Source organism: Pseudocercospora fijiensis (genome assembly GCF_000340215.1).
Source record: "Pseudocercospora fijiensis CIRAD86 unplaced genomic scaffold MYCFIscaffold_10, whole genome shotgun sequence".
In the NCBI taxonomy this organism is placed as follows: domain Eukaryota; kingdom Fungi; phylum Ascomycota; class Dothideomycetes; order Mycosphaerellales; family Mycosphaerellaceae; genus Pseudocercospora; species Pseudocercospora fijiensis.
The window spans coordinates 1,793,543-1,861,432 of record NW_006921541.1 but is presented as its reverse complement, the minus strand read 5'-3'; the positions used below and the strand labels follow the sequence as shown (position 1 = coordinate 1,861,432).

Genomic DNA, 67,890 nt, shown 5'->3' with positions numbered 1-67,890 from the left:
CTCACACCATCACTAATGGATCCAAACAATCCCAACTTCAACATGTTCGCCAACCCCATGTCGGCCTACTACACGCCCACGCCCGGTGCCTCCAATCCTCTCTATCACAACCAAGCCGGCGACCTTCATACACCCACCTTCGCCATGGGACTGGGCACCCCTCTGTCCATGCCCACCTCGGAAGGTGCCTTGCATGCTGGCCAGCAGACCGCACCCTTCGATGCCTTCCACGCACATCTCCCGCAACACATGCAACCTCACCAATTCCAAAATGTCAATCCCTTCCACATGCATCAACAACAAGCCTTTCCTCCAGCGCACTTTACCCATCAACCGTCCTTTGAGTCGATCGAGGGCCCGGTCGGAGAATCGCCCATCGACGACATGGGTCTGGACATGGGCTTGCCACCCCAGCACCAATCGCCGGACCTTCTATTTCGCCCTCCAAACCTTCCAAACACGATGCGGCCACCTCCGCTACATCCGTCCGCCGAGAAGTACGTATCGTTCACAGCCACTGTTGACGAACCTCCGGTGCTAATTTTGAACAGATTTCGATACCATGTCACGCTGAACGCGCCGACGGCGATGATCAAGCATGCAGACGAAATTCCCGTGACATACCTGAATAAGGGCCAGGCGTACACACTTAACGTCGTCGATACCCATGCTCAACCGACTGCACCAGCCACAAAATACCGCACCTTTGTACGCGTATCCTTTGAAGACGAGCAGCAACGGCAGAAGCCTGCAGCTTGCTGGCAGCTGTGGAAAGAAGGCCGCGGAACGAATGAGGCGCATCAAAGAGGTGGCCGTCTGCAAGCCGTCGAATATGTCGACTCCGGTCACATGGGAGGTGCAGAAGATCCCACGAAACCAAGAGTCGACCTCGAATGCTCCTCTTTCGATGGCTTCTGCGTGACGTGGAGTCCAGCCGCGGGCGCATCTGAGTGCCCGATTTCTGTTCGATTCAACTTCTTGTCGACCGATTTCAGCCATTCAAAAGGCGTCAAGGGCATTCCCGTTCGACTTTGCGCGAAGACGGAAGCCATCGAGGAGTCGACGACGCCTACCGGTCCGGAAGTCTGCTACTGCAAAGTCAAGCTTTTCAGAGATCATGGCGCCGAACGAAAATTGTCCAACGACGTGGCCCACGTCAAGAAGACCATTGACAAACTCAACCAACAGATTGCGCAGATCGAATCTGGAATGCGCGACCTTGGCAAGCGAAAACGCGCAGGTTCCGTCGCGAAAGGCCTTGACAACCGACCTGGAAAGGTTCCGAAACACAGAAGGACCTGGTCAATGACTTCAGGGACCTCGAACGGCGGCAGAGGCAGCGCCGAAGAAGATTTGCACATGAAACTCATGACACTGCAAGATATGTTCACTTCTACCAGACCTGCAAGTGTGCTCTATCTGCGCGGTGAAGATGGTGATGATCCAGATCTTCAACCGGTCAAGCTCTCGGGAGAAATTGAGCTGGTCAGGACCGATTCTGCAGACACGAGTTGGGAGAGAAACAGCGATGAAAAGGGATCCTCCGTCGTCTCGCCCACTCCAAGCAACAATTCGTTGATCGGCAGCAGAAAAGACTCCACGATGCAGCAGCCGACTCCGATCAATGGCCCTTCACGAGTGAATTCGAGTGAATGGCGCAATAATCCCCAGACCGCGACGATGGACATTCAGCCCACGATTTCGGAGCAATTGCAAAGCCCGCCAGACAATCAGCCTATGAAGGTCCACACTAGAACCTCAGACGACGGCACATCTGCTGGCTGGATTGAGGCAGTCGGTGTGGATCACAGCTACCGACCTCCTCCCGAAAGACCGGTCAAGCCAGTCGCATGCTTTTTCATCCAGCCTCGCGTGGCTGGAAAGACATGTGACAACTACTACCGCGCCATCTACTTGATGAAGCGGTCACTGAAAGAGTTCAACAACACCTTGGCCATGAAATGCGGCATCGAACCTACGCAGGTATTGCGAACGTACCGCATCAACAGGGATGGCCTAACCGTACTTTTCGACGACGAATGCATCCGCGAACTCCCAGAAGGACAGGACATGACGGCCGAATTCTGCGAGGTCCAGCCAGACACCCCAGTAAAACCAAAGCGAGAGTGGGACGCCGGACCCACCGATATCCAGTGCGATGGCGACTTGCCGACCATCGAGAATGTCAGCTCCACCGGTTATGAGCTGAAGTTGCTATTTTGATGCTACCACCATGGCTCTCCCATGAAGAGAGCACAGACCACTCCTTAATATCACGAACCACGAGCAAAACGACGGATCACGCTTCTCCTACCTATCATGCAAACCCTCAGCCGTGTACATGAACGGAACAACTCCAAGATATCGCGCCTCGAAACTTGGGCATTTTGAGATACCAAGCCTTTGATATCGGGCTGCACTTTTTTCTCTTTTTGATGATACCCACTACAGCGAAGATTGGGATGGACGAATCATTTGCAGGAAGCATACTTTTCTACTTTTAATACATGGGTGTACGGACACGGACGGGTGTTGGGCTCACGGTTTTCCTCACAAAGTCACTTATACGGAAAGCCATGTAGCAGCAGCGTAGCAGGCCTCCTGCTCGCAATACAGGCAGAAATCTGACTTTCTGGAGCCTCAGAATGGATCATGGTTGTTTCCTGATCGGTTCCATCAGTAAATAGCACAGAGACTTGCAACGACAATCGGGCGCGGGCCCTGACAAGCTGCGAGGAGGAAGGCCTCAGATGGCCACTTGCGCACGCACAGAGTAGCACTCGGCACATCATCAAATGTTACGAGTCATACGTTCATCATTGCTTCTCAGGGTATCGTGTGTGTCTATAGTCCATCCCGAGGCGATGATGTGTCGTTGCTTTGCTGATGCACGGCGTCCCGTGACGTGACACTTCCCAGGCGCAAGGCGGCAGGATTGCAGCCATGCTCATTGCTCAATCGTCCGTCCCATGTGCAAGGTAGTAGTAGGTTGTTGTTCGTAGGGTGGGGTTGAGCATCCCGTCCACAGACCACCATCAGATACGTACTCTCCCCGGGTGAAGTGGCGTGGCTTAGAGAAATTCTTTTTTATTCTTGGTACGCTAAACAGAGCGGGTTCTACTGTACTGTACCGTAAGTACATCGAACCCAATCATCTTATTAGCTCCCTCCCGCACATCCATGGAAGAACCCTTCTCACATGCGTATGTACAGGTATCCCTAGGCGAACTCTATTCCCGAACGCTGGAGGAGGTGGAGTTGGAATGGCCTGTCATCGCTTTGAGGTGATGGGAAGGTGAAACTGCATTCATTGCTTTGCTTTGCTTTGCTGTTTGCTTGGGTGATTCTTATCGATACGAGCTTTTTTCTTAGATGTGTGTGTGTACCGGTCTGGGCTGCATATGTACGGATTTATTTTTTTGGGGTCTGGGGTTCTACTAAGTTACTGCTGTAGAATACTGTATTGCCGCCCAATTCTGTATTCTTGAGTTTGTCAGACTGTCCGCCTCGAGAGCGCCTCGTGATTATTCTAGAACCTTGGCGTGTCTGTCGGTACGTATTCTACAGGCATACTGTAGCTGTTTGTTTCTCGAGTCTATACGCGGCCTGCATGAAGCTGAAAGAATGTGCTATGGTGTGATGTAGATAGACGAGCATGTTCGAGGGCTCCTTGACGCCTGACTTGATGATCCCTTCTGAGAGGGTACTAGCGAGGAAAAAAAAGGGTGATCGTCGAAGAGCAAGTGTGGCTGTGCAAAAGCAGAGTTCGAAGGGGGCGAGAACGAGAAGGTGCAGCATGCATGCGTGGCCTTGTGCAATTATTCCACCTGCCGGGTTGATGGTTAGTTCTAGCCTCTCGCCCTATTCGGGACAATGCGGATAAGTTCCTGATGAGCCGCACACTACTCTCTGAGGCTGGGAAGCCGGAAAAAGCTCCCTCTTGTTGCTCCGCTTCGCACAACCAGCGTTTCAAAATCTGTGGCGTGGAAGGTTAAGCGCCTCGTGCGATGCGATGCGATGCGCTACATGTACTCACCGTCTGATGATGATGATGATGATGACGATGACGAATAACTGGTTACTCTTGGATGTCAGGAGTTTTAGCTGAACCTAGAGCGGAGTTAGGGGCACAGTCTTTTACTAGCGTTTACTAGGCAATAAGCTACCCGCAATCCTCTGGTTTAGTGCTGTTTGGAACCACTCGGCGTAGTAACGGATTAGGTTAAGAAGGGCGCCTCTCTCGAGCCTATCGGTTAACTATTATTAAAGCGGCTATTTAACTATTATAGAAGCGGCGCTTTTATAGTAGAAGAGACTATTATAGACTAATATATAGACTAAGATTAAATACATACTATTACTATAAAATACTATTATTGCCTTTACTACCTTCTACGACTATAGTAGAAGGCTTATCTACGCTAATAGCTATCTCTTCGACCTCGTTATTACTTAGTACGTAGTCTCGTACGTATTGCTAGCTTACTAGCGGTTAACTAGCGGTTACTATATATTCTTAAACCTCTTATCTCTCGTCTAACTCGCTTATCGCTAGGTAAGTTATTAGCGGCGTCGTCTTCCGAGTTATCTATTATCTATCTATTTAGTCGCCTATTCGCTCGTTTGTAATCCTCGTCTCGGATATAGCTTATTATCCTATCTATAGTATACTAGTCTACGTTATAGAAGATAAGAAGCTCGTTAAAGGACGAGAGGCTAGAATCTGTAAAGTAGCGGTCGTCTATAGTAATACTATTAATCTCGCGAATACTATATATATAAAGCTATAATAGCTTACCCTAATGCTAGTAGTTAGTTAAATAGCAAGTACCTAGCGGCGTAGGTAGACCTCGCACTAGCGGCGGCGGTTCTATGTCTTCTATTAAATCTACCTCTTCTATATCGTCTAAATCGAGTAGTTATAAGGACTGTATTTCTAGCGTTGTCTCGCGGCGCGGCGTATCGAAGGAGGGCGGCGGTAGGCGCGGAATTAGCCTCGGAGTAAGGTTACCTAGCGGAGGTAGTAATAAGAATATAGGTTAGCGAATAGGTAACGATTAAATGCGCCGTTTTAAAGGTAACGGTCGTAGTATTATATTAGCATAGACATAGTACGTTTCTAGTATAGTTAGTAGCAATCGAGTGCGAGTTAGTATTGCTAGAGTTAGTATCGCTAGAGTTAGTATCGCTAGAGTTAGTATCGCTAGTTTAGAAGGTAGTTAAGTTGTCTACCGTCGCTCGGTCTCGCCTATAAATAGGACTTCCTATAGATTAGCGATAAAATAGTTAACATTTAGTACGTAGCAACTATCCGAGAAGTCCTTAACCTTCTACACGTAGAAGGCGTAGAATAAGTCCTTTATAGAAGCGTTAATAGTAGGGTCGTCTACTATATACTAATATTTTAGATTTAGCGTTTCTACTGCCTCCTTAAAGTAGCCTCGAAGGTCTCTTAATTGAGGTGTTTATACTAAGGCAACGGCGTCTTCTTCGTAACCTTCGATTACGAGTTACTAAGTATCGAGAACGCGCTAGTATTCGTAAGCAAACATTACGTTAAGGCCTAGAAACAGCTCGATATATCGTTGCTATTATAGCTTACTAATTTCTAGTCTATTAAATAGGTAGTCTCGTAGAATATAGTAACAAGGTAGCCGGGTTTAAAACTACGAGAGGCAATTATAACGAGCCGGAGTTATATAGTCGTAACTACGTAGTATATCCTTATAAATAGGCGCCGCCTTAGCTTCTATCTTAATAGCGATATCTATCTATTCTCGTAGTCGATCTTAAGCCGCTAGCGGTTACAGACTCTCGAAGCTTAGAAGGCGCTTTTTATACTAGTATTGTATGCCTTTGCTAACCCTATAGCTAGCGAGTTGTGCCTTATAAGCTAGCCTGTCGTCTACCTTAAGAACCTCGAGAATCGTACTATAGAGGTTATAGAACACGAGGTTCCGCTTGTTCCGGTTATACTTAATAGCATAGTAATAGCCCTCGAGAGGCGAAGTTGTCCGTATTTGCAGCAATAATAGACTATAAAGCCGTACCTATATAGCCTATATTCGTAAAGTCTAACTATTCTAATTATAGCGTATATATTAGACCTTGTTTTGCTAGTCTGTAGGCTTCTTCTCTTATAACTACTCCTAGATCTAAACTATATCGTTAGCGACCTCGCTAGCGCTACGGGCGTAATAGATTACGTAGTAGAATCGCTTAACAACCTCTAGAAATTAGGCCTCTAGAAATAAGCGAAGGAAGGTCTCTTTAACGTACCGCTAGCAAAGGTAGATAAGCACCTGTTTCTCCTTCTAAGAGAGGTTAATTACGGCCTGCTTAGAGGCCGAGTCGTCTACTATAGCTATAATAGCATTCTATAGTAGTAACTACCCTTTAAGGACTTAGAGACCGGCTTCTACTAGCTTAGCTTTCTAAGATTCTAGCAACATATATCCTACTAGCAACTAGTACCCTAACCTGTTACAAACATATATAGTAAAAAGGCTCTAGCTAAGGTTGGTAGTCTTATAAGTTGCGTCTAGTAAGAATAACTATATAGTATATAAGTTAGTAATGTTTTGAATTTTTAAAGTTAGTCGTAAGAACTGTAGAACGCAAGCTTAGAAGCTTAGTTATATACCTGCCTTCTATAGTAATAATAACAATACCTGCACTTACATCTCCTACCTTAGTATTTAATAACTCTCGCTACTAGTCGGTCTAAAATACAATACTACGCTCTTCCTTGCCCTTCAATCTCTTCGATATTACCTAGTATTTAAGCTCTTTGCCGTCTATATTATTATAAAGGCTATTAAGGATAGCAGGAAGGTCGCCTAGCTAGATATTCGCATTTCTACGCTTAGCACTACGTAGACCCCGTAGTAGTTCGGGTTGGTTTAGTTTAGTTTGCTAAGCCGAAACTCTAGTTTAGTTTAGGTTGGTTTGCTAAGCAACTATATAAGTAGCTAGTTCGAACTATATAATTTATCGGTTTTTAAGAAGTGTACGAATGTATACGTAGCTTCAAGCAAGCCCTTTATAAGACTTAGCAGTATAGCCGGCAGCGTAGCCGGCATTTTTAGTCCTTAGTACTTATAGAATTTTCGAATCCTACTTAGGCTACGTAGTTATATAAAGATACTTATATAACCTCAAATCTATAGACAATTAGCTAAGGGTACTAACTAATTAAAAGCATACACACATATATATAAGGCATTATAGTTTAGTTCGGAAACTATACTCCTTAGGTATAAATTTCATCCTTTCGTTTATAGTTCAATTCCCTAACTGCTTAGTAGAATGTCTTTATCTAGATCTAGGCAGAACTTATCGATTTCCCTAGAAGTCTTCCTCCTTAAGAAGTTTATACACTTTCCTACCGAACTATTCGACAATATTAAGTACTAGGATAGCTCCTCCCTCGGTATCGGTATAGTATATAAAAGAGCTATAAGGCAGCTCTATAGAACGTTCTACTAGTTACTCGCTATACTAAGGCCGAATGCTAGTTCGTTCCTTAGAACTCTTAGTTATTTAGGAGATATAAAGGGTAGGGCAGGTAGTAACTTCGTATTGTATAAGGAGGTAGAGGCTGCTATAGAAGAGGCCTTCAACCTGTAGAAGATAGTAAAAGATATAGAGGCAGCTACAGGTCTAGGTACCTAGTTAAATTTTTAGTAGGTAGAGTATAAGGATATTTAGAGGGAGTATTAGGTAGAGTTGCGAAGGCAGGTATATAATATGCTCTAGAAAACAGGGATAGTGCCTATAACTATAACTATTAGGCTCTTCAACCTTCCTTATTTTTCCCTGTTTTCTTTTTATAAAAATCTAAACTAATATAAATCAACCGGAATGTCTATCTTCTTTTAGTTCTTTAAAAAACCTAGCAGCGTAGCTAGTAGCGTAGCCGGCAGCGTAGCCGGCAGCGTAGCCGGCCTTTTTACTCCTTAGTACTAACGGGATTTTAGGAGACTTCTATTCCGTACGGCTAATAAAGCATACTATACTATATATATATGCTTAGAGAGTATTTAGAGCGCGGTATGCAGCGCCGTATAATAGCGGCTTATTTCGTATATAGAAAAGCTTATAGATAATACTACGAACATCCTTTCTACTAGAATATCTATCCTACCTAGTACCGTCTCGAATATAGACATTCTAGCCTTTTAGAATCTGATCGAGTGCTTTAAAATCCTTGTCTATAATCGTTATACGCTTCGCGTAGATAGCTATAAGGTTAACCGCTAAAATAGTATTAGTATAGTCCGAAAAGAGGTAGAAGAGAAATATACATTCGAAGATACGAACTAGGTAGGCTTCTATAGCCTCTTAAAGGGCGCCTATCGCGGAGGCTTAGAAGCGAAGGTCCGTTCTATAATCCTAGGCAATTTCGCGAATAAGTCGTTAGAAAGGAGTTTTACGGATTAGGAGCTAAGAACTCTTCTAATACTACCGAATCTTACGGAGGGCTACGGCTAAAGAAGGATTAGTAAAAAGACAGTAAGAATGCCGGCTACGCTACCGGCTACGCTACCGGCTACGCTGCCGGCTATAAATAGGACTTACTTCCTAGGCGCTATCGACGCTTCGTACGATTGCTACTAGTAGTAGAAGCGCTAGTTGTCGTCTTACGTAGAGCCTTACCCGCCGTTGTCTTACGCGGAGCCTTACTCGCGACGCCCTTTCTAGTACCGGAGCTAGCGGTAGTAGCAGCAGCCCTCTTACGTTAATATACTATACTCGTTCTACTATTTCCGGTCTTATTGCGACCCGCAGAAGTACTAGGTCCCTTCTTGCGAGGCGTCGTAACTTAGTTAAGTAGACTCGCTATTATAAAAGTCGTCGAATTGAGGAAAAAAGTGCGTTACGAAGGTATACGAAGGCGCGCGCGGAGCGAGGGTATTACGGAGGTAGTAGATATAGAGCGTAGAGGTATAGGTATCGATGCGAAGGTTGAATATAGCGGTAGTATCGCGGTATCGCTAGGCAATAGAGTAAGCTTCGCGCAAGCCTATATTATAGTAACGTTAGAGTAAGGAAAGAAGGCAGGTACGGCTAAAAAAGGTAGGTACGGCTAAAAAAGGCAGGTACGGGAGACTTTGAAATATAGCCGGCATATATAGCCGGCATAGTAATAGGCGAAAGCCTCCTTTTAATAAATAGCCGGCGTAATAATAGTATCTTACTATAGTATAGATATTCTTTAGTAATGCCTTTACTAGCTATAGTAATCTTATAAGTAACCTAGGCCTATTACTAGTAAATATAAGAAATATTAGGTAGGCTATACTAAACAAGCTAGTTATTTAGTAGGAAAAGGCCTACTACCGTCTCTATATACCGGCTACGAGTGCCGGCTATCGCTCTAAATTCAACTCCGCCCTATCTCGGAGGCTAAGGTACCGAGCGGAAACCCTATAGCTTATATTTACTCGGTTGTCGCGGAGCGCTTATAGGTAAGATATTAGAAAAGAGTATAAAAAGTACGAGAAGAGTATCCTAGGATATAGGTCGTAAGTAAATAAGAGTAGTACGCCTAGTTATTTATATAGTACGTTACTCTATACGACTAAGAGCCTATATTATCTTATACTTCGCTTATAAGACCTCGACTCTACTAGTATACTATCGATCTCTTCCTCGGTCGCTAATACGCTATCTTAATTCTTCTTCGAGTTGCCGGACTTAGTGCGCATCTATAGCTATATAATAGCGCTACGTATTATAGAGAATTTCTCGTTAAAGTTTCTCTCTCGTAGGCTTGCTATCTACCTCGCAGTATAGAGGATTAAAGTACTAATACTAAAGAATCTCCTTATAGTTAGGATGCTAGGGCTCCTTAGTGTTATAGTGGCTGCCTAGAAAGCACCGACAAGTCCTACAAGCTAGCCGCTATGCCATAAAGTAATATCGGATTTGAGTTGCCTTAGCAGCAGGGGCCCCTAGCGAAGCAGGTCGCCTAGCTAGCCTAGGTCGCCTAGTACGCCTAGTACGCCTAGTACGCCTAGTACGCCTAGTACGCCCGGTACGCCTAGTACGCCTAGTACGCCTAGGTCGCCCACTTAGCCGCATAACGTAACATCTTAGGGACTCCCGCAGAGGCCGCATATAGTAGAACAATACGTTACATATTAATATACGAACGACGGGACTGCACTAAACTACGCGCACGTATATACGGACGACAGCAAGCGAGATATACAGAGTCGTAGGACAGATCCGAGTAGTAGGAAGGAACCGGAAGGCAGGGAAGAGCTAGGAGAAACATATTTGCTTAAGAGCGGTTAAACGAGTTCGCGTACGCGCGCTACGCTAGTTAGCTAGGAGATAAAGGCGCTACGAGACAGCGGATAAGCAGGATATACGTACTTGCGCTTACGCGTCGGACGCGCTAGACGGCCGCAGGGCGGAATACTAAGGAAGGGGCTCTCTCTCTAAGGCACCCTTCTTCCTTTCTTCGCAGTTCGTCTTATATAGATAGCAGCTATATTAATTCAGTACTCCCTTTAGTTTAGTTTAAAGTTTCGTATACATTCTCACTGCTTAGCTACTAACCCTTATATTACGAACTGCCTTAAAAAAACGCCTCTATTAAGATAGATACGCCCGACGAATGGATTCAAAACACAAGACCTAACGACGTACCCGATTTTTTAAGCTTAGTATAGAATGAAATCCCCGCTACGCGCGAACAGCTAGATCACGCCTACGCTACCGACCCGGAACTGCTCGTTAACCTGCTTAAGGCTTATAAAGATGCTACTCGTTTCCTCTCGGTCTCCCGTACTAGCCTTAGTACGGCTCTTAGCGACGCGAATGCTTCTATCGCGGAAAAAGAAGACGAGGTAGGCCGCCTCTAGTCGTAGCTCGCCTCTGCTCGCCTAGGCGCCGCGGTACCCGCTTCTTACCTATTTATACCTACTTCGAATAAGAGTAAGAAGCTAAGCGACCCCGAACGCTTTACCGGTAAGCGTAAAGTATACGAAGAATTCAAGATATAGGTTAAGATCCGCTTTCTCGCTAACGCCGACTACTATCCGACTAAAGCTTCAAAGACCGGATTTATGTTTTCTCTACTCGGTAGCTCCGCCCTCGATTCCTACCGCAGCCTCTTAGAAAATGTAGAAACAACTATAACGGCTACTATCTAGAAGGCCCTCGACGCTAGTTTCGGCGACCCCGACCGTAAGCAAACTGCGCGCCTAAACTTAGACAAACTTAAGCAAGCAAACAAGACCTACTAAGAGTACTATACCGCCTTCTAATACGAGATTAGGTACGCCGAATACCCCCCGGACGTCGCTAAGTGGATCTTAGTGCGCGGCCTTAGCGAAGAAATAATGCTATAAGTCCGCGATAAGGATACGGAGAATCTAAACATTACCGAACTGTACGCCTTGCTTACGCGTATCGACAATACGACTCGAAACTTCGCGAAAATCATCGCTAACCGCGGAGGCGCCCGTACGAATACCGGTCGCTTTACGTCGCCGTTCGCTACGCTACCGTCGAAGTTATAGATAGCTTAGACGCCGGCCTTAGCACTAGCTCCGGCTATAGCCCTAATACCGCTAGGCGCCTAGCCTGCCGCCGATCCGATAGATTTAAGCGCTGCCTCGCTTAGCGCCCGTCTACGCGCGCCCCTAGTGAATAGCAAGCTTTCGGAAGAAGAGAAGCAGCGTCGCCGTACGGTAGGAGAATGCATCTACTATAGAGTAAAAGGATACATTGCTCGCCTCTACCCGTCTCTCGTCGGCCGGCTAAATACGCTAACGATATAGCGAGTCGCCGCCGCGAATGTTACGACTCTAGATACGCCTTTACCGGCTAGCGCTACTCCGAGCGGCTAGGGAAAAGCTTGAACCTTATATATAGTCGCTTACAAGGTTTATTCGTTCTAAAACTAAGAGTATCTACTGCTACCTTCCCTTTCTCTAGCTCGGCTATAGAGAAAGAGTTGGTCTACTAGCCTTTCGTAGTAGAAACGTTAATAGGAAACTAAAAGAAATTATTAAAAACTGTAGCTCTTATTAATAACGGCGTAACCGGCTACTCGTTTATAGATTACGACTATACGAGAGAGCTCGGCTTAACGTTCTAAGACCTTACGTACGCTCGGGAGTTGGAAATGTTTAACGGTACGACCGCGGCCGCCGGCAAGGTAACCCAGATCTGCTACTTATCTATTACTATCGGCCCGTATACCGAACACATTATGTTTTTCCTTACGAAACTCCCGAAGACTTACCCCGTTATTCTTAGTCTTCCTTAGCTTAAAAAGCATAACCCGGTTATCGACTAGGCCTCCGAATCTCTATCCTTTATAAGCAAGTATTACGCTAAGTACTACTTCAACGAATCTAGTTCTACCTCCGATACTCCCCGAGATCGTACCGTATTCGCTATTAGCGCGGCTGCCTTCTCGCGTCTTGCCCGCGATAAACGCACTTAGATCTTCGCTATAATAATATAGGATATCGAGAAGGCTATCCGAAAGTTCGACGAAGAACTAACGGATCTAAGAACGAAACTACCGAAGGAGCATTAGCACCGACTCTACTAGTTTTCGAAGAAGAACGCCGACATTCTACTACCGTACCGGCTAGGTGTCGACTACAAAATTAAGCTAATCGACGGCAAGCCGCCGCCGTACGGCCCTCTCTACTCGATGTCTCGAGATAAGCTCCTCGTACTAAAGAAATACCTAGAAGACAACCTATAAAAGGGCTTTATCCGCCCTAGTTCCTCCGAAGCAGCCGCACTAGTTATATTTGCCCGGAAACCCGGCGGAGGTCTCCGTTTCTACGTAGACTACCGGGGCCTTAACGCGTTAACGAAAAAGAACCGCTACCTAATCCCTCTCGTAAACGAAACGCTCGAACGCCTTTCGAAGGCTCGCTAGTTTACTAAGCTCGACGTAATCGCCGCCTTTAACGCAATCCGTATTGCCGAGGGAGACGAATAGTTAATAGCCTTCCGAACCCGTTACGGCCTTTTTGAATACCTAGTCTTGCCGTTCGGACTCTGTAACGGACCTAGCACGTTCTAATTATATATCAACGATACGCTTAAAGAATTCCTAGACGCCTTCGTCTCGGCGTATATAGACGATATCCTAATTTATAGCAAAACGAAAGCGGAATACTACGAATATATCGAAAAGGTACTTAAGAAGCTCGTAGAAGCCGGACTGTATATCGATATCGATAAGTGCGAATTCTATAAGTAAGAGGTGAAATTCCTCGGCCTTATTGTCTCTTTAGAAGGTATTTGAATAGATCCCGGCAAGATCGAAGCCGTTCTAAACTAGGGAGTGCTACGAAACGTAAAAGAAGTCTAGGGCTTCCTCGGTTTTGCTAACTTCTACCGGAGATTTATACGGAATTTTAGCGGAATCGCCCGTCTACTTACGGCACTTACGCGGAAAGACGTTAAATTTGAATAGTTACCGGCCTATTAAGAAGCCTTCGACTAGTTACGGCAAAGTTTTACGACCGCACCGATCCTATAGTACTTCGACTTCGATAAAGAAACGCGCCTAGAAACCGATGCTTCCGACGGTATAACTAGCGCCGTTCTCCTTTAACGAACGACCCCGGAAGATACGTAGCTGCCCGTAGCCTACCTCTCTAAGAAAATATCCTCCGCGGAATGCAATTACGACATCTACGACAAGGAGCTCCTCGTAATCGTTAAGGCTTTCGAAGAATAGCGTCCGGAACTCGAAGGTTCTAAGTTACCGATCTAGGTTAGCTCGGATTATAAGAACCTCATCTACTTTCTTAAGAGCAAAATCCTTAGCCGTAGGCAGGTACGCTAGAGTGAGTTTCTTTCCCGGTTTAACTTCGTTATTCAGTATACGCCCGGTAAAGCAAACTTATAGGCCGACGTACTTACGAGGCGCAACGGAGACTCGCCTTTAGATCGAGGTCCGTAGCGTAAAGAATAGTCTATCCTTAAGGAGTACAACCTTAGCTAGGAACTATACGAGCTCCTCGGAGACGACTTTACCGGCCTAGAGCCTCTCGTAGCATCCTTTGTACTAATAGCCGCTCCCGCCTTTCTTAGAGACGACGATAGCTCGGACGACGAAGATACGAGTTTAGAAAGCTTAGATAGCGACTAGGAAAGCGAAGAGGAAGCATAGGACCTCCTCGAACCTACCTAGCTCGAACAGCAGCTTACGACAGTATACGCCGAAGACGCTTTTACTAAAGGTCTAATTTAAGCTTTATAGAACGAGGAGCGGTTGTACGAGAACGTTTCTCTCTCGGAGTACGAGCTCCGTAGAACTCTACCGCGAGCACCCCGTACAATATTCAGAAATGCCCTCTACGTCCCGGACTTCGAAGATTTACGCGACTAGATTATGCGTTCCGCTTATAACCCTCTCGGAATAGTATATCCCGGTCGAGCTAAGATATTGTCTTAGCTCCGGAAGTGGTACTACTAGCCCAATCTATACCGAGATGTCGACCGATTCGTTAAGAACTACGTAGTATACCGTAGGGCGAAAGCAGACACGCGTAAGCCGCAAGGGCTACTAAAACCTCTTAAAGTCCCTCTACGACTATAGTAATACATTTTAATAGATTTCATTATAGGCCTACCGAAAGGATCCGATTTTAACGGCCTCTAGTTTCAAAACATGCTAGTCGTAGTTTGCCGCCTTACGAAACGTAAGAAGGTATTGAATGCCCGCAGCCTAACCGCAAAGAATACGGCTTAGGTCTTCTACCGGGACGTATAGAAAGATATAGGCCTACCTGAATTAATTGTATCTGATCGCGGCCCGAATTTCGTTGCCCGTTTCTAGAAGCGCCTCTACGAACGATTGAAAATTCAAGCGCGCCTTTTAACGGCTTACTACCCGTAGACCGACGGGTAAACCGAACGGGCTAACGCGCAGATCGAGCAAATTATTAGGTGCTTCTACAATTACTACTAAAACGACTAGCTAAGATTAACGCCTTCTATTGAATTTGCTATTAACAATTAGGAGTCGGCTACAACTTAGACTACGCCGTTCTACGCCTCTACTAGATTTCACCCTCGAACCGGTATAGAACCGATAGAGATCGAACTAGAGCCCCCGGTAAACGATCCGGAAAGAGACGCTAATGCCTTCGCTCTTTAAATAGCCTAGACCTACTAAGAGCTCTAGGACGAGATAAGGTATACCTAAGAAGTGTACGAGCACTATACTAATTAGCGCAGACGCGCCGCGCTAGATTACTAAGTCGGAGATTACGTCTACCTCGACTTACGATATATTAGAACTAACCGACCTTCGAAAAAGCTCGACTAGAAAAATCTAGGACCCTTCCGAATTGTAAAGAAAATCGGCATATACGCATACGAACTAGATCTCCTAGAAAATCTCAACATTTACCCGGTCAAATACGTTGTTAACCTAAGAACCGCCGGAGAAATCGCGGACCCCGAAGACATCCCGCCGATACCGGAAGCTACCGAGGCTACCGATTAGGCCGAAGACGAGCCGGAATCTGCCTTAGGTATAGTACGGGCGATTATCGGATAGAGCTTTAGTAATACAAATTTCGGAAATCTTAACCCTCCCGGGCCGTAGGGAGAGGTACAATAGGAGGGGTACTTAGACGAGGACACGACCTAGGAACCTCTACGCTACATTATCTTCGCCCGCGAAGCAATCGAGGAATTCCTACGAGACTATACCGACTATACGACAATAGAAGGAGCTGTCCCGGAACATTTTCTCCGAGAAGCGTACGAATAGAATTTAGATTAAGGTCTCCGACCCGAACTAGGACAAGAACACTAGCACCTATTGTATACGGACCTCCTTTAGCGTCGTAGGAACTCCGCGCAGAACGAGGGGGGGGCTACTGTTATAGTAGCTGCCTAGAAAGCACCGACAAGTCCTATAAGCTAGCCGCTATACTATAAAGTAATATCGGATTTGAGTTGCCTTAGTAGCAGGGGCCCCTAGCGAAGCAGGTCGCCTAGCTAGCCTAGGTCGCCTAGTACGCCTAGTACGCCTAGTACGCCTAGTACGCCTAGTACGCCCGGTACGCCTAGTACGCCTAGTACGCCTAGGTCGCCTACTTAGCCGTATAACGTAACATCTTAGGGACTCCCGCGGAGGCCGTATACAGCAGAACAATACGTTATACATTAACACACGAACGACGGGACTGCACTAAACTACGCGTACGCACATACGGACGATAGTAAGCGAGATATATAGAGTCGTAGAATAGATCCGAGTAGTAGGAAGGAACCGGAAGGTAGGGAAGAGCTAGGAGAAACATGTTTGCTTAAGAGCGGTTAAACGAGTTCGCGTACGCGCGCTACGCTAGTTAGCTAGGAGACAAAGGCGCTACGAGACAGCGGACAAGCAGGATATACGTACTTACGCTTACGCGTCGGACGCGCTAGACGGCCGTAGGGCGGAATACTAAGGAAGGGGCTCTCCCTCTAAGGCACCCTTCTTCCTTTCTTCGTAGTTCGTCTTATACAGATAGTAGCTATATTAATTTAGTGCTCCCTTCAGTTCAGTTCAAAGTTTCGTACACATTCTTACTGCTCAGCTACTAACCCTTACACTTAGGACCTTTATGTTTTAGGTCTAAATAGAGACGTATTATAAACGTTCTATCGCCCTTTCGCTTACTACCCGCTAGGTCGCGATATGCGAAGAAACTAATCTAAATATAGCTCGTCTCTATAATAGCCGGGTAAATATAGAGCGCTAGGTTTCTACTTCGTACCTTAGATTTAGAGACGGCGCGGAGATAAAATCAGAAATATAGCCGGCACCTATAGCCGGTAAAAGGATGCGAAAATGGGCCTCCTCCTAGGTTAATCTAACGACTAAATACAATTTCCAATTAATCCGCTATAAACCGACGCCGAATTTTAGCTAGAAGCTATATATCTTTATTTTAAAGAGTAACCCGCTTCGTATAGATAGTAAGGAGGTTTAAAAGCTTAAGCTCGGTTACGAGAAATGCCTCCGTAGCTTCCTAAAGAGTACTAATCGCCTTAGCCGTAAATCGTATACTAGACCGAAAATCTAATATAATTTCTCGGACGAGTCGCTAGAAGGGAGTCTTAGGGATTAAAAGCTCGGTCCCTCTTTTGTTTTAGAAAAGCCGGATCTAGCGAAGGGCAATAGTACCTAGTTTAAAGCGCCGCTTCTTTGTCGTCGAGTCCTACCTTATTCCCTTTCTTTTAATAGAAAGATAACTTTTCTTCGCGATAGTCTTCGTCCGCCTACTCTTTTTAGCCTTCTCCTATCTACCTATAGCCTTCTTGTTTTTCGGTACTGTTTTCCGAGGAACCCCCTTCCTTCGTATATACTACGGAGAGCCTTACTCTTCCGATATCTCGTTCTCGCTACGGTCTCCCTATACTTAGCTTGCTTTACCCTTGCCCTTTAGCCTCTAAAGATATTTATCTGCGCGTTTAGGCGACGAGGGCATATCGGTAGGACCTAGAAAATTAATAAGTATATAATCGTAAGGAGACATTAATACTTCTTACCTTCTAGAACAAATAGTCTTCTATTAAACCGCCTTATTAGGTTATCGTTAGATTCGAATAAAGGATAGTAGCTTAAGGAAGGGAAGGTAGCCGGCTTAGGAAGGCCCGAAGAGCCGAATCCTTAAGGTATGTTTGTTTTTAAGAATATAGGGAAAGGGAAGAAGGAGAGGAAGAGCGAATAGAGAATTAGAAATAGTCCGTAGGTAAGCGGGGTCGGTTACTATAGTAACTAGTCTGTTTAGGTCCTAGGAATTCGAAACACATTTCGGATATATGCCGGCTATATACGCCGGCTATATTACCTTATACGTAAACGCTTCGTCTCCTTAAAGCTACTCTAAGCCTATATACGTTTCCGCTTCTCGACCCGGTATCGCCTTCTACCTCCGCCCTCCTCCTCTTCGTTATTGCTAATTAGGGTTTCGCTTAGACTAAATTTCGTATTCTCTTCGCGCTCCTAGGTTTCTTCGATTTTAAGGTTTTCTAATTCCTCGATCAACTCCTTTAGTATAATCTTTAGTAACCTACCTTAGCGATTCTAGTAGAGGAGATAGTATCGGAATACTATAATAGATTCGAAGGTAGTAGGCGAGCATGTTCGATTAAAGCGGCCCTAGTAACGAGCGATACTAAAAGACCTCTTATAGCCTATACCTACGCTCGGGATAGCGAGGACGTCCCGAGCGACCGACGCTATTATTAGAAACTTAGGCTCTAACCGCTGCTATATAGCGAGAATATCGTCTCCGAATTCGTCTAGAAGACCGGTAAGATCTAGAGATTATTAGCCCTCTTTCCGAGCCTACGGGTTTATACTTACTCGCGCGCCGATAGAGATCGAACTCTTCTTTATTTACTTTAGTAGTTGCTTCCTCTTCTACCTCTACTTCCTACCTACGAAACAGGTATAATATCGGAGCCTTCTAAACCTTCTTTTTCTTTATAGGAGCTGCATTTAGACTAGTTTCTTTCCGACGCTCGTAGAATATCTTTTCTAGAATAGTCTAGTAATGCTTCGGCTATACCTCGTCCGCCTTCTATTCCGGCCTCTACTAGTATATATCCTTTTCTACCGGGTTAAGCAAGTACGTAACGCTATAGATATCCCCGAACAAGTTAAAGGTAGCACTATAATATTTATGCAACTTAGTATAGGACTAAGGAGGTATCTATAGCTTTCGTTATAGCTACTTTCTAGGGAACGCTCTTCTTAGCTAGCTTAGCTACGGTTTCCTCGAGCTCGTTAAAGAGCTAGTTATAGTACGCAAAGACAAGGTAGATCGTCGGTCCTCGGGTTCTTCTAATCGTAGTAGTAACCTTCGCGTAATACTTACTAATATCGACGAGATACTCTGCTTAGCGCTATTCGGCGGCGGTAAGGCCGAGCTACTTAATACCCTCGGAACTCTAATAGATCTCGAAAGCGGTATATAAAGTACATCCCCTTATAACTATATAGAAAGTCGAATCGAACCGAGTCTTAACGTCTTAGGTAAAACGGAGTAGGCGCTAAGGAGGCCGCTTTTGCTATCGCTTATTCTATACGATATTCTAGGCATCGGTTTTAGGGCGCTCGATTAGGTTCTTTTAAATAGCCTCGAATCGGTTATATCTCTATAAGCTCGAGTTCGTATATATTACTAGACGACGAAGCTAGAGAAAAAGAGTTAGAACTATACTAGGTTGCCGGCTATAGGTGCTAGCTACGGACAAAAGTTATACCTTATATAAAACGAGAGCGAGGCTCTCTGCCTTATCCCGTCTTATTACTATAATAAGTTTCTCGACTTTCGACTTTGCTTTATCCTTATCTAGGATCTTCTATTAGTCGTCGTTTAATAGTGCAATTTTAAGCGTCTTAAAGAGGGCTCGGATCGCGATTTGAACTATATAAGCGAGGTAGGGAAACTTCTATAGGGATGTAACTAGCAACGACGTCGGCTCCGATTCGTTAGAGCTAGGGCTATTAATAGGCTCCTCTTTATCGTTATTATCGTACGTATTGTCGTACGTATCCGGAATCGTAGCGAGCTTAATATTCGGAAGATTAAGCTAGATTATAGACCTTATAATCTCCTCTACGTACTCGACCCTATCGATATAATTAGTAATTTTAAAGACATATGCGAGTGAATTGTATATACAACGCCTTATATAATGTTCGATTATTACTAGCGTTGTCCGTAGTAATCGAGATTAGTTTCGTTATTACGCTAACCCTATCTATTACCGTATAGACAAGCTTCGCTATATCCTTACTAGTATAGGAACCTAGAATTTCAGGGAATCCGATTATAAGTTCCTAGAGTTTCTAATCCGAATTAATAAAGTATAGTATAATCGAGAGGAAGGAGGCTCTTATAGTCCGGCTTAACTAGCTATCGATAGCAATAGCTACTCGGCGAGTATTACGGAGGATCTCCCGAATGTCGTCTAACGCAGCCTCTTTGTTCTTTTCGAATATAATACGCTAGGTTGTCGCGCTAAGAAATAGGGGAGGGTAGTTTATAAGATATAGGTATATCTTCTATATAGACTCCCTTTCGTAGAAGTCTTCCGGAAGACCGTTTGTAGCTAGCATTTCGTTTGCTAGTTGCTTAAAGTCTTCGGGGGAGAAATCGGTAGCCTTTAATCCTAGAGCTTCCTTAAGCGTAGCCTATAATAATTAGCTAGACCTCTACGGTTAATTCAAGTAGCCGGAATCTGTAGCCGGAATCTATAGCCGGCAGCTATAGCCGGCAGCTATAGCCGGCAGCTATAGCCGGCATTTTAGAAGACGTACCTCTTTCTAGAACGCTGTATCTATATTAACTCTCCTCTCTCCTTAAGATTCCCGATACTGTTTAGAATAGAGATAGTTCGTAGGCGATAAGTTCCTATCCCCTAGTTTCGGTATTTAAGATTAAACCGTAGAAGTTACAGACAATTACTAGTTAACCTTTAAGTCGAGAAGTCGTATAACGGTATAATGCCCCCTCTATAAAGAACTTCTAGAATGTGTCCGTTCGCTCCTTACTCCCCTATCGCATCGAGTACTTCCGGAGTTTATACTCCTTCGAACGTAAGTATAAAGGGAACTATATCTTATAGACCTATTAATTAAACTGCTCTATATACTCGGGTTTCTAAAGATACGCCTAGCTAGCCTTTTCGAAGATTTCCGGGTTAATACTCGATATTCTTATATCTCCGAACAACCTTCTACTTAGACTCCGTAAAGGTAAGGACTAGGTAGTAGTACCCTATAATAAATTCCTACTACTAGGATTCGGAGAGGATAAATCTAGCCCTAATCGTCGTCTAGGACTCGATAGGCTCGAAGGTAAGTATACGACCTCCTCTCGACGTTGTCGCAATCTCGCTCGTATACTAGACTGTTTCGACTATCGTCTTGTTGTTACCCTTCCTAGTATAGCGCCTAGTATATATACAATGTCGGTCGGTATGTTTTAAGGTTTCGTACGGTAAGGTAAGGACTTAGGAGTAGTAGATGTATACTAGTAGCTATAGGGAAACACCCTTTCTTTTATAGCATCGTATCGTTAGGAATAGCTAGGTAGTAAATAGCTAGCTATCTTTTTTTTTGTTTCCTAGCTACCTAACTACTAGATTTTTTTTCCTAGCTACCCTAGCTAGCCTAACTACTAGAATTTCTTTCCTAGCTACCCTAACTACCTAAATTTTGCCTTCTATACGGCGGCTCTCTTCTACTAACGGAACCGAGCTACTATATCTAACGAATCTAAGCTCGTTTTTAGTCTCAATCTATCCTCTTTCGGTATAAGACACTCGACAAGCAAATACTTAGGCCGAGTCTAACTACGAAACCTAAGACTAACTAATAGCTCTATTAACTAATCCTAATCCTCGAACTCCTTCCGCTTCTTAGTAAAGATCTTAAAGAGCGCTCGAGCTTCTTCGGGTGCCTACGGAGTAGTCGAGATAAAGCCGTATCGCTAAAATAGGTAATCCTTCGGAGGCTTATATAGAGATTTAGAGAATTCTAACGCTAACCTATCCTACTAGCAGCTTAGATTCCGGATATAAGCCCTCTCTGCCTTAGTAAAGATTTTATATAGTAGTAGCACTCTGCCTTCGAGAAACGCTTTCTATTTAACTATTAGTATCTGCCGGCTACGAACGCCGGCTGTGTATGCCGAGTATAGAATAATTACCTATACCCCTTCCTCCTATAGTAATACTTCTACCGTCCCTAGATACCTAGCCCCGATCGCATTAATCGCAAGCTACTTTGCCTTTATAGACGTAAAGGCTTCGCTCTAATACTAACGAAGAAACTTCTACTCTATATCGAGGATATAAAGACGACTAGTCTCGATTCCAATCCTTACTAGCTTTTCGTAGTAGCTTTAACTATGATTTTCTAGATTAATAGGACTTATGCCTTAGCCCTTTACTAGTATCTCGTCTCTTTGACTATACTCGATCTACTCCTAGCGCTTATCGTCTATAGCGTTAGGCCCTAAGACTGCACCTATTACTAGATCGACGTATAGTATCTCCTCGCTTTTTTTAGTTCCTTTATTCGTAGTATTAAGCTCTATCGCGGCATCCTAAACTCTAGTATTGTTGTTCTCGGCTATCTAAATATCTCCGTTACTATCGGTCGTATCGATAGAGGTAGCGGCTATAGGTCTAAATGCTATTAGTTAACGTATTAAAGAAAAATATGCCGGCTATAGCTGCCGGCTACGGCTACCGGCTATAGCTGCTAGCTACGGCCGCTAGCTAGATTAACTTACGCTACTAGAACTTTACGCTCGAAAACTAGCCGCAATTCTTTCCTCCTCTTAGCCTTCTCTTAGGTTGTCTTCTTATTCTAACCTTTACTTTTTTCTATAGGCGCTAGCTATCGATAGAATGCCTTATTCCGCGCCTTTCTTCTCTTATCCTTAGCTCTTTTATCCTTATCTATCTTGTCCTTTCTCTCGTAGTCTCGTACGGAATTCTTCTTCGTAGAGTACTCCTCTTTAGTCTTACGCTTTTTAGTTAGACGCTTAGGCAAAACAAACTCGCGGTCTTTAGTTCTATCTTCTGTTTAGCGCGCGGCGCGCTTCTCTCTTACTATTATAAGGGAAAGGGGCGGGGGCGTAGCGTATAGTAGTTATTGTCGGTATAGGTATAGAGGAAGAAGTTAAAAGTGTAAGAATATCGCGAAGCCCTAATTGTTACCGCCTACGTAACGTTATATAGGTTAGCTTTCGTAACTACGGTAACTACGCCCCGGCAATAGCAACTACGCCCTAGCAACGGCAACTACGCCCTAGTAACGGTAATAAAGCGTAGTAAATACAACCTAGTAACTATTATAGCCGGCAATCGTAGCCGGCAGTCGAATAAGAGTGTCCTTATAGCAAAACTACGCCCTAGTAACGGCAACTACGCCCTAGTAACGGTAAAAGAGCGTAGTAAATGTAACAGAGTTACTATTATAGCCGGCAATCGTAGCCGGCAGTCGAATAAGAGTGTCCTTATAGTAAAACTAATATAGTCTCTAGTTCAAACTAGGAATCTATATAGTTCGAAAAAACCAAACTAGAACTAGGGAGCTAGTTCGCCGCTAAGAAACCAAACTATATACGTTTAGTAGTTCGGAAACCGAACTACTGCGGGGTCTAGCACTACGCACCTTCTTTAAGTCCGGCCTAATCTTTAACTAACCGATAGTACTAGCCTTTATATACTACCTACTAATCTTGCTAAACTCGTCCTTTATTAGGCTATTTTTAATAAATTTAATAACCTTAGTAACGTTAAATTTACGCTATTCTATTAACTCCTCGAGCAATACCCTTAAGGCGTTGCTAGCCGACCTAATATCTATATGCTTTAGGTTATAGTAGTATAGGTTATTACCTACTATAGAAGGGTCGACTCGGTAACGGTAGATACTAATTTTATATAGATTAGCCTCTTCTTTGCTCTAGAAGTACGAGATAACTAGTATTATAGTATTATACGGCTCTTTATTATATTTAGCCTTGCGAATACCCTCCGAGGGCGACTTATTTCGCTACTAATCGCGCCTATAATAATAATACTAGTACGACCGCTATTATAATCTATCCTTTGTCCTTTGCGACTTCGCCTCCTTATATATATTGCTTATATAGCCCTTTAGCACCTCGAAGCGCTTAGGCTCGAAAGTTAACCCCTATAGTATATTAAATAGCTACTTTTAGATATCGATTATATTATATAGTATATAGTTAGGCCTAAACGGCGGCGGTACTAGTTTAGATAAGATAGGCAGTATAGCGACGATAACAATAATAACGATTAAATAGTATTTAAGCTATTATAGAAAGAGCTAGATCTATATATAAGAAAGAGCTATAGAGATAAGGTTAGAACTAGAAGTATAACCGAGAAGGTTAATACGGTACTAGAATGGGAAAAGCACCGTCGATTACTAGGCAAACTATACTAAGTCAGTGGATAACGCCCTCCGGAAGTAAACCACTGTTGCAAACAGTGGTACGCTAAATTTCCTGACATACAAGAATACCTGAATGACTGACTATGAATGACAGCACGGAAGGATTCCACTACAGACCAGACATCCGGGAACCTGGGTGTGACGGCTGTCCGTTGTAGCGTAGCGTGTGCGCTGGTCTGGTCGGGTATGCCACCGACCTTCTCCAGCACATCGGGCGACGGCACAGCATCTGGCCGGCGTCTTCTGTCACCGTTTGCGATGAGAACGTCTCGGTAGGCTTCACAACCTCAAACTTCCGGACAGCTCTGTCAGCTATTCTACATGGAGCGTGGTGAGAGCCGGAAGCGAAAGTTAGATGCACTTATGTCCTGCTTGGTCTTGTTATGGGAGTATGCCTTGGAATGATATCAGGTCGACTCCGTTCAAATATCAGCAATATCCGATGCTGCTGGTGTCTTTCGGAAACTATGATCCCAAGACCGTCTACATGAGGAACATCGATACGTCAAGACAAATCAGCTCTGCCTCACTACTGGAGCTTCTCAGCGCCGAGCTCAGCCGACTACCCGCCCTTGTAAGAGCGCTGCCACCAAAAGAAGACGTTCGGGCCCGACGCTATCGCTCACAGGCATTCGATCGACTCTTGCACCGGCCGGCTGTTTTCCACCTGTGATATGTCGAACGCATCACCAAACTATCACGCGGCAGCCACCGCGGTATCCTATCTAGCATGATGGCCGTCCTGTGGTATATCTCAAGCACCGGATTCTTCGACATCCTCGCTTGAATTACGAGTAAGTGAGAAAGAGCTTCAAATTGCGAGCGAGCCGCATAGTTAGTTGCCATGATATCGCTCTGGCATATGCTACGCTGATGTTGCAATTCTTGAGTCAAAAAGCCCTCTTAGACTTTCCTCGCGAACCCACAGATTCGATCGTTTCAAGATCTCCGACGAACGCAAAATGGCACCGCTTCAACCACGATGGGTAACCGGGAATCGCTGTCCGCGAGAACGGTAGCAAGATCCGGATGGCGCCAACGGACCTGGTTCCTGCGTCGCACGTTTTGGCTCACTTGTCGTAAAACGGCGTGCGTTGACTTCCAAGTCATGTCCATCTCCTTGAGGCTCTCGGCGACTGTCTCAGAAGTTGCAGACGCCAGCGGTGTGCTGGTTGCATCGACTCTGCTTCAAACACGATTCAAGTCAAGCGCTGCTTCTGCTTATCTGTGGCGTTGGCTCTCAAGCATTGGCATCGCTTCTCTTAGAGTCTCGTATGTTTTCATAATACTCTCGAACTGGGGCTGAGACTAGCCAGTGTTTGGGTGTAGCGTGAGTTCAGGAAGATGGAATGGGCTTGGAGCTCACTCATGATGTCGAAACGGTCGCCGAAGATGTAGAGGTCGATAAAGCTGTCGTAGATTTTGATCCTCAGCCTTATCTTCGGCTTCGAATGCAGCAAGGACAGCATTAGACTTGGATCAGTGTCGATTGCCTTCGGTAAGAGGTCTTTACATTCGCGCACGAATTTACATTGTGCGAACTTCTCGTGTGGAAAAGAGCATCGTCCTACAGCTTGATCAAGACGTCCATATGATACGGGTCGAGATCAGTCATTGATGCGACTCTATGGAAGGTCCATCCGATACGTTCTATTTGCCGTTCGGGAAGCTGTAGTGGTCGCCCTAATGACTGTGCCTCGTTCAGCTTTGATGAGGTGAAGAGTCCGAGGCCCAGGTGATGAATGCAGAACACCTTGGCCACAAGTCAGCGGTTATGAGGTTGAATTATCCTATCTCCATTCAGACCTCTAGGATGAAGAATTGCACCCGAATTGCGTATACGTCATCGAGTCTCGTGATCGGGTTCGTTTTGGGTCTAGCTTAGCATCCGAATAGCCAATTAAACAGCACTCCTAATAATTCTTCGCCTAGAGGTCTAAAGCTAAACCGCTGCTATCTAGTACGGCTATAGTTATCTAAACACGATATTTGCAATACTACGTATTTAGAGATACTTTGCGTAAGGCGATTGTAGCGCGTATAATGCGCTCTTAAACGCACTAAAAATAAAGCTCGTACGACGTATACGCGTTAAGTTATACTAAATCTCGCAAAGCTACTCCGCGTAGCTTAATATAGCTATCTAACCGCTAATATATACTAAATAACGTACCTTAAGCTATCGACTTACTAATACTCGGAGGTCCGAGAGGCGACCTATTCGAACAACTTCTTTAGTAAAGGCATTGCCGTACGACCTCTCCTTCCCTATCTCTTATTACCCTATCGACGACCGCTCGCTATACTACTAAATTCGATATCCTAGAATTAGCAACGATTACCTCGAGGCCCTTCGTAAGGTAATTATCTTTAACTTCTTTGCGGTACCTAAGTCTCTACGAGGTAGTAGTATTAAGTTCTCGTTACTTCGCTAACGCTAGTTACCGGTAGCTAGAAGTTACTAAACTTATTACTCCGAATACCCGCTAAACCGCTACTAGCTCTAAGGCTTAGTATTTTCGAACATCTTTTATATTAGAAGTAACAGTCTATAGCCTTGTTCTATCGAGAAATACCCCTATTCTAAACGCTAGTCGAGCTAATACTTCTAGATAGCACTTCTAGCTAGTATACTACTATATCGTCTAACGATTTCCTAACAATATTAGAGCTTAATCGTCGTCTAGTCGCTACTTAGTTATAGGCATAGGCAAACATAGCATCGTCGTCTAGCCTATTAGAGCCTCTATCTAACCTCGACTTTACTACTAGCGAAGAGATAGAAATAGATCTTCTATAAGACGATCCTACGTAGACTAGACTTCTAGAATAGAACGATTCTAATTAGCTAGGCCTCGAAGATCGGCAGCGCTAGCGTATATATTATAGCAACTACTATAACTCCGAGGCGCTAGACTAATATAAGTAGGGTAGAGAGCCGCAATTATAATCCGATATTAGCGTCCGCGGTAGTCCGCTATCTACTCTACCTACGTCCGCCGGTCTATCTATATCTGCCGCTAATCGTCTAACCCTTCGGGCTAGAAAGGCCGTTAACTATATAGCTAGCAGTCCTAGTAATAATAATAATAATTAAACTACTAATAAGGACGAGAATAAGAGCGATAAGGATCGACTAGAAGAGGAAGAACTAGAAAAGGAAGAACTAGAAAAGGAAGAACTAGAAGAGGAAGAACTAGTCTAGCGGCCTAGTAATCGAGCTTGTTAAGAGATAGATAAAGAGGATTTAGAAGATAAAGAGACTACTATTGCTATCCCTAACATCCGCTAGCGTAGCTAACGTATAACTCTAAAAGAGAAGTATACTACTATTATAAATCTCTATAGGAGTCTAACCTTACTACTTAAGAAGGTAATCTTTATATAGGCTAGTAATAAGGGTACGAAGACCTACTAGAACCGTATAAAGGTTATCTAAGGCCTCTTCCCTTCGGAGACTCTTATTAGCCTAGGAGAGATGCGCGACGAACTAAAGAGCTTAATCGGTCGTCGATTCTTCGACGAGTATCGACTAGAAGAAAGTATAACGCTACGAAGCCTTATAGACATGCATTAGGTAATTCGTAATGCCGCACTAACCTAGTATAGCTTCCTTAAGACCTAGATTCTTCTAAATACCCGTAGGGACTATAAGTAATACGCAATGTCCTTTAAGGATAAGCGTAATATAATTTAGAAGCGTATCTGTACGATTACGTATATAGTAGTATACTCGATAGCTACAAAGCGCTTATCTTTTATGCTAAAGGCCCTTAGTTTGTTATTAGTGTCTATAGGCAATTTGCCGGGATATATTATCGATAGCCTTAATAATATAGGATTAGTGCCTTCGTATAAGACTATCTAGAGGCTTATAAAGAAGAACGCCAATTACTAGAGATTAGAGGTTAAGCTATAGGCTCAAAACCTACGCTTTTAGATTGCATACGACAACTTTAACCGCTAGGCGAAGCGTCGTAAGCCGGTAAGTTAGATCTAGCTTCCGAGACGTCGATAAGGAGATCCCTATTTGCTAACCTTATAACAAATCTATAGGACATTGCAGACAACAACGAGCAAGTTAATATTACTAACTCGTATATCGCTCTATATAATAACATTCTAGAAGGCAGCCTAACTAAGGACATACTAGACCGCTTAAAGCTAGTTAAGGTTGAGAATATCGTTAATAATATCGATAAAGACGATGCTATAGAAGATATCGAGCTATTCTAGATTGATTAGGCTATCGCTTATGTCTTTAGTAATAAGCTTAAGCGGAAATTCCGGAACGTAGTAGATAAGGAAGAGAACCTAATTAATCGACTAGCATTTCTAGAGATTAAATGTAGCTTTAAGGGCAGGACTCCTATCCTATCGATGCTACCCTCCTAGAACGATAAGGTCTCGAATAAGGGTACTCTCCTAGTCTACGATAACCTATACCTCGACAATATAGGCTTTAAGCGTAATAACCTACTATTTAGTAATCGACTTGTTATTAACACTAGCGATTAGCTTACTATAGAACGTATAATCTATATAATATTTGCAAGCGTTAAGAACTAAGCTATATACGATAAGAAAGACTTTATACTCCTAGTCCCGGCTTTCTTCTATATCTTTATAAACTAGGCTCTACAACCTTTCCGTACTTATTAGAGTAAGAATAAGGCTAGTAAGAAGCTTAACTACTTATTATAGTTAGATGTTGATTTCTAGGGCATAAAGGAGGTCGATCCGAAGAGTAGGAAGTTCTTCCGCTAGTAGAGTCTTTTAAAGCGTAGCTTTAACGCCCGCATTGTCGCTATCTTCTTAGATATTCTAGTTACCCGTAGATACATTACTAGCGATATAGCAGACTAGGGCAATCTTACTCGTATAGAGGTTATAAAATAGGCTATCGAAGATAAGCTCCCTACTACCGAGTACCTCGAGATTGTACGTAAGATTCGCTAGTTAGTGTTTAGTCCGGAAGCGTAGGAGGGTATAGACTCGCCCGCTAGTAGTACAGACTCGCCCGCTAGTGCTATAGCGCCCGCCGGTCTACCGAGTCGCCCGGATGCTGCCTTTATATTAATATGCAGATTGCTAAAGGAAATATCTATCTTCTTCCGTATCCGCTAGGCTATCCGTATAGAAGACGTTAGTTATCTCCGCCGTATCGTCGACTATATAATCCTAGGGTTCCTTAGCGCTAGACAGTACAACTATAGCCGGCTTATAGTATATATATATTAGCTGTTAAACGAGGGCAGTACTATAGAGCTCTAGAAGGCTATCCTCTCTACTACCTATATTAATCCGTCTAGCAAGAAGGGCTACGCCGTCGTAGCTAATAAGCAGATTAAGCTATATAATGCGGACTACTCTTAGGATTATAAGCAGCTTAGCAACTCTACTTATTAGCTTGCCTAGGTATTCGAGAAGGTCGCGATAAATAGGGAGTTATCTCGGCTAATTAAGAATATATTTAAGGAGAGCTCTAGTATTAAGCGTACTAGCTACCGTACTAAGAAGGATATTAGTATAAGCGTATTTAATCGGGCTAATAAGATCCGTATCGATAGGTTCGCAAAGTAGTAGTACGGAGACTTTGCCCTATCCGACGATATCTAGCAACTCGGTATAGAGTCTATCTAGTCTATAGTCGATACGTTTAATACTGCTAACTAACGCTATACCCGCGGCTTTACTATAGTACTAGAAGCCGATCCGATAGATAGCCCTAATACCGCCGACCGTCTATAAGGCCTTAATTATAGTATAGCACAGGATGCTGTCCTTAACGAGTATAATAATATATAGGCGTAGATAGCGGATAGTATAGCTTAGCTATTCGAGGATATCGAAGTTTAAGACCTAACTAGCAACAATGCTAATGCAGATCTTATAGGCAGTATAGGAAGCCGTAGTATAGAGGGTAGTAGTAACTTCTAATCGACCTGCGAGTCCGGTTTCTAGTGCCGTCGATCGTCGTACTAGATAGTTAGAAGAGGGCGAAGATAGAGAGGCGTAAGAGGCGCAAACAACTACCTATCTTAACGAGCTTAACTAAGAGGCGGCTTAACTAAGAGGCGGCTTAACTAAGAGGCGGCTTAACTAAGAGGCGGCTTAACTAAGAGGCGGCTTAACTAAGAGGCGGCTTAACTAAGAGGTAGCTTAACTAAGAGGCGGCTTAACTAAGACTAATTAGTTACCTAGGGCCGCCGTCGTTATCGTATTAGATACCTTTGCTAGCGTAGCTTGCTAGAAATGCGCTTAATCGACTTAGCTTAGATAGATAGCTTCGGACAGTACGAGATAGATAGGCGGCGCTTAATAGGTATACTGTTATTATTAAGACTGACTTAATATTAATAATATTACTTCTAGTTACTAACTGTTAGGGAATTGAACTATTAACTACCCTATAGTGTCTAAACCTTACCTCCCTGCCTACTACCTGCTTTTACGCCTTTCTTCTAACTGCGCTATTACTATAGGCAGCAACAATAAGGCTATATTATACTACTATAATTTACACCCTCTAACTAATAATAGTCGCCGCCTAGCTATAACTAGATATATAGATATTGCAGCATCTTGTCGTATTGTTATTGCGCCGAACGAGGGGCTCGGGCTATTTAATTAGTCTTTTCTAAGGCAGCTAGCAGCCTAATAAACCAGCGGAGGGGACTGCCTATTGTCTAACTAAAAAAATCAGTCCGCCTAGGCAGGTTTTCTATAGCGGCGCTTCTTCGGAAGCGTATAAGGTCGAAGTCTAGTAGGTATATTTGCTTAGTCGATTCGTAACGTATCTTAAAGGGTTATAAGCTCGAGGGCTATATCGTGTCCGCTAGAGTGACTCCGGGTATTGCCTGTCTATAGTTTTTTGCTCTAGCTCGTTCTTCTTTTTCTTTTTTGCCTTAGTCGGTATTATATACGCTAGCTATATATTTTTGCTTAAAGAAGGCATAGACAGTAGATAGGGCACTATAGGGCGCGCTGCCTTAGCGAGCCTTAGCGAATAGATAGTAGGAAACGCGTTAGGTTAGTAACGATAGGCGATAATAGCAATACTAGGTAATATTAGAAGCCGGTAGTAGCCGTATCTATCCGTACCGGCGGCGGCTAGGTTGCCCTTCTTCTCGCTGCCCTTAGCGGTCTAGTATTCCGCTAGCAACTCGGCTATATCTTCAAACGCTTCTTTAGTCTCCTATAAGTCCTATTTAGGCGTATCGCAATGTCGTAATATCGTATTTATATCGCAATGTCGCATTTATATCGCAATGTCGCATTTATATCGCTTTCTAAACCTCGTTGCGTCCTTAGTAATCGCCGCTCTCGTATTAATCGCTTTTGCTAATGTATTCCGCAGAAATAGGCCTAATCGTATAGGTTAGTTATATTATTATAAGAAGCGTAAAGTCGATTTGAAGAAGGACCGAGTCCCGCTAAGCCCCGGATTTACTATAGTAAAGCTGCCGATTAGCGGGAACAACGCCCGATAGGCGTCGCGACTTCTCGAAATAATAGCAAAGGCTTTACGCTTCCTATAATAACAATATAGCGATAGTAATATAGTACGAGAAAGAGCTAGGAGATAGAAGGATTTAGGGAGTATATAAGACTTATATTAGATACGATCGGCTACTATCTATAGCTATAGATAGACCGACTTCTTCCCTACGACGATAACCTTCTTACGACAACATCTACTATCTACCTAGTAGGTAGTTCGATAGGATATTGTTACTAAGATTACTGCCGCGGCTGCTAGCTCTACTATAGCTCCTCTCGTAGGCTCCCTCGCTATACACGCCTTCTGCCCTCTTAGTTACTCGGACATTGCGACTACTGCGACTCGTATACGCTTGGTTTAGCTATTCTTAGGCCTGCTCGGCGGTAATAGTTCCCTCGTCGTTAGCAATAGTAGTATCTCCGGCAACCGCGGATAATAACGCCTATTCTATGTTCGCACTACGACGCGGCCTCTTGCTTAAGCCGCCTACCTAGACAGTACGCTTAGGCCGCGAAGCTAAACTAGTTAGAAGAGCCGATTTAGTCGTAACAGAGGCGCTAGCCGATAGAGTAGTAGAAGTAGGAGTAGGGGCTAGATCGACGCTACGAGCCTGTCTATTTATAGCGTTCTATCGAATAGTATTTATATAAGCGGATCTTCTTAGCGAGTTTAACAAGTCCTTACGACCTTATAATTACTATTTAGGAGTAATCTGCACTAGCCTCTAGGCTTGAATCTCTCTAGTACCGGCAGCTTTAATGTCGGCATTATCTAGAGCATTCTGCTTTGCCCGCTTTGCCTGCTTTATAGCCTTAGCAGCCTCCTATTCGGCGTACACCTTTTCGGCTATATCGACTAGTGCGATATATAGCTTATCGATATAAGCTTTCTACGCCTAATTATTTAACCCTAGTGCTGTCTTTATTAACTTGTCTTTATTAAATTCGATAATCTCCTACGCCTCTATTAATCGCGTAAGTAGAAAGACTTCCGATATAGACTATATTAGCCTCTCTTCTATAAATAGAGTACCCGGTACGCGGAAGAGTTAGTTCTTACGTAGGAATAAAATGTCGACCTTGCTAGAATACTACTTCTTAATATATGCTAGGGCGTATCTAGGTCTTGTGCTATTACCTAGTAGGTTTATTGGCTTAACGCGCCTAATAGGAGGCATTAGCAATTCGGCTATTAGGCTTAGATTGTACTAGTTGTAACAATCCTTGTCAGCTACTAGACCTAATAGATATAGGAAGATAGCTAGATGCTCGCTATACTCTTCGTTTATTACAACGCGGTAACAGCGACTAGGAATCTTATAGTAATTATTTAGCGCACCTAAGAATATATACGGGATCTTCTTACAAGCCTCGAGCTTACTATAGTTCTAGAATTTAACCTTATTCGCTTTGCCTTTGCCTTTATAGCTGCGAGACGAGCCTGCTTATATATTATTACCGCTAGCATTAGTATTAGCGTCGCTTTGCCTATCTAGCTCTTAGTCGCTAGTGCCGCTAGCATCCTCGCTAGGTAACTCTTGTCGCAATCTGCTTAGACTAGGAGCGGTACGACTACGACGGCCGCGACCTCTACCTATACTACCTCTACGTACCGGTATTAATATAGGAAGAACAGAAGGCATACTAGTGCTATCCGGCATCCGCTTAAAGGAGTTATCGGCGTAGTATAGTACGAAGAGAAAGCATCGAGGGCGGTAGAAGTACGGTTCTTTAAACTAGCCCTAATCCGCTAAATCGTACACGTACTACGACTAAGCCGCTATTGTATATCGCTAGGGTTACGAGTAATATTAAACTTCTACTAGTAGATATCGGCGATATCTAGAACATTAAGACCGACACTAAATGTAGTAGTCGCAGCTATAATGCGGATAGTAGAGTTTAGCTTATAGTACTCTTCGTATCGATCGTCCTAGTTAGCCTTAGGAACAAAGGCGGTATAGAAAGAGATAATGCGGATTACATCGAAGCCCTCGCTTAGACTATAGGTATACCTCTTAGTCGGATCCGGGTTGTCCTTAGTTAGATAAATTAACTAAGAACGAGCAATATCGACGAATTTAGAGATATATTTGCACCTATCGATAAATACTAAGGCCTTCCGAATCTTCTATAGCGTAGCTATGCTATTAGTAAATACCTTGTTCTCTTAGTCTTTAGCGGAGACAGATACTATATACTCGATTACGCAATATAGCATATTATAGTTACCGAGGTAATTCTTAGGGATAAACCTAAAGATATATATAACTTCCGGACGATCGATACTACTACGAATTATCTTAGTTTAGAAAGGATTAGGGCCGACCGTACGTAAGCTAGTATGCTTAATAACGTAGTCGGTAGTTTCCTAGTTCATAGTCGCCGAAGTATATAGTATAGCTATATTATTACGCAGATGCTCTCGTATTTAATAGAGCTAAGTATACTCCTTCCGAAAGTCCTCTCCCTATTTATAAACTAAGTAGCATTTATTAATAACGATTAATCTAATACGCTCGCGGACACGTAGATCGTTTATTAATACGTAGAACTATAGTAATGCCGCCTGCTCTAGACTAAGGAGAATGTGCTAAATCTTTCTATTAAGGATGTTCTAGAATATGCCTAGATCGATTTTCTTAGTCTCGGTAGAGATATAGACTAAACGAATCAAACTATACGTATCGCGAGACATTCTCTCGATAGCGGCTGCTTGTTTAGTACCTAAACGATTAAGAGGGACGATTTAGATAGTAACCAAACTAGTTAGTAATATAAAGCTCTAATATAGTAAGCTCTTCCCTTCTCCGGTCCGGGCGATAAGTACGACGTCGTTTAAGCTATAGATTAAGGCGTACAGAGTAGTAAGCTAAGATAGTATAGGCTTGTATTATTCTCCTAGGTATAGCAGATTAAGGACTTTAATTAGGCCTTTCTCGATAATTTCCTTCTAGAACTAGACCGCCTCGGGGTATTAACTAGCATACTAAACTAACTCCTAGATACGGGCTAGCGAATCGGCTAATATCTTATTAACTCTGCGGCGGAAATGTCTTAGATAGTCGGTACGCAGATCTAGTAGCTTAATTAGGGTAATACCGAAGTCTAGAGCCTCTCGAGTTACTATAGAGCGTCCTAGCAATAGCGCCTAGTTTAGTTCTTAACGAGCGAGTTAATTCTACTTCTAGCGCGCCTCTTTTTCCTTTATACGCTGCTTGCGCCGCTGCTTCTTCGACTAGCTAGTAGCAGATTATATATTAAACTCGAGTCGGTGTTCTTAGTAGATTAGATAGGTCGGTAGTAGATTAGATAGGTCGGTAGTAGATTAGATAGGTCGGTAGTAGATTAGATAGGTCGGTAGTAGATTAGATAGATTAGCGGTAGATTAGATATTATATTACTAGAAGGTAGGAATACCTTAGTTTAATAATAAACGAAGAAGTAGAGGTTAGAGAGCGTATCGCAAAGATAGGGGGCTCGTACGCTCGCGTTACGTAGGGGCATGTATTTATTTTTATATAAAGCTAGAGGCTAGATAAACGACTTATCTATAGAGAGCAATTTATGTTTTCCGCTTATAACTTTTATAATTATAAAGGGATAATATAATTAAAATGCGCGATGTTTTTGTTTACCGTAATATCTAGAACTAAGCTTATATAATACAAACACTATCTATAGTAGTTATTAAGCTATATATGCGACTTTATCTTAGTAATAGTGTAGTTATCTGCAGCCTTACCTAACCCGAGCGGTTTAGCTTTAGGCGCTTCGCCAAGACGGAGACCTCGACGCTAAACCTAATATGGAGCTCACGTGCATCGGAAATCGGATCGGCACATACACATTGGAATACACGAAGCGCCTAAATGGAGGTAGGAATTATCTTCCATGCGGCGCTCGATCAGCCTTTCTCGTCTCTGCTGTTTGGGCGCATTTCTCACGTAACAGCTAGCGTTGAAGCGTTGGATTCAAGAAACGCCACAAAACGTGAAAGTGGGTTCCTGCTTCAGCTGTGCCCTACTGCGAGCTGGAGTTCGCCCAGTCTGGCAACAACCAAGCATAGTTCAGCTCTAGTATTGTATTGCTGCCGAGGCTGTCAGCATTTATTGATCATTCATCGCTCGGCTCTTCTGCAAGTACAAGAGCTGTTGATCCAGCGGATTACTAAGTGTGTAGGCCACAAACGAATTCTTGCACTCATCACTCCTTGCGAGCCTTCGCCGTGCCCTCAATCAATCTCATCCCTTCTCGAGAAGCCTCCATCACAGTCACCATGCCGATCACGATCAGTGACGAGAGAATAGCTCAAGTCACAGAAGTTGTGAGTCGCTGGACCCAGAGCTTCATGCCATTCGATGACAAGAACACGCCCGAGATCCTACTTTCATGCCTCGATCCAAAGGTTGAATGGTATGACCATGGGTTTCATGTGGTGAGGGTGGGACACAAGGCGATTCTGGGGCTGCACAAAAGCTTTCTGCATTGCAACCGGCCATTCCAGGCGGAGATCAAGGTCAGTCTACTTGTTGCAGCACTGGTCGGTGTCGTTGCTGATGGTAGGATAGAGTCTTGAAGTGACAGCCACAGGCGCAGCTGTTCAGCAACTCTGGGTTGGGACATGCAAGAATGATATAGTCCGTCCAGATGGAAAGATGGTCATGAAAGGCAGTGGGAGAGCCTTTGCGAATCATGTGGGCTTCTTCCTGAAGATTGATGACGAGGGCAAGATTACTCGCATTGACGAGTACGATCATCGATACTGGGATGAAGGCAAGCCGGAATCAGAGTATCAGAGGGTGGAAGTAGGCTTGAAGGCTGACCTCTGAGTGCCTAAAGCTTGTCCTTTATCAGGGGCAGTAGCAGACCAGAGAATTCAGTCCAACGCCCTATGATATTCTCCCCAACTTCATTGCCTAAGCTACTCAAGAGCCGTAGTTTCACCAGATGTCTAGCAGCAGCATATCTTCGTGCATCCTCAAAGAGTGCCACAAACTCCATCATCATGGGACACATTTCGTGTCGTTTAGCCTGACGGGTGTTCCGCCTTGGGAAACCGACGCGTGTGCGGCGGGAAGATAACTTGATGTCACATTTCAGATCTCTGCAAGAGCTGTTCCAATTCCCCAGGGTATCAAAAACATGAAGTACAACTAAACGCCTTAATTCAATACACGACTAACTTGTGGAAAAAAAAAAGAATCAAGTCGAAGAAGGTGAAGCGATCTAAATTTCCCAAGTCAGCCATTGTGTAGACGTTGTCAGAAAGAAGGATTTACATACCTCAAGCAAAGCTGGACCAGCAATGATCGTCGTATCGGTAACGGTATCGTTGCAGTTGTTGAAAATAAGATAGCTTTGACCATAAACACCTTCTGGGATCGTGACTCCAAACTCATACCCATTTCCCGCAGCCGTCATGTTAGCGAACACAGGTCCACCAGCGGTGATGAAAGCAGCATAGATGTGTGCCTTATCATTAGCTGGAGCCAAAACGTTCGGGCTGCTCGAGATGGAGACTGTTTGTCCGGTACTGATCGTGCCAGTCGTAGTGAGAGCCAGGGCAGGGTAAGCCCTGATTGGCAGAGCTCCGTTGGTCGATGGGCAAGAGACGATGAAAGGAGATGCAAGGGTGAAGACTTCGTTTGGAGTCAGTGGGTTCTCGAGTGACTGTGGGAATGGTACTTGTGCGAGCGAAGAGCGGATGTAGGAGCTGTGACGGGCCTCGATGGATAGAATGCTGGCGGCGACGGTGAGGTAATCTTTGTTGGCGATTTGAGAGGCCGCACCAGTGTAGGCTGAGGCGCCGACTCCTTCGAGGACGCTGGCGAGCCCGACGAACCCGGCAGGGGAGGTAACTCCAAAAGCGTAGGTGCACTCCTTCACGGGCGTGCCTCCAGCTGCGGTGATGGCGTCACTGAGGAGTTTGACGTGAGCAGTTTCGTCTGCGCTGACTTCGACGAGGTTGGAGTAGAAAGTGCGGTCGTAGCCGGCTGCAGCGAACTGAGCTTCGGTGAAGTTCGCCAATCCTTCGCGGTAGAATTTGTCTTCGAGGTGCTCCAAGGTGAGAGCGTAGTTCAGAACATCGACTAAATCACTAGTCAGTCAAGTGAAGACTTCCCATATCCTCATCAGATGTACTCACAATCGTTGAAGTCCTTGAGAGATTGACGCTTTCTCAAAGGAGTAGCGCTCGTGGCACCGATCAGGCCGAGGATAGCGAGAGTAGCTCTCATGTTTGCGCGACTCGATTTGTGGATGAAACGGGCGATTCGGAAGGCAGGTTGGACAACACAATTGTAACGACAGGCTTCGATCAAAGGAACGGACTGCAATGTAGGATTGACAACCCAGGAGCAGTCTATGCCCGATATAAGGCTTTCAAGTGGTGATTGATATGCTGCAACCGGGGCCATGGCTGCGAAGATTGTGGAATGTGGCATACCCCGTAGAGACGGAACCTCGTTCCCTCGCCTCTAGCCAATCTGCTCAACATTCTGCGTGTCTGGTTGCAGTGTCAATGTTGTCGATCTTTGTGAATGTTATTGTGGGTAGACGCGGTGGAATGTACTTCACACAGTGCCGCTGACAATTCCCGGCGTTCAAATGAGACCAGTAGCGTATCCGTAATGTATATGTGTAAAAGTATGCCTTCGATGAGCTGCTGTCAGTTGATCTCTTTCGGCGCAGAATCCATCCACTCGCCAATGTTTGGGTATTTGGTCCATACGTGACATTTCTCGCAGACCATTGTCGTAGCCGGGTCTTTTGTATCGGGTTGAATCGTTGGCCTATCGTCTGCTGTGGTCAGGACTCGATCAAGGCCGATGGAAGGAAGTACGTATTATTGTATCGCATCGCATACCGACGCACAAATGCCTCCTTTTCCACTACCGGCCACGCTTGAGGCTCGACCTTGTGTTGCATGGCGTCCTGATGATAGGAGAAGAAGTTGCGCACGGAATCAGCCTCTTTCCCTGCAAACTCTATCGATCATGTCATGAAGAAGACCTCAATCTCATATCCCTGCCGTATACCAGTCACTTCACTTGTACGGTAAAAATGCCTTACATCCGCGCCGAGCTCTTCGCCCTCATCGCGACAGTCTCGGCCTGGCGTTACACAGCCTATTCAGATCCCGACTGCGGCGCCCGAATTCAGGAAGCAGCATACGTACGTCTCTCTCTCTCTCTTCACTCAGACCTTCCACGCACATCTATCCCTCGTGCAATCCACATCCCCTAACCCTCCTCATCTCCAGTACTCAATCTGGACCAACCTAACGGAAGAAACGCCTCTCAACTCCCCAGAAGAAAACTCCTGTATCGTCCTCAACCAAATCCCGTCAACCTCAGAAATCGAAATCGTATTCCTAGACGCGTTGGGATATATAGAGCCCACTGAACAAGGCACCTTCACGACGCCCAAATCGCAATATTTGCGAGCGAATGCGACGTGTGAAATTTTTGTGGGCTTGAGGTGTCAAGGTGATGGGAAGGAACTTTTGCCGAAATTGGGGGCGATTGCAGGCGGGAGTCGGTGTATTAATGAGAGTTTGAGTGTGCAGGAGGGAGAGTGGAGTATGCGGTGTAAGAGTGTGGTTGATCAGAAAGTGGAAGGGTAGAGGAGATGAGCTTTTGCTTTGTAATGTTATGCGTATTGACCATGCGGGTATCTTCAAAATCACAATGTCGTCCGCCTAAATCAAATGACCAACCAGTCCTCAGTGACGGCTCGTGCGGCTTCGTCGTTGCCGACCAGGGCATACAAGCCTTGAAGGGCATATGCAGCCTCTTGAGCAAAGTCTTCAATATCACGGCCTTCAGCTACGGAGCCGTCATCCCCAAGCACGAGACGGCCGTCGGCTTCTCCATCACCAGTTGCCCTATCTCGTCTCGCCTCTTCCTGCACCTGCTCACTTAGGCCCAGCACATTCTCGTAAGCAGGCATGGCGAGGTGAGTCAAGCCAAGGTAATGCCACATACGAGCTGTATTGTACTCTGCCTCCTGTAGATGGCAGACTTTACCACTCGCGACACGCAGGTCATAGTATCGGTACAGGAACGACAACCCTTGAGTAATGCCAAATTGCCGATTTGAAACTTGTCGCTTCATCGAGTTCTGGATCCACATTGCCGCAATGCTGAGATTGACGCAGATGTTCTCTGGTTGTATCGCGAGAGCTCGATAGTAGTATGGCAAAGCGCTGAAGGAGTGGTTGGCCACAGCGACCATGTGGCCATACGTCAACAAGACTCCAGCATTTAGCTCCGAATTATCGTCAGTGGGCTCTCCACTCCTCTTCTCTAGCGTGGGTGCCTGTGCTGACCAGTCAAAGCCTTTCCGCATTTCCGGGCTCATAGCCAAGAAGTCGAGGGCTTTGACTTGTCGCAGCATGAATTTCTGCGTAGGACCAGCGCTGAACCAGTTGCTGCCAAACGAAAAGCGGTTGAGGGCCGCGAATAGCTGGTATGATTCGCCACTGCGGCATTGGCCGTCTTTGATGATGTCTCGAGTGAGCTCGATGAGGTATTGGCTGTCGTTGAACACCTGGCCACAATAGATGGCTGCAGCATTCTGTGTCCACTTCAGCTTCCTGTTCAGACAAAACACATTTGCCGCGAATAAGACATCCTGCAGAATCCGATAGCATTTGTCTTGCTCCGCATTCCGAGCGTAGAAGAGCGCGAGATCGACGAAGACGCGGTGCCATTCAGGAAACGGTATGCCGAGATATTCCCTGGCTGAACCACTACTCTTCGTGTCAGCTACCAGCCTGGTTTCTGTCTTGTCCGAGACCCTGACGTTCACGCCTTTATCCCGATATGGAAAGAAGACTTTCTGCGCGGCAAAGTCGCCGAGCATGCCCAGGGCTGCGTCAATCCACTGTTCGACGACGCTTTCATCCTTTCCGTCCTTTGCACGGGGCCATAGAAGTTTGACTGTAGCATAGAAAGCCTGCACTCGTGCCTGGCTGTCGTTGATTTGCTCTTGTCTGGCCTTCGCTTTGGCTTCAGCTTTCGAAGGAGCCTTTGGCCTCTTCGTCAATCTTGGTCGCTTGACCTGGTCGATCTCTTCAACCAGCTCGGAGTCTGCCACTGGTCCACAAATTGCCTCCAAGATATTCATTTCATCTCTCTTCCTCTTCTTCCTCTCTCGGCCCGCTCGCACTTTTGATTTTGGTTCCGCAAGCAGTTCGACCTCCTTTGATGTTGGCCCTAGTTGTTTCTTCGCTTCCGTCTTAGCCTTTTGGGGACCTGACTTGCGCGGAGTGCCATTTGAGGGAGCCGGCAAGAGTAGTGGAGTTTGGCCAGGGTCGGCACCAACAGGCATTAGTGGTCTTGGCGGAGCTCTTTCAATGCGAGGCTTGATGCCAGGGGTGACCTTCCCTGACGGTATATGCGGAGGGAGAGGTATCCTCGCGGGCATATTTCTGACATGCTCTGGCACCATCTGCACGCCTGAATCTATGAGAAGGTCGTGCCGACCTCTATTGATGAATTCGTCGCAGATGTAGCGAGCCTTGTCGAGCTCACCTTTATCCTCGTACAGCTTTGCCAGCGCTGCACTGGCTCGATCATAGTTGTCTTCCTGACGACCTTGGACCACTTCGTAGCAAATAATGGCATCATCATTTCTCCGTAGTGCATGATAGCATGTTGCCAATGCCATCCATGTCTTTTCATCTAGCCCGTAGATCTTGCTCACGGCGTCTGGCCAATTTCGAAGTGGATCGTAGAATTCAGCAGCCTCTTTCAAGAAGCCGGCACCTCGAAGAGCCTGCGCAACCTGGACGAATACCTCCCAGAAATCGCCAATGTTTTCTTCCAATTCAAGTAGTGGCCTAAAATGCCTCAGTGCTTCCTCATGATGTGCGAGACCCATCTTGAGGCGAAACATGCCCAGCCGAACTCGGATCTCGATCGGCAGACCCTCACCATATTCCGTACTGTCGCCACTGGCCTTGCCCATCTGCCATTCCGGAACGTAAGCTCGTCGTTCGTTGGTGATATCAAATTCACGATCGTCTCCGCTAAACCTATCCCAGAAAGACTCATTTTGACGACCAAGTAGCCATCTGGATATTTGCTTCGCCTTGTAAATGCTGGTCCAAGGGTTCGCAACCATGTCCGCCAACTCCAGATATGTGTTCAGATGCTCCCAGGGATCAGTTGGGTCATCTGCGTCGCCAAAGGTCTCCTCATTTTTGTATTGTTCGAAAGCGGCTTCATATTTGTCGAAGGCAACCTTGAGCTCGCTCCTGTCATGCCAAGCTGCACATTGCTGTGCATACTCCCTCATATAGTAGGTCTTGTGCGGCCAAATCCTGAGGATATTTCTCAGGTCCATGCGACAGCCCTTAGACTCGTTCAGCTCCTTGTAAAGCTCGTACTTTTTAGCTCGAAGCTCGAATTGAGCGGTCTCCGGCCTTGTCATCTTGATTGCTTCGGAATAGCATTCGATAGCCTTGTGAATAAGACCATACGTACGCTGCTCGGGTGGAACATCAACAATCCTAGCGGCCAGCATTTCCCAGATTTCGGCACTTCGCACAGTCACCGCGCCATACTCAAGAGCCTGTATAGAATCCTGTCGACGTCCTTGAGCATTCAAAACAGTGGACAGAAGAGAGTGAGCACCAAAGATCTCAGGATTGACCGCAATGGCTTGTCGACAGAAATCAGCAGCGGCTTCGTAGTCAAGGTCGAAAAATGCCTTGGTCGCCTCCTGCATGAACATCTTGAAATTGTGACCTGGATCTATGGGTTTACTGCGTCGACCGCCACGAACACCTCGACCACGACGAATGTTTGGCACGCCGCGAGAGGATGGGGTCTTGCCGACATCTTCATGCTCGGTTCCCTTGAGGAGCTGCCGCCAACCGCGTCGACCTCGGCCACCACGAGAACCGCTTCCTCTGGTCTTCGTTTGTCCAGCTTCGCTGAGAAGTTTGTCTGTCCCCTCTATATCGTCTGGTTCAAAATCATCGTCGTATGAATGAACCCCGCTATATGTGATGGCATGCCGCCAAGCGAGTCGTGCGCCATCGCGACCAGGACCACCGTCATTTTGATCTGCATAATACCCTGCAAGGGTGGACAGACTGGTGGTGTTTGCACCTGGATCACCATGGCTCATGTGAAAGTCGCGGGCAGCTCGCTGAGCTTCGGTAAGTGGATTTGTCGAAGGCAACGCCGTTGCTGTCTGTGGTGCTTGCGTTGCTTGGAAAGAGCCATACGGCGCAAAAATCGCCGGAAGTTGCTGCGATCCTGAAGGGCTGTTTAGACTCGGTCCTGGATACTGGCCATGTCCAACTGTGCGCGCTAGAGTCTGATGGGGGCCGTTATCATCGTATTGATTGGATCCAGAAGCCTCATTTGAACTGAAAACCGGCCGCTTGGTTACCTCATTCCAATAGAAGCACTCAAACTGCTTTTTGACGCAGTTACTGCAAGGCCTGCCGCGATCGCAGGCAATTTTGAGCCTGGCGCACAACGCGCATACAGGACCCAGAGATTTCACAGGCTCGCTGACATTGCTTTGTGATGGGGTACTCTGTGTTGATCCTCCATCATTGCCGTCTAATGGTCGCTGCTCCGTCGTGCTGTTGTCCATCGCAGCCATTTCCACGGCTCAGCCGCCACTTGTGTTTCCAGTCAGCGGTCTGCGCTTTCGTGACAACATGGAGCAGCGGAAGAGGATATCAGACTGGACGATGTCTGTTCAGAGCGGTCTGGCCGAAGTGGTGATGGTGGACCAATTTACAGATGTAAGTTGAAGTTGAGGTCGTGATTTAAGGTTTCGGCTGTGCGGCTAGCGCCTAAAAATGGTGCCTGAGGACGATCCGTACAGCGCTGCAGAACAGATACTGTTATCATATGCATGTGCTTGTCCTTGTGCTGAGCTACTCTTTGTACATTTCTATACATTATCTACATATAAACTGATGGCCCGCGAAATGCCAGCCGACTCATGTGGCTGGCTGCAGCTCATATAGCTTCTCTCAAAGCGCCTCGAAGAACGGAAAGCTCCGAGATCAACTTCCTTCTGTAGCACCACGCCCAGAATAATTCTACTGGGCGGCACTGATCCGATGTGCTGGGCAAAATTCTAGACCAGTAGCCTGCTCCGCACACCATGTCTGGCAACCATGCATCTCTGCTTTGATCGTTCTCTCGACATCACGACTTTGATGAGGAGGCTTTAATAGCACTAGATCGGCGATGGCCGAGCAGAGGAGGCTTGGTGCGTAGCGATAGCGATATCGTAGCTTGTGAGTGGAGTGTTGGTATGGTTGTATTGGTCCCCTCATCTTCCAGTAATCTGCATTGGCTGCGCGCCTTCAGCATTCAGCTTCTTCAAAGTCTGGTCTCGCTGATACTCCATGACCCTTCGCTTCTTGAAATACGTGACCTATGCACATCTCTTGTCAGTCTCTGTTCACGTCCTCGACTCCCCGTAGATCTGCCAAACAGTTCTCTGTGTTCTGCTCAACTATGGATGCATCTCACTCACCCAACTGCTTGCGCAAGTTTTCTCGAATTCTGCCAACTCTTTTGAACAAAGCTCTCTAGCTTTCTTGTCGCCCTCTGGCTTCGCACTGTCGATAATGTCGTGTCGGTCTAGGCATCGGAAGAATGAATCTCTGCCCTCCCAGCATGCTGCTCTTGCTGTTCGATCTGGCGCAATGTATCCCCCATCTTTGGACGCCTCAGGAGCTGGAGGAGTGTTCTGCCCCGCATTCGATGAAGAGAACCACCCCATCCTTGGAGAATTTTCCGAGAGGATGTACGCGATGAAGCCTGCTATGATGACAGTGTTCCTGATTCTCAATCTGGGTGAAGTCTCTCGGTGGGAATTCTAATAGCTCGATCCGTCGATAGCAATTTTCTGCGGGTCTGCTAGAACACTGCTAACTTTCGCAGTAATGAAAGGATTTAATAGTCTTGCAATGTTTGATGGCGTGAAGGACGACGTAATGGATCTACTACTGAGATGGCGTCTTGGGTCGGCGTAGACCCTGCTCTCCCGAAAGTCAATAGTCGTGGTCAATCTGGGCAAAAACAGCAGTTCGGGGAAGCCTGGGAAGGCACATGCACTGGAGAATCGTCGCTCGCACGCTTCACAACAGAACGCTGGGAGCCTGGGTGCCGGCAATGACTCTGCATGCCGCCAAGCGCCTCTCCTAATAAAACAACCGGTGGACCAAGTCAAGGGCACTGTCGATCCCGAAGTAGCAGCTCAAACACTGCCGCAACTTGCCGTACCAGCCACGGTCACCGAGACCGCCTTTTCTTGGACGGCAATGGTGGAGAACAGAACGAGTGGGAATGTGATTTCTGTCGAGTTTGCAGGAAGCTGAGAAGCGGAGGTCTTCTGGACAGCTACATCAGCACGAAGCTTTATGGGCCATCTAAAGAAGGACTTGCCAAGACTGGGCAGGCACAAGTGACAAGCCACCAGGTAGTTGTTCTCCTATTCGCGTGAGGCCTGCGGGGAATTTGGAAAGCCTCCAAGGTATCGACAAGTGAGATAGCGCAGAGAAGTAGGCTTGAGCTTCCTTGTTGAAGGGAAGAGTTTTGTCGACTCAGTATGGGCCCGAATCAGGCATGTCAGACGGCACGACTCTATCAGACCAGGCTTCGCAAAGCAGGGCCACGTCAAGGACAGGCTCCATGCCGATACATCATACCACTCTGCAGCTCGCGTCGATCAGCATCATGACAGCATGATTGGCCGCGATAGTTGAGGTGTACGAAACTTCACAGAAACTCTCCAAGGAAGGCTAGTTAGTCTCTTTAAGCATTCGGGTAGTGGTGAGCAGGTGGGCTGGATCTGCCAGAAGTAGCGGAGGCCTTTCTCACAACCAAGCAAAGGGACGGAGCACACGCGAAAGTGAAGCGTGCTGTTCCACGTATCGCGCGAATGAGAATCGGGGTTGAGGTGTGCTACAACCTTGAATGCGTTGCGTGACTTGCTTGCCAAAGTAGTGGATCGTGCTTTGACGCCATTGATAGCTCCCATCTTCATCTTCGCTTCGTTCCTCTGCTCGGGAATGCGCCAGCATGTGTGGGACGTGTTCCGCTCGTCTCGCCGTTGCCTCTGAGTGTGTGTATGTGTGAGGGGCGTCGCTGGGCTTCCTCACGGCGCATGGCCGCCTTTTCGACGAGGACCGCCGATTAAGTCAGCCAAGATGGAAGGTTGCACTTTAGCGCTCGTGTTCCGCCTCAGTCGAACCTCCATCACCTCCCACATGCATGCGAGCGACGAGAGGCGAGAGGCGCAAAGGCGACATCGGGCGAGCCGGCTAATGGTGAGTGACTGCACCCATCCATCTCCCCCATCCGCACACGCACACGCACACGCATCGCATCTGCCACGGCCACGTGAGGCACACGATCTCGGCTCGGCCTGCAGCATTGCTTCGCTGCCTCAACCCCGTATGTTTTGCGGCAGTCATCTCCGAGCTCAGCCGCAGCGCAGGTCAGCGCGAGCGCATCGCCAGCGCCAGCGCCAGCGCCAGCCAGCCTGGCACGCCTGCTGCCGTTTCACGTACGTCCAGAGGACAACAGTCGCGTCGCCCATCACGCCGTGTTGTTTGGCCCGAGCAACTAAGCTTTCGACACCGCACCTCGCGCCTGCCCTGCCCTACCTGCCCTACCTGCCCTACCTGCCCTACCTGCCCGACGACTATGACCGCGTCCTCGTCCACCGTCCTCCTGGCGCTTGCGTGACACCACCTGATGCGCGCCCCCACTGACCATGTCTAGCAGCGATGGATCAGTACAACCAATGGGGCGCCAATCCAGGCGCCATCATGGCCAACTACATGAATGGCCAGCAGGCCCAGACCTTTAACCTCCAGTCCACCGTCCCGCAGAAACGACAACACGATGGCTCCGGAATGTCTGGATCACCGCCGCCGCACTCGAGATCGCAGACACCCGGCTACGGCGACAACAGCAATAACAACAACACCACCACCACCACCTTCGCCGCCCCGACGCCCTATCAACATCTCCAGCAGCAGCCCGGCTCGAACAATGCCACCCCATCGCCGACCATGCAGAACCAGCAGTTCCGCCCCCCGAGCCAGCAACCGCGCATGGCAGCATCGCCGAGTCCGTTTCCGGGCCAAAATTTCGGCAACAGCATGCCTGGAACGCCCAATGCCATGCAACAAGGCCAGATGGGCCAGATGGCTCAGTATGGCCAGCAGTACGCCATGAATCCGTCAATGTCCATGGCTGGCATGCCCTCGATGCAGGCCATGAACGGTATGGGCAATATGCAGGCCAACAATGCGAACAGTGCACAGCGCGCCTACCAGGCCAAACTGCTTGCGCATCAGGCCCAGCTGAGGCAACAAGGCGTAGTGCCTCCGCGCACCATGGGAGGACAGCCTGGCCAGATGATGCCAGGCGGTCAGCAGCAAAATGCCCAAATGCAACAAGCACAAGCGAAAAGGGCGCAATTTATGAAGACACTTCAAGGCCATGCGGCGCAAAGCGGGAGACCTTTCAACCCTACGCCCATGGTTGGAAGCAAGCCCGTGGACTTGTACATGCTCTGGACCATCGTTACTACCGCTGGAGGAGCGGCGCAAGTCGACCGTAATGGCCAATGGCCCAGTGTGGCTCTTAAGATGGGCTTTCCGCAACAGCAGTTTCCCTCAGCCGCCGAGGAGCTGAAAAACATTCATCAGAGCGCGATTGCGCAGTATGAGCGAATGTGGTTCCAGATGAAAATGCAGCAGAAACAAGAAGCAGCGAGAATGCACGCGCAGCAAATGGCCGGCTTTTCGAATCCTCAGCAGCAACAGCAACCATCGCCCCCGAAGATGATGCCCGGGCAAGGTCAAGCAAATCAATACCAGCAACAACTCCAGCAGATGCAACAGACTCACCAGCAAACACAAGGCACACCAGTGCAAGCGAATGCCTCTCTGCCGCAGAATGGCATGTCAACTCCCCAGCAGATGATGAATTCAGCAGCGGCAATGCATCACCGGAGGAATAGTAGCGTGCGAAAACCAGAGCAAATAACGCCGCAGCCCGGCGCAGTGCAACCATCATCTGCCTCGCCTCTCGCCACGAAGCAGCAAAGAACGCCATCTGTCACGCAGGAAACAGGTGCTGTAATGAAGAGCGAAGAACCCCAGAGCACAAATTACGTGCCGCAGGTACGATCAATTGAGCAAGATGGTGGACATGATATACAAGCACTGTTCGATCTGGGATCGACAATATCCAGAGCAATGCCAAACATGCCTACTGTGGACGAGATGGGAGTGATAGACACGAAAGCCATCACTTTGAGTCTGGCATCCGGAATCCATGGTGAAGTGCGGTATGCTCTGGATACCCTCGTAATCATCTCGCATGATCAACGAGTTGCGCTGAATCTCGAACAATGCGAAGATCTTATAGATGTGCTGGTGGATTGTGGCGAGGATCAGGCCGAACTCCTGTCGGAAGATGCCGTCGAAGTTAGCGATGCGCTGGATCTGCCTCCCTACGAAGACGTGATGCGTGGCGCGAAGGCGGAAGCCGAAACACTTCAAGAAGTGCCCGAATTTGGCTCCCGCGAATACGATCTCGATCGAGCTGCCGACAAGCTGATAGCGATAACCACTGTGTTACGGAACTTCTCCTTCTACGAGTTCAACCACCGGCTCTTGACCTCGCCGCCGCTCATCAAGTGGTTGAGTAATACGATACGACTACTTGGAACCCGAAACATGTTTTTACGAACGTACTACAACACACAGGACTTCTTCAAGGACGTCATCATCTTCCTCTCGAACGTAACGCAGAGCTTGGAGCTTCCCGCACGAGACGACGCCCTGCACATCCTCCACTTCCTGCTCGCCTTCGCACCACAACCAGCGCCGAGCTACAGCGAGAGCGGCGGCAAGATTCGCTTTGCCAGCTTCTCGCCACTGCTGCATAGGTATTTGCCGCCTGCGATAGACTGCCTTGCGAAGCTCCTTGCACGGCAAGATCCTAATCGGACACTGTACAAGAGCATCTTCACATCAAACGGCTCCGCGGCTGTTGGAGCTGAGTCCTCGTTGGATCTACTGACCAGAGCATTCGCACTCTCCATCTCAGTGCTACCGGACCGATCCAAAGGCTCGATCGGGAACACAGCTCAGCTCCGTATTGTCGAGGCACGGAAAGCCTATCTGACTCAAGGCATGCTCGCTGCGGACATCTTGACCACTCTGGCGCCTGGGAACGACACCGATCTGGCTCGATCTTGGATAGAATCTGAAGATGGTTGGGCTGTTGGTCTTCTGAATCTTGCTGCTCTTCTCTCCGTCGATCGCAACCAAGCAGCCGCTCAGAAAGGTCGAGAGCTTGGCATGGACACCGAGACTTTCAAGCTCATCACTCACCGTGCTCTTGCCATGATGAAGCGACTTGCAGAGAAGGCGGGCAAGGGAAGTGCGCAGAAAGTATTTGCGAATGCCAACGGTGCCGTTTCAGCAACCACGAATGGAATTACCAACGCCGTGGACCCTATAGACAATGATGACGACTTGGCCGAGCTCAAATCACATCCCAAGTGGGAAGGCATACCACAAGGACATGCAATCCTCGGCGCGCTGATGATGCCCAACACCGACAAGGTGGCTCTAGGACTACTCTGCGGCCTACATGAAATGGCAATGCAACATAATTGAAGAAGCACCCGAAGCGCTGGCGTTGGTGGGAGTCGAATTCTTTGGACACGCAAGAAATAGAATAAGTCAGAGGAGAAGACAGGGCAGGCAGCTGTTGGAGCTACGAATGACCACTACTACCGGACTGGACTGTTGCATATGGGAAGGAAGGACACCACTGTAAGAAGTAAGCAGAAATCGCCTCGTCTTCTTCGGTCCTCGTCTCCGAGAGAAGTGTAGAGATGAGAATGTGTGCGTATAGTCGAATGAAGTGAAGCTTTTTTGACATGAAGAAGCCATAGTGTGTACAGACATTCAATCCCCTACTCCCTTGCTTGCCTGCCTGCTGGTAGAAGTCGCAGGCAAAGCGCCACGCATCCTCGCCGCGGCACAAGTCGCATTGCTCGCATCACCAAGTCGCATTTCTCGGATACTCATCATCTCGCATCGATTCGCACCGCACCGCACCGCATCGCGCCATTCTGAATAATCAACCCAAACCGAACGTCTAAAGCAATCCCAATCCATCCTCCTCGCTATCATCCGGCGTCGGCTCAGACTTCACCACTGGGGGAAGTGCCTTAGTGGGACTCTTCTTCACTTTCTTCTTCTTCTTCGAAGCCGGCGTCACCGTCTCCTGTTCCTCCTCATCATCCCCAGATCCAGTTCCAGCCTTGCGCTTAGAAGGAGTCGCTCTCTACACGCGCGTCAGCGAATCGCTCTTCATCTATGAGTACTGCGTGATAGAAAGAAAAAAATCACCTTCTTCCCCGGCGTGCCGCCATTCGTCATCTGCACATCTCCCGAAAGCGCACCGTATTCTTCTTTCAGTTTGTTTTTCGTCACGCGCATGAGTTCTCGTGCGGATGCCGAGGTTTTGAGGCCTGCGACTTGGGCGAATTTTTCGTAGTCGATCTATGGATGAATGATGTTAGAAAAAAAAATGGGAGGGAGGGAAGGTGAGGAGGAGGAGGAGGAGGACTTGCCTTGGGCTCGGTGTCGAAACATTGCCAGGCGAGGGCTAGGTATTTCATTTGTTTTTCTGAGAGGGGCATTTTGTCGATGTCGATGTTTGGTGGTGGTGGTGGTGGTGAAGATGTGTTCGTGCTGGTTGGGTGGTTGTTTGTTGATGTTTTTTTGTGGAGCGTTGCCGGTGCCGTTGCGGTTGCTTTTTTGTATCCTGGTGAAGTTTGATAAAGTTGCTGCAGCCTAAGTTCACTGTGAGGTGACTTCAAAGTTCACGTGCAGGGTCGGCAGCGACGCGACAGTGAGGCGGAAGATCTTTCTCGAGGATTCGGTCGTAGTTGAGGAAGTAGATGATGACGATGCACAGGATGATTCCTTCGGTTACTGCGGTGATGGGCAATGCGTTGTCGCAGAGGAACTTGTTCTGCAGAGCCGTTAGCTATTTCCTTGTAGAACGGGGCGTCGAGACCCGCGATTTCTGATGAGGTCGGCATCGGCATCGGCATACTTTTCGCTGCTTCAATATTGTCATTCGTGGAATGGCGAGGAAGTTTTGGGAAGACGTGGACATCATTCCAGACGAGGGAGGTATGGAGTGCTTGCAGTCTCGACAGATTCGTGCCTGCTCGAATGTTGGACAGCATCTGAGCAACAACGTGAAAGCTTCAAGGAGTCTACATGTATCGATGAGAATCAGCAGTGAAAAGTGAGTTCGACTGTCTTACAAATCTGCATTCGATTGCTTCTTCAGCATCCATTGTCTGCTCCCCTCCCGCCCATTGAGATAATCTATTCTACAATGCTGCCCAGATCAAGCAGGTCCGTGAGCAAGTCATCTCTCAAAGCGTCGGTGCTTGGCACATCAAGACTGTAGACACCCTCATAAGCGTGTATGCTCAATTGACTGAGAAATGGTCGTAGAGATGCTCGCACAAAATCTTCTTTGGGCATCGCCTTGATGTCCTCTTTGTCCACTGTATCACCCAGAAGCGCTCTGCGCCGGTTGGCAGATTTTGCACTCGACGTACTTGGCATCAAACTGTCTTCCATACTCGATGAGCCAAGCACTTCGGCAACCTGGTCAGCCAAGGCAGTAGGTGTCCAGTCTTCTGGTTGATAGACCGCATCAATGGTATCGCTGATGTACAGCCACTCATGGAGCTGGAAGTCATCCGGCGATAGCGTGATCAGCAGGTCCAGGAGCTTGCACGCCTGTAAGAGTGTCAAGTTGTTGAACTCATCGCCTGTCGTAGAATTAGGCAGAAGTGAATTGAGAGCTGTTTGTAATTTGTCGTTGATGATTGGCCAGAGTGGCGCGAGCTGGAAGGTGCTGACCGAGACCGCGAGCGCTCTGCACAGCGTGAATAGCTCAGCCTTGATGGCTGAAGATGGCGACGATGCGGGACTCGCCTCGAACAGCTCAGACATCTTCTCCTCGATGATTCTCACATGCGCAACGTATGTGTCCCCTGGAGAGGCAAGCAGCAGCAGGCAGATACGTCGCAGATTCAATTGCGTCTTCCGGTCTGCTTCTAACCTGGCAGCGCTGGCACCCACTCCGAACATGATCCCGGCACTTGAAGGAGGTGCCAGTCGAGACAGAAGCTCTGGGATACGATCCTTCTCATGCAACGACCATTGATGAAGCACTGGAAACCAGGCTTCCTTCATTAGAGCTGGCGAATTTGCAAGTAGTCGGGGATCGTTGAAACTATCGGTGACCTCTTTCTTCCACGCCTTGGCCGTTGGTACCTTTCGTGACAAGTTGACGATGAGCTCGAGCAGTTCTTTTGTGACATTTCTTGGATAGGACTTGGCGTGAAACATTGGCGACACCAGGTTCTGCGATATGTTGTTGACCGCATAGGTCATTTTCTCAGGGCTGTCCAGGATGACGTCCAGTTTGGCGGCGACGCGGCTCAGGACCGGAATGAGCGTCATTGATCGTTCTAGGGCGATGGTCCTCGCCACACTGTCGCCGTTATGGGCCATGTCTGCGACCGGGTCCGCTACATATCCAGATGGCAAAGTTGTGAACGTCGCGCTCAGCAGCCTCTGGAAGATGTCCCCAAGGTCCTTTCGCATCTTGCGTTGCTCTCCAAAGTTCGTATTGTTCAGCTTCTCGGCCAGGAGCAAGATGGTGGACAGCAGATGAGGTAAGACTTGACGATGTGGCAATGGATTGGCAAGGACATCACGAAGAAAAGCAATGCAATCGGGCCATACCTCGTCCAGTGCATCGTCCTCAATCGAGTCTAGATATGAGGAGAAGAACGCAGCGACCCTTGAAGGCTCGATGTCAAGTGTCAAGCTGGAATGGCGATCCTGTGATATCGCCGACGGATTGGTACGCGTGCATAAAGCATCGAGCACAGCAGGGACGATGCTCTTGGGTGTAGAAACTTGCATGACATGCAGAAGACTCAGCGCCGAAGAAGCTTCTCTGTCAGTGGGAGCGGTGCACCAATGCAATATGATGACTTCCAAGCTCTCTAATGGCTCAAGAGAGAACAGGTGCTGGAGCAAGTGACGAGTCTTGTTGCGGACCTTTAGCGCGTTGTAGGCTGTGGTAGCCAAACAGCGCTGATCGAGATCTGAAGTGTCAGACACATCGCTGGCCCACAGCCACATTCTCAAGGTCACTCGAATAGCGTCGTGGAATGCTAGGATGACTGTGAGTCGGCTGTTGGCTGTCGTCACGCGACTTGGCGGTCCTTCACTTTTGAAGACTCCGGAAGTGACATTGCTAAGGAAACCTGCACGCGGTTCGATTTGTTTTGGTGCCGGCTCGCTCACTGTCTCTTGCATGAGGCAGTCGTAGGCACGGTCGAGAATCATTTCCAAGCCTTCGAGGAGGCTCATGATGACAGTCTCCGGGGCGGCCATGCTGTTTGAATCAGTCGATGTGGACAGCGCGATTAAGCTATCATAACATTTCGTGAGCTCGCCTAGAAAGGTCTCAACGAGCGGAAGTAGATTAGAGAAGATGGCATCTGCGAAGGTAGGCAGTATGTCTGCGAGGAATGCAAGCCATTTGTCGAGATAGTTTCGAGCCTTGGGACTTGCAAAGCCAGCTCGTAGGCACGTGAACAGCTGAGGCGGCGGGATGACCATAGGTTCTTTTGCAACAGGGCGGGAGTCCGGACGAGATGTCGCCGCTATCGAAGGCCGTTTCGCAACGGGCGGAACAGGTTGTGAGATTTCCTTGGAGTCTCGTGCTGCCGCACTTGCAAGTCCTAGCTTCAAGGCACGATGGATCAAGTTTAACATGTCGCCTTGGAAGGTGTACATCTCGCCTTTGATGCACTTCATCAAGTTATCGAGCAGCTGCGCGTCAAGATTCGTGCTTTGCAATTCTGTGGCGGCGGAGCTTGTGAGCAATAAGCCCATAACGGAGATAGCTCGCTGATAGAGCTGGACGGAAGGGTGCTCTTCGCTAGACATAATCCGCATGCAGTGTCTAACCACTGCCTCAATGGCATTGCCTTCGCTTTTGCTGGACTCTGCAACGACCGTATTTGAGATGCATTGCCACGTCCACTGTGTCCCGTGAGTGAGTAGATTCTGCACGAGACTCAAGTAATAGTCAAGTTCCCGCAGTCGGTCATGGCCCCATCGTTGGCGAACACGCTCGACTGGCTCCAAGTTTGGTTCGATGTACCGATCGATGCTAGAGAGTCGCTCCATGATCACTTCGAATACTCGGCCAAGCGAAGGTAAATGGGCGAGCCAGGTTTTCGCAACCTCAAATGCAGGATCGTTTGGATACTCAAGCGCATCAAGAACGAGTAGTAAGGGCTTGTCGAGAATTTCACGAGCTCGCATCAATTGCCTTGAATCACCCAAGACCGTCATCGAGCTGCCTCGCCTTCCACTTCCCACGGTCGGCGATATCGAATGTGCCCATAGTACTGCAAAGCGTTGAATCGTCTCAGGCTTTACTGCGTTTCGAGCCGATGAATTCTTCCGAGTGCTTCTTATGAGGTTAGCAACGGAGGCATGAAAGGTATCGCTTGAGGCCAATAAATCCTCAAGTTGCCAGAAAGCCTTGACCGCTTCGACATGGTACTTCGGCAATGAGGGAGACATGTATCGCCAGATGCCAGCTGTCAGAGCAGGCTCAATCTGGACAATATCCGCTTCGGCCATGAGATTTCCCGTGTCAAACTGATGTAAGCTCGTCAGGAGTGATACCGTAGAGGCCAAGATTGGAAATGATACGTTGCAGGATACGGTGGTCGACGATCTGAAAGCATTCAAAAGAGCCTTGCGCAGTGTTGGGTCTTGCAAGGTCCTGGCATCAGTCTTTGATAGTAGTGCTGCCATCGCTGAGACAGCACCAGAGTACAAGTCTGCACCGGACTGTTCGAGCGCTGATGCGGCGACAAGGCTGATTCGAGAGCATAACAGTTCTGCTGCCGAGTTTACGAGTGGCGGCACCTGGTCGTTGCTCAAGTGTTGTGCATTCTCGTAAAGGTCTCTGACAAGCTTCTGAATCTTCGAATCGGTCAGAGAGTCGCGATTATGTGACGAGCTGGGCCTAGATTGAAACACCCGTGCTGGAATGAGGGTGAGCAGCCTTGTGGTGATGTTCAGCATGGCGAGGCGTGAAGCGCTCAAGAGTGGCTGTGAGTTGAAGTGACTTGCCATGTACGCCATTGAGTAAGGTATATGGACCGTCAACATCTCTTCATCACGAATATTGAAGGTGTCGATGATCCAGCGAAAAAGCTTGAGGTTATGTGTTGGTGACCGGCCTTGCTCCAGCGCCTCGCGGAGAATTTCCAAGAGACATTCCCAAATTAGGCTGGCTTCGACGCCGTCAAAGAATCCACTGGCGCTTCTGATTACTTCGGCCGAGGCCGTAGAATTGGCGACGAGGCTGTAATCATGGAGGCTGCGCATAGCTGGAAGGAAAATCTTTGGAACGAGCAGGCCTCCGATCTCCCATCGATCCATTAGGGCAAGGCAGATCCTAAAAGGCCGGGATTTTTGTGTTACATCGTCTCCAGCACTTTGGAGCATCTGGATGATGCATCGTTCCAGACTGTCCTTGCCATATCTTGTGAAATACCGCAGCTGCTGGTTTGCATGAGACTCTTCGGAATTCTTGACCGTGAGTTGCGGTGAGGATGGTTGAGCACTTTCAGGCTGTTCCTTCGGTTCTGGACCAAGAAACCAGCTCCACAATCGACGATTGAGACTCATGTCTCTTCGAAGTATGACCTGTATCGCGGCTAGCACCAGCCGATCGAGATCCTCGGAAACTACTTTCTCTTGTAGCACGACAGAATCCAATGGCAGGTTCGCAACCATGAGGTCAAGAAAATCCCGCTGCACGAGGATCTGCGAGTCCGAAAGTGCGCAGACAAAGCATCGGATCAACAAGCCTGGCTCGGGAGCGACGATACATTCGGCTTCGCGGGACAGTCGTGTCTTCGATTCTTGCCCAGCAGCAGCAGCAGCAGAGCGCGCGAATGTGGGAAGCTGACGCGCGAGATACTTGAGCGATCCCTGTCTTCTGGAAGGGCTTGTTACAACAGCAAGGAAAAGGCATTGCCAGAAATAGCCATCGGAGTCTCTACTTGCGACTGCATCTTCAGCTGTTGGAGCGAATCGGGTCTGCAGTGTGTTCAGTATGGCAAAAGCGCGCTCAAAGTCTTCCCCTTGACCCTCCTCAAGCGCTGGCAAAAGTCCTAATATGATCGATCTAAGAGCAGGTCTCAGATCGGACGTTGGAAGGTGGACAACATGGCTTTGGAAGAGATGGTAAAGCAAAGGCCGCACTGCCAAAGATGCGAATGAAAGGACTGGTGTCAGACCGGGCAGGAATTCACGGAGATGAGCAGCGATGAAGTCGGTGCCAAATGTGTCGAAGATGTATGAATAGACGTCCAAGGACTTCTGATGAACGCCAGCTGGCAGTGCGGGGTTCAGACATTGAGCGAGTCGGGTGGCAATCGCACTGCTGTGAGGCAAAAGAGGCACATTCTGCGGATGCGTTTGAACGGCCTTCAAGAGTCGAGCCAAGAAGGCGATGTAATCCGCCCACTCCTCTGGAGATATCTCCCACGTAGCGAGGGCCCTGTCGATGTTCGAGGCATATCTTCGCAGTGCTTTGTCGGCTTTGAACAGGTCTGATCTATCGGTCAATGCCGTCCAAGATGTGTCATCAGATGGTCCAGGCCAACTCACATACCCTTCTCCTTCTCCGCTGCCACGCGTACTTGGCGACGCGGCACTGGTGAAGACCGACCAGAGCTTGGCGGTGAAATGGAAGCGCGGCCGATGGCAGCTTTCAAGCTCATCGTGAGCGCTCGCCCCTCAGCGGCAGCGGTAACGTAACGGGTGTCGTGTCTTCATGTCGCGGGATGTCGATGTCGGCCCGAAACAAAACAATGCAGCGAAGCCTGATGATGAAGAAAGACACGGTTCATCGCGGGGGGTCTGTTTTGGGTTTAGCGTGTCGGCCTGGACGCCTCCGCCATGGAAAGCTGATGATGGGGTCCCAACTCCAATAGAGGTGTTCTGCAGCCACTTTGCAAAGCGCTCTCTCAACCGAATACGGCCGCTAAGGTGACGATTATGGTTAGCAAGCAGGCTCTACATACCCCTGTCTTGTTGAAGGCGCTCTACACGTAGAGCGCCTGTCTTAAGGCTTAATAGGTTATCGTCGGTGCTATATAGGGTATAGTGCTATTACCTTAGGTTAAGTAAGTAACTTTATAAGACCCTTATAGAATAAGAGTCTTGCTTGTCGAGTCCACTTTTGCTACGGCTGTATAATAGTTAATAGTCTATATAGCAGTTTAAATAGAGCCTATAACGGTTAGTTTCCGAGTAAGTAAGAAGTCGTTACTATAGAAGCTATAAAGAGCTCTTTCTAGCTTAATTCTTTACCTACTCTAGCTCTAACTAAGCGCGAGTTTAGCTAGAGTCCTTTATAGATACCTAGCTTCTTCTAGCAGTTAATTAAGCGTACTATAATACCTAAACCTATTCGAATAGCAATAGCTAACTTCTATAGTAATATAGCTCCGCCGGTACCCCCGAGAGCTCCGCGATTAAGTTAAAGTGCGAGGTAGGCTCGTTAGTAGAGCTAGTTGCGAGAGGGCGTTATAGCAGCTAATCTTAAAGACGACGATACGCTAATAACTAATATTAGACGGAAGGGTTATATAGAAGCGTAGAAGCTCTGCCTTATAAGACATATAGTTACTAAAGAAGATTAGTATAGCAAGCCTTACTTCTAGGCGAAGGTCGGCAATGCCTAGATAATAGAGACTCGTAAGAAGTATAGCAACCTATAGAGGGTATTCGATCGCATACTAAAGGACTACGCTTAATATAAGCACGACAACTAGATATATTCTAGCGGCGAGAATAAGGACGACTACTTCTAAGCAATAGAAGAAGCCGAGCGAGTTGTTAATAAGTATACCGCTGCTAAGAAGCAAGCCGCTATCGACGTAAAAGCGGCTATTAAAGAGCGTATAGAGACTAAGCGTAGACGGAAGAACTTAATATAGCGTAGAGCTAACAAACGCAGGGTATCTATGTCTACTAGTAGTAATAGTAATAACACTAGCGGCACTAAAGACTATAAGAAGTCCGTAGACGATATAACGGACGATAAGGACACTGCTACTGCCGAGAGGGTTGCTATTAAGTATACTAGAAGGCCGTTAGCAACTCCTGCGGCGGAAACGGCTTCTCCGGCTCCCTTTATAACGTCCTCTACTATTGCTAGTAAAACAGCTAATTCTACTAAGAAACAAGGGAAGAAGAAAGCGATTAAGGAGAAGAAGAAGATAACAATAGAGGAGTCTATAGCGCTAATAGCGAGAGGTTATACTAAGAAGCAGAGGCGTAGCCGTAGTAGTAAGGAGGTTGCTAGCTTAAAGTCCGAGTTAGCTAAAGTTAAGGTACAGAATGCGGCTATGCTAGCTACTATTACCAATCTAGGGTATATGTTCGCGCAGGCAAGGCTATAAGGTATATCCGCACCTTAGTATATGCCTTAGTAAGTGAATACGACCTTTAGTAATGCAGAAATAGCTAAATTCGCGAGAGAGTTAGCTCCGGAGGGCTTCGAATTTAAGGGATTTAAGCTATAAGCGGGGTAACTCCGCAGTAATATACGGAGCTAGGGTAGACTTTCCTTTCTATAGTTATCGCACACTCATTTCTTAACCGATTTGCTCTAAATTTTAATATGTTATAGACCTGATAATAGTAAACAAGCGTATATATAATTATATATAGGTGCTATATATATATAGTAATATAGAGGGGGGGTAAGGGTAATAAGAATTAAGCGTTACTTATTTTAGCGGAGAACGCGGGGTTATAGGGTTAGGTCTTAGCACTCGGATTAAATACAGAAGGAGGAAGATAGGAGACATAGAGCCTATTAGAAGGTAACGGTTAGAGCAGATATATGCTAGTTTTATATAGTTTCTGAATTATTCTAAGCTCTTAGGCGTACCGCCGTATAGGTATAGGTACTCTTCGATACTCGGAGGTGCGGTTTTGAACTGATTAGTCGTCTAGTTTCGCCCTCGTAGACAAGTTATGCAGTTTATAAGCAATATAGCGACTATATAGTATGCCGCAATAGGCTGTTTCTTAATAAACTGCTACTATTCGAGTACGCCGTATATCTAGAGGTTGAAAGACCTTCTAAAGCCGTATTCTATTGCTAATCTTGCCCTAGACATATGCTTGTTCTAGTCCTTCTTGTTAGCACTTAACTAGCGCGACTTATCGTCGTTCTTATATAGCCTTATAACGCTATAACAACACTTATATACTAGATCGCTATAGAGGTAAAGAAGCCGCCTACTAGGTTGTCTTATTATTCGTTTAATCCGGCGTTAGACACTAGATTAAGTAAAGATCTTCTAGTCGTTGTCCTTGCCTTAGTATAGACCGATTAGACTAGACAGTATACCGTTAGGTGTTATTATTCCTTAGAATTTGTAACTATGCTTCTTCTTATAGCTAGTATAGTAGACTCTTTAACTATATGTCGGTCTATAGGTCCCTCTAAACGTACTATTAACAAATCCCTAGAAACCTCCTACCTATCCTTGCTCTTTTAATAATCGTACGAAGGACCGAAGGTTGTTATATTTACGTAGGCGTAGATGCCACTCGAGTAGGTATAAGAAGGTGTTCTTTAGGTATTCGATTACATCCCCGAAGATTACTAACAATATCGAAACCTATAGTCTAAACGTATCCGAGAGCGTCGACTAGGTATATAGAAATAACAAGCGGCGTAGAGTAATATATAGAGCCAATTTAGGTGTTAGTTAGTACCTATATCGGTATATAATAGTGTCGATCTAAAGAAGTATTATAAGACGAGAAATCTCGGCTCTTATAAACCTAAGGCAGTAATTAGCTAAGTAGCGATAGTAAGGTCGTTAGAAGTTAAGCTTCTAACTTAATCTTCTACATTAACTTCTATAGCGACAGCGATAGCGACATACCTCGTATTCCGGCGGTACTAGCGATTACTACGATTATTAATATACTAGTCCTTCTTTATATACTCGTTTAGCTCGCGATAGGCCTTCCGCCGGCGCTCTTTAATAGCTACACCTATTACTATTAACAAAGGCACTAATTCGTCGTCCGAGTCGTCTATAGCGGCAGCGCGCTATAGCATTCACCTACAAGCACAGCAAGAGCCAGGCGCCAAGAGATATTGAACGTGCACGAGACAGACACCTAAGGCTTCACATACTAGGCTATATTCGTCTACTTGGCATTCTCAATCGGGTTGCGTTGAGGTATCCACTCTGCGCTTGAAAACGGCTGCAGAACACCCCTAATGCCGATGTCTCCATCAATGAAGAATGCCAGACGTCACGACCGAGAATGGCAGTGCGCAATCGAGAGCGCTGACACCGCCGCCGCCGCCGCCGCCGCTTCCACCGCGGCCTCCCTTGTCGCAGTCCGGCTCTCTCAGGTTATCCAAGCAATCGTCAAGACCGCAGCTTCTTTCCACACCAACGACGGCCTTGTCGTCGACCAACGTCCACACGCAGACACATGCCGGAGACCCAAGTCCGCGCTCATCTCCCGCTAGTCGAGCCATCTCTCGCAAGCACTCCTTTACTCACTTTGGTCGCTTCGTGAGCAATGGAGGCATTAGTGACGGCGATGACTCGGCCTCCATCAAATCCTACATTCCTTCTTTGGACGCTCGCCTTGACCCCGAGAGTATCATCGGTGATGTCGCAGGCGCCGAAGGTGCTCCAGCTTGGCCGGGCCTTCACCCCGAAACGGACGACCCCTTCGACACTGTGCTCCCGGAAGATGAAGCTCTTGACGATCAGATACAGCACGAGTTCGACGACGTCACCTCTCTGGGGGAGGATGGCACTACGGAGGAGGATCTCTTGCGGAGCTGGAAGTCAAAACTCAAGCACTTCTTCATCCTTTCTGCATCCGGCAAGCCAATCTACAGCAGACATGGCGACGATCAGCAAATCAGTCACTACGTGGGCGTAGCACAGACTTTGATCTCCACGTATCAGGATCAAAAGGACTCGCTGAACAGCTTTCACGCTGGTGGCACTCAATTCGTCATGCTTTCTCGAGCTCCTTTGAATCTTGTTGCGATCAGTAGGCTGCCAGAGAGCGAGGCGCAACTCAGGAACCAGCTAGAGTCACTCTACATGCAGATTCTGTCGACTCTGACCTTACCGAGTATGGAGACGATGTTTCGCAATCGACCGTCTACAGACCTGCGTAGGCCCTTACAAGGAACCGATGTTCTGCTTGATGGTCTCGCCGATGGCTTCACGCGAGGCTCACCCTCCACCCTACTCTCTGCGCTGGAATCTCTTCGTCTCCGTAAGACGCAGCGACGAACGATCAACGATTCACTCCTCAAAGTCCGTTCCCAGAATCTGCTTTACGGACTCATCGTAGCTGCGGGCCGGCTTGTGAGTGTAGTGCGGCCAAAAAAGCATTCTTTACATCCCGGAGATTTGCAATTGATCTTCAACATGCTGTTCGAAGCTCGCAGCGTAAGAGCCGGAGGTGGTGAGAATTGGATTCCACTTTGCCTACCAGGCTTCAACAACACCGGCTACCTCTACATGTACGTCAGCTTCTTCGCGACAAACGAAAGCACGACGGAAGCAGTCGAAGAGCGCCAAGCAGACGCCGCAAAAGATGACGAGCTCGCCATTGTGCTCATAAGTGCCAACAAGGAAGCTTTCTACGAGTTACGCAAGATGCGCGACCGACTCATTTCACAGCTTGAAGCCAACGGCAGCATGACTGCAATCAAGACTGAAATTCGGAAAGGTCATGCTCCTTGCTCCGAAATCGTACCGGGGACAGCATTGCGACACTTCCTCTACAAATCAAGAGGAAACGTGCAATTCGTCATGCCGTCCTTCGAGCCACATTTTACCGGCACCGTGGCCAGACGTCGACTCATGAATCTTTACTCTCAGCTTCACGACAGTATACATTCCCGAACGGCGCACTTGAAAGTGCAACATAGCATTGCAAATGACTCCACGGCTCTGGCATGGGAAACTCCGCTTTTCGAACTGTACTGTGTTGCTGGGCCGAATGCTTCAAGAGCGGCTTTGGCGCAAGGTGCCAATAAAGTGCTCCAATGGATCAGACGCGAAGAGGAGCGGGTCTTCATCATTGGCGGCGCGGTGTTCTAGGAGGGCGCCACGCTCGCCAATGGAGGTCTGTTCGATCGCGGCACGGTTGCAAATCTGTTCTGATAACAGTCGAAGAAGGTCGAATACTGTAGCGATGCTGTGCTCGGTATCGCTTCCGCAATAGGATATCCAAATATGATAACATTATCACTACCTCTCCCAAGCCGGGTTAAGATGCCGTGCTGCCTGAAGCTCATGCAAGCAGAGCTGTTGGTCACACGCAAGCACTCCAATCATCAATCCTGCTTCTTCCACCATCCAATAGCTTCCCTGTCGCAACAAAAGCTAGCAGGTTAACCGCATATATTTCTGCTCTCAATCTGGCTAGATTGAGGAGTAATGCACGCAACCTCCGCTTTCTTTGTCATCGTGTGATGAGTTAATTGAGCACGGACCGCCCCAATGCGTGTATATAAACGCCGTGGATTTCGACAATAGGAATAGAGCTTCCCTCGTCCTTTCACACCACTGCCTACTCTACTACTACCTCTACACTATACTGTAATACCTCAAGGTACATTACTTTCTCTATCACTATACAACGGCTCTCTCGACGAGAATATGCCTAACAAGACAATAAATAGACATAGCTAGACGTCGCACAGTGTCTCTTATCAAGACACATTGCTGTCGTCGAACCATTAAGGATATAAATATACTATTTTTGTTATTATTATACAAATAAAACGCTGGTCAAGGCAACCGCTGGACCTGTGCTACATCATACCACTGCAAGGCATGATGGCATCTGCTGCTGCGGATACAGCACTTGTTCGTCGCAAGCACCAGTACAATTCAGCTTTGGTGCAACCAAAGAACGGGCCTAAGAAGCCGTCGTATGCACCGGTATGGACCGGAGCCGGTGCCGTGCCTCTTGGAGCTCGAAGGCTTTCTGTCGAGGGCAGATCTGAAGCGAGGTTCCCTGATTCACAGCAAGTTAGACCGCGGAACTTTGGCTCAGATTCTTCAATCGATATGGTGTCTGATGTCCTCGGGAAAGGGCCGTTGCCGGCGTCTTGGTGTACGAATGTGTTCCCAAAGGGTGTGCCGGCTGCGCTCGGATACACTGCCAATGGCGATGGACGCGCTGGTGGTAGTAACATCAAAGCTACCGTGCTGTCCGCAAAGGCGGCAGGCAAGCAACCAGCGGTGCACCGAGAGCCAGAGCCAGAATCTGCGGCAGCGCCTGAGCTTCAGCCTGTACAAGCCTACGCACAACCAACCTTTGACATTCATCATACAACGCCTTCGAGTCAGGCAGACAAGCAATGGGCCCTCGAAGAAGCCGAGAAAGTCTATGCTCGTCAGGCCGAGCAAGATCCTTCCTGGACGGACACATCTTCAGATTCGGAAGACAACAACAACCACGACGATGAAGTCGTCTGTCTGGGCTCCAAACGCCGCTCTCCAACGCCAGATCCCGAGCCTTCATCGACCCCAATGAAAAAAACCAGATCAAAAGATCGTCGGGAGTGCTACCGCAGTCGAAACCGTCGATACGAAACTCTGAGGTCTCCAAAATCGATCCAGCAGCGTGATCAACTCCTCGCAGCAATCACCAGGAACTGGAATGGAAACATCAGGCTGGCGATTCCTGAAGATATTGGGCCGAGACGGGCGGTGGGAGGTTCTAAGCAGAATGTCCCTGCCCAAGCTCAGGATTGGGCGACTTGTTCTCTCGAGGCGGCGAAGGCGTTGTCGGAGATCTCAAAGGGTGATCCGGAATCTGCACAGAGGGCTTTGAGACGAGTTGTGATGAGTCCTGGAAGGGAATGGAGATGGTTGTCGAATCCGCAAGATTTTATCGCCGCGGCGAAGTTGTTGATTGAGGAGGGCCAGGGTCCGAAGAGTCCTTCTGTCGCGTTGAGCGAGGATATCAGAAGTCGATTGTTTGTTACGCCGACGCCGGATACCACAGGCATGGATGTCGATGATGTGGAGGTGATTGATTTGGGAGAAGGCGAATCGACCGGGCAGGCTGATGTTGTCGCTGTCATTCGTCCCAAAGATAAGCCAATCCGTGAGCTGCTTCTTGCTCACGCGGAGGCTTCTGCTCGAGAAGCCCTTGCGAAGCAGCGGAAGCAGGATCTCATTGAAGGTGCGTATGACGCCGAGCGTGGCCAAGAGTTTCTCAGGGCATGGCGGGAGGAGAACAATGCTAGGATCCAAAAAGAGGGTTTGGAGGAGAAAATTGAGACGCTCTTCGCTGCGTCGGAAGCTTGAAATCTACTTGGAGTTGGACACAACTAGAGTTGTGGGTGGCGTCAGCGTGTTGCAGGCTTGGATTGATCTACTTAATCGTGTTATCCTAAGAGACGGACGGAAAATGTCACTACATACTCAAAATGTATCTCCCTCCAAATGCTTCGTGAGTGCCTTTCTTACCGCGTAAGCCCGCTCTCCTCTCTTGACCACGGGTCGCGTGAAGTGCCATCTTCATAGCAGCAACACATAGCCACCTCCAGCCGAGTCACACTTTAGTCTTTCTCAAGACGCTTCGAGAGCCTGTCGCACGAAGTCGTCGAGTTTCGGTCGAAATCTTTCAGTATTCCAGAGAGCGAAGCTGCTCGAGTAGCAAATGAAATGACATTGAAGCTTCTGCCACATCGCTGCGCTGCGCTGCGCTTCGTGTTAGGTTTGTGTATCTGCTGCTGTCAAGTGTTCATTATCGTTAAAAACAGGTAGCTTCAAAAGATGGACTATCCTTGCACGGAGAGTCTTACAATCGTAAAGTAAGCTCCAAACTCGGCGTGAAACTCGTCATCAAACGTGCGCCTACCATAGATTCTGAGCTCCCATGATGATTTGGGTTGCAGACAGAGTAAAATCGTCAAAAATGCGGCAAGAATCATTATTGTCGAGTCGTGCGCTGCGGCCACGGGATTTCTTGAGCCTGTCAGAAGGCATAGCTTGCTTGAGTCGGACTTGCGTAGCGCAACATCGGCAAAGCGCTCGAGTTCAGCTCAATCATAGTCCGTGTCATGTCAATACCTGGTGTCTTACTATCATGTCATCTCAATCCGTTCGCTTCTTAGCAGGCTCCTCTTCGGCACCAGCTCCAGCCGTCACTCTTGCCCCTTCGGCGCCTTCCTCCTCCCAGTCTTCTTCATTTTCATCCCAATTATCTAGCTCTTCCGTGACATTGGTCTTCGCTGCTTCACCCGTCGTAGGCTGGCCATTCGTATGCTCGGCGGAGATGGTTCCACTTTCCTGCGCTCCCAGACCGGGTCCTTCGCCGAGCTCGACATCGCGCTCCTCATCTCCTAGATCTCCTTCCTCTCCAGGCACAATGTCATAATGCTTGTTCTTCCGTCTTCGCTCCAGCATGCGCTTGTGATACCAGGAGCACAAAATAAGCGCGGACCCTGAGCCTACAACATTCGCAAGAATGTCATAAGGATCGAAGTCGCGGCCAGTGGGGAGTAGACCTTGCAGGACCTCAGACCCGATGCCGAGACCAGCTGTGCATCCAAGCAATGTGAGATGTATACATCTTCGTCGTGGTAGCTCTACAGCCCAGTAGAACGTAGTCTAGACAGATATGTAAGAAGATGCTGGGTGAAGGCATGGAGGCTGGGCAGGGTAGTGTTGGTCGCAGGAGGCATGGCGTCAATGGACGACTGTACAACGTACTGTGAGCAGCAGAAACGTGACCAAGTGCAAGCCCTTGTCGCTTTGCCCATATTGAGGAATCTTGGGCGTCGACAGGTCCAAGTATGCTGAGACCAAGAGCAGTCCGGCGAACGAAGCTACGGGCAGGCAGCTGGGTTAGAACTAGCCTTCGTATGTATGTCACTGCAGGAGGACGTGGGGGTCCGAGACTCACCCGCAAACGGCTTGCGAATGTGCAGACCGGCTGGCATCATCGCGACATGGTCGGTGGGGGGGGAGGTATAAGGGTGGTTGGAGGGAGAGCAGTGTGCACGTTGCTGTACGGAGGGTGGATGGATGTCGCAGCTGCGTGTCTAGCAGACGGATGTGCCTTGCGCGCCGAGGGCTTATGAAAGAACTACTGGGAGAGCGCAGCGCGGAGGCCAGCCAGCATGCGCCGACACCACATTCATTGTCTGCGCACACGGCACATGGTATTGCAAGACACACCCGACATTATTGCGCCTGCACAGCCAGCCCATTGTGAGGGTGAGCGTGTTGGGCCATGCGCATGGAGTGTTCGAGCGCTGCACAGTACTAGAGTTCTCATCGTCACTGCCAGAGTTGCTTGCCCTTGGGCTTCGCTCCACACGTCTGGCTGGCACTGGCACTGGCACACGCTCCGACTGCCGATCGACGCCGACATCATCTCTCAAAGGACGCCCGCAAAGTGCATCAAAACTCCCACCCGAAGTCATCGCAGTCCCCCCGATTTGACGCTCACCGTGTTCGCCGCGAGTCCAGGTGTCCAATGACACTGATATCGGCACACCCTTCCCATCTGGCGCTGCTGGAGGAGGACGACGTCGCGGACACGTTCACCACGTGCGGGTCCGCGGCATGAGTTCGACACCATCGCGCCTGTCCGCAGTCAATGGCTACCCACGCCCCGCCGCCGCCCATACGAATGGCATCGTCAATGGATCGAGTGCGAAGCGCGCGGCAAGCATGACCAGGACGGCGACTATTGATTCAGCCGGCCACGGCCATGGCCTTGGCGCGGCATCGGAGGAGGAGGAGCGCGACGAAGACCCCATACACGCCATGCTCAAGGCCCGCTGGGACTCGATGCAAGCGAGCATTGATGCGCTCTTCGGCGGCGATGGAGCGCACCGTCGCGCAAGCCAGAAACCTCTCGATCCTGCTCCCACCGAAAGCGGCCTGGATGATAGTGCCAAGACTTCCGCTCCACCCAAGAAGGCCGCCCGGCAAATCGACGACGACTACGGGGACGACGAGGACGAGGACGATGAAGATGATGAAGGTAAAGAGAGCCCGTTGAAAGGCAAGGGCAAGGCCGCGCTGCTGAATGGACTCTCGCCGCACCTTGTGCGCTCACCGGCGCCGCCAGTGAAGCCCACCCCTCCCAAGTCTGGACCGTCAACCTCTTCCGACCAGGGAAAGAGCAGCGAAGATGTGCGCAAGGAGTTGGAGGATAGTAAGAAGGCCGCGGCGGATGCGGCGACACAGAGCTTCCGCAGCATGTTCTACACATTCGAGTACGACCGCGACGCGATGCTGGAGCAGCAGAAGCTGGATGAGCTGGATCGAGAAGTAGAAGCCGAGACCTCGGGCGGGCCAAATGGCACGGCGTCTGCGAATATGCCTGGCACCAATGGGGCTGCGGTTGCTACACAAGGGTCATTGGGAAGCGCGGATCTGGGCTCCTCCAGCTTGACCCTCAAACATCTCATAGCGCGAATCGACGCTAAGCGCGACATGGTGCGAGCTTCAGACAACCAGCTCAGGTCGCTCATCTCGGAAGTTAGGAAAGGCCGAAGCAAGTGGGCGAGCGAGGACAAGGTCGGGCAGGAAGAGTTGTACGAAGCTGCGGAGAAAGTGCTCATGGAGCTGAAGGCTATGACCGAGTACGCACAACCCTTTCTGCAGCGCGTCAGCAAACGAGAAGCGCCGGACTATTACCAGATCATTATGAAGCCCATGGACATTGGTACTATGATTAAGAAGCTGAAGCAATTCGGGTACAAGAGCAAGCGTGACTTCTGTGACGATCTCAATTTGATCTGGGCGAACTGCTTGAAGTACAATCAGGATCCGGCGCACCCTCTTAGGAAGAAGGCCCTGTACATGCGCAAGGAGGCTGACAAACTGACTCCGCTCATCCCAGAGATCACGGTAAGAGATCGAGCAGAGGTGGAAGCAGAAGAGAGGAGACTACACGCAGCGGAAGATGATGATGACGATGAGGACGATGCGCCCATCATGGCCTCGCGAGGTCGAAAAGCTCCAAAGAAAGGAGGTCCCACAACGTCTGCGAGGAAAGGCACAGGCGCACCTTCTGTGGCTGTAGATGATAGCAGCTCAACGCCCGCGCCGGATACGAAACCCCCGCAGATGTCGCATCAACCGTCCCATCTTAGGAACGGCCTCTTGCG

At 47.7% G+C, this 67,890-nt stretch overlaps 14 protein-coding genes across 14 annotated transcripts in view; 7 read left to right on the top strand and 7 right to left on the bottom strand.

Annotated features, from left to right (window-relative positions):
• MYCFIDRAFT_96026 (uncharacterized protein) overlaps positions 1-2,223 on the top strand; it is a gene marked incomplete at both ends in the record, with an annotated part of 2,583 nt that extends 360 nt beyond the window's left edge. The window contains 2 exons of the mRNA XM_007933424.2: positions 1-497; positions 552-2,223. The exon at positions 1-497 is cut by the window's left edge and continues 88 nt beyond it. Coding sequence (XP_007931615.1) covers positions 1-497; positions 552-2,223 — 2,169 coding nt within the window. The remainder of the gene's footprint in view (positions 498-551) is intronic.
• A 644-nt stretch (positions 2,224-2,867) lies between these two features.
• MYCFIDRAFT_179332 (uncharacterized protein) lies at positions 2,868-4,074 on the top strand (the record flags this gene model as incomplete). The annotated part of the gene is made up of 11 exons (XM_007933423.1): positions 2,868-2,905; positions 2,934-2,971; positions 3,015-3,066; positions 3,110-3,252; positions 3,285-3,340; positions 3,373-3,431; positions 3,490-3,544; positions 3,595-3,636; positions 3,665-3,725; positions 3,761-3,841; positions 3,896-4,074. The coding sequence occupies 11 exons, from the start codon at positions 2,868-2,870 to the stop codon at positions 4,072-4,074; spliced, it is 804 nt and encodes a 267-aa protein (XP_007931614.1).
• Positions 4,075-24,813: 20,739 nt separating this feature from the next.
• Positions 24,814-25,746, bottom strand: MYCFIDRAFT_212577 (uncharacterized protein). The gene has a single exon (XM_007933422.1). The coding sequence runs from the start codon at positions 25,468-25,470 to the stop codon at positions 25,282-25,284; it is 189 nt and encodes a 62-aa protein (XP_007931613.1). The 5' UTR covers positions 25,471-25,746; the 3' UTR covers positions 24,814-25,281.
• Positions 25,747-35,642: 9,896 nt separating this feature from the next.
• On the top strand, positions 35,643-36,482 carry MYCFIDRAFT_212576 (uncharacterized protein). The gene is made up of 2 exons (XM_007933421.1): positions 35,643-36,023; positions 36,076-36,482. Exons 1-2 carry the CDS (start codon positions 35,784-35,786, stop codon positions 36,334-36,336), a joined length of 501 nt encoding a protein of 166 aa, XP_007931612.1. The 5' UTR covers positions 35,643-35,783; the 3' UTR covers positions 36,337-36,482.
• Positions 36,483-36,709: 227 nt separating this feature from the next.
• Positions 36,710-38,434, bottom strand: MYCFIDRAFT_79111 (uncharacterized protein; the record flags this gene model as incomplete). The annotated part of the gene is made up of 5 exons (XM_007933420.1): positions 36,710-36,733; positions 36,791-37,596; positions 37,653-37,836; positions 37,953-38,004; positions 38,373-38,434. The coding sequence occupies 5 exons, from the start codon at positions 38,432-38,434 to the stop codon at positions 36,710-36,712; spliced, it is 1,128 nt and encodes a 375-aa protein (XP_007931611.1).
• A 777-nt stretch (positions 38,435-39,211) lies between these two features.
• On the bottom strand, positions 39,212-43,132 carry MYCFIDRAFT_79110 (uncharacterized protein; the record flags this gene model as incomplete). Its single annotated transcript, XM_007933419.1, has 1 exon — positions 39,212-43,132. One exon carries the CDS (start codon positions 43,130-43,132, stop codon positions 39,212-39,214), a length of 3,921 nt encoding a protein of 1,306 aa, XP_007931610.1.
• Positions 43,133-43,415: 283 nt separating this feature from the next.
• MYCFIDRAFT_87219 (uncharacterized protein) lies at positions 43,416-44,455 on the bottom strand. The gene is made up of 2 exons (XM_007933418.1): positions 44,024-44,455; positions 43,416-43,921 (listed from the first exon to the last, which is right to left on the bottom strand). The coding sequence occupies exons 1-2, from the start codon at positions 44,270-44,272 to the stop codon at positions 43,817-43,819; spliced, it is 354 nt and encodes a 117-aa protein (XP_007931609.1). The 5' UTR covers positions 44,273-44,455; the 3' UTR covers positions 43,416-43,816.
• A 1,828-nt stretch (positions 44,456-46,283) lies between these two features.
• Positions 46,284-49,468, top strand: MYCFIDRAFT_216900 (uncharacterized protein; the record flags this gene model as incomplete). The annotated part of the gene is made up of 1 exon (XM_007933417.1): positions 46,284-49,468. The coding sequence occupies one exon, from the start codon at positions 46,284-46,286 to the stop codon at positions 49,194-49,196; it is 2,913 nt and encodes a 970-aa protein (XP_007931608.1). The 3' UTR covers positions 49,197-49,468.
• MYCFIDRAFT_87218 (uncharacterized protein) lies at positions 49,449-50,246 on the bottom strand. Its single transcript, XM_007933416.1, has 3 exons — positions 50,162-50,246; positions 49,938-50,090; positions 49,449-49,872 (listed from the first exon to the last, which is right to left on the bottom strand). Exons 1-3 carry the CDS (start codon positions 50,228-50,230, stop codon positions 49,684-49,686), a joined length of 411 nt encoding a protein of 136 aa, XP_007931607.1. The 5' UTR covers positions 50,231-50,246; the 3' UTR covers positions 49,449-49,683.
• Positions 50,247-50,930: 684 nt separating this feature from the next.
• On the bottom strand, positions 50,931-56,449 carry MYCFIDRAFT_33802 (uncharacterized protein; the record flags this gene model as incomplete). Its single annotated transcript, XM_007933058.1, has 3 exons — positions 50,931-53,939; positions 53,991-56,278; positions 56,341-56,449. 3 exons carry the CDS (start codon positions 56,447-56,449, stop codon positions 50,931-50,933), a joined length of 5,406 nt encoding a protein of 1,801 aa, XP_007931249.1.
• Positions 56,450-60,490: 4,041 nt separating this feature from the next.
• Positions 60,491-61,843, top strand: MYCFIDRAFT_11753 (uncharacterized protein; the record flags this gene model as incomplete). Its single annotated transcript, XM_007933008.2, has 1 exon — positions 60,491-61,843. A coding segment is annotated over one exon (1,353 nt), but the record flags the coding sequence as incomplete, so codon positions are not given.
• Positions 61,844-63,523: 1,680 nt separating this feature from the next.
• Positions 63,524-64,202, top strand: MYCFIDRAFT_212572 (uncharacterized protein). Its single transcript, XM_007933415.1, has one exon. The coding sequence runs from the start codon at positions 63,599-63,601 to the stop codon at positions 64,064-64,066; it is 468 nt and encodes a 155-aa protein (XP_007931606.1). The 5' UTR covers positions 63,524-63,598; the 3' UTR covers positions 64,067-64,202.
• Positions 64,203-64,839: 637 nt separating this feature from the next.
• MYCFIDRAFT_212571 (uncharacterized protein) lies at positions 64,840-65,773 on the bottom strand. The gene is made up of 3 exons (XM_007933414.1): positions 65,670-65,773; positions 65,477-65,592; positions 64,840-65,374 (listed from the first exon to the last, which is right to left on the bottom strand). Exons 1-3 carry the CDS (start codon positions 65,707-65,709, stop codon positions 64,859-64,861), a joined length of 672 nt encoding a protein of 223 aa, XP_007931605.1. The 5' UTR covers positions 65,710-65,773; the 3' UTR covers positions 64,840-64,858.
• Positions 65,774-65,886: 113 nt separating this feature from the next.
• Positions 65,887-67,890, top strand: part of MYCFIDRAFT_205313 (uncharacterized protein) — a gene marked incomplete at its 5' end in the record, with an annotated part of 4,361 nt that continues 2,357 nt past the window's right edge. Inside the window, 2 exons of the mRNA XM_007933413.1 lie at positions 65,887-65,928; positions 66,695-67,890. The exon at positions 66,695-67,890 is cut by the window's right edge and continues 1,144 nt beyond it. Of these exons, the coding sequence (XP_007931604.1) occupies positions 65,887-65,928; positions 66,695-67,890 (1,238 nt within the window). The remainder of the gene's footprint in view (positions 65,929-66,694) is intronic.

Bases quoted from the DNA above. Each gene is read 5' to 3' on its own strand.
- MYCFIDRAFT_212577 (XM_007933422.1), bottom strand. From the start codon at position 25,470: ATGCTGTCCTTGCTGCATTCGAAGCCGAAGATAAGGCTGAGGATCAAA.
- MYCFIDRAFT_212576 (XM_007933421.1), top strand. From the start codon at position 35,784: ATGCCGATCACGATCAGTGACGAGAGAATAGCTCAAGTCACAGAAGTT. The intron at 36,024-36,075 runs GTCAGTCTACTT...ATGGTAGGATAG, and splicing joins CATTCCAGGCGGAGATCAAG to AGTCTTGAAGTGACAGCCAC.
- MYCFIDRAFT_87219 (XM_007933418.1), bottom strand. From the start codon at position 44,272: ATGGGGTGGTTCTCTTCATCGAATGCGGGGCAGAACACTCCTCCAGCT. The intron at 43,922-44,023 runs GTGAGTGAGATG...AGATGTGCATAG, and splicing joins AAACTTGCGCAAGCAGTTGG to GTCACGTATTTCAAGAAGCG.
- MYCFIDRAFT_87218 (XM_007933416.1), bottom strand. From the start codon at position 50,230: ATGCCCCTCTCAGAAAAACAAATGAAATACCTAGCCCTCGCCTGGCAA. The intron at 50,091-50,161 runs GCAAGTCCTCCT...ATTCATCCATAG, and splicing joins GTTTCGACACCGAGCCCAAG to ATCGACTACGAAAAATTCGC. The intron at 49,873-49,937 runs GTGATTTTTTTC...ACGCGCGTGTAG, and splicing joins GCGGCACGCCGGGGAAGAAG to AGAGCGACTCCTTCTAAGCG.
- MYCFIDRAFT_212572 (XM_007933415.1), top strand. From the start codon at position 63,599: ATGAGTCCTGGAAGGGAATGGAGATGGTTGTCGAATCCGCAAGATTTT.
- MYCFIDRAFT_212571 (XM_007933414.1), bottom strand. From the start codon at position 65,709: ATGATGCCAGCCGGTCTGCACATTCGCAAGCCGTTTGCGG. The intron at 65,593-65,669 runs GTGAGTCTCGGA...GCCTGCCCGTAG, and splicing joins CATTCGCAAGCCGTTTGCGG to CTTCGTTCGCCGGACTGCTC. The intron at 65,375-65,476 runs GTACGTTGTACA...ATATCTGTCTAG, and splicing joins TCACGTTTCTGCTGCTCACA to ACTACGTTCTACTGGGCTGT.